Here is a 72,089-nt window from a genome sequence, read left to right on the forward strand (position 1 = left end):
TTCATTTCATTTCATTCTATGCCTAGGTTCCATAATAAAGGATGACTTGCATGACTGTACAACCACATGGAAGGTATAAAAAGGCAAGGAATGAATTGAGGGGTGGGTGGATCATAGACTTTTAACTTTTGGCTAATTACATGAGATATTCCAGCTGTGAATGAGTAGAATGCATAACAAGTGATTCCAATTTAAACTAATAACTATGCTTACATTCTAGTCTACTGGTCTTTCACGATAAAGACATCAGCAGACTAAAGAGAAAGAATCCAATCCATATTATGTAAAGGCAAGGATATTTTCAAAATATTAAGGTGAAAAATAAATTTTTAATTCTAGAAATTCTGTGGTCCTCCCCCTTCATTAAGACAAAAATGACTAGAGATCAATGTATGTAATTAAGACACAGTTGTAGAGGCAAGGGAGGTGTTTCTGTTAGTTGCTGTAACTTCTTTCTGGACATCAAGCTCCTTTTCTTCACTTAAAATAAATTAATAGCATAGCTTCGGCCACTCCAAACTAAAAATGGCAACAGTGAAACCCATTTGCTATTTTAGACAATGATTAATAGGATGCATATTTCATAGTATCATGATACAAATAATTTAAAATTCACAAGTAATGAAAAACACTTCTTTACCTAACTTGTCCTAGAATGACAACTAAAGTCACTTTTTTTAATCCCTCATTTATTAGATCACATTTATATGAAAGAAGAAATAAAATCTTTTCATGTTCCATGAGGAGGGAAGAGGGATGAAGGCAGAATGAAATTTGACATAGTGCAAAAATACAGTGGAAGTGAAATCTTCAAAGAAAAAAGTTGCATTAGGAATTAGTCTTTTTTGTTGTTGTTCTTTTACCTGTTTAGCCACTCAGTAAGGAATTAGTCTTTCTAAGGGTAATTCTCTACTCATGTTTTCCTGAACACAAATAAATGCTAGAAAAGGAAAATAGAATATGCGTACATAAAATTAACATAAATGTTCTTTAAAACATTTCAAAATCCCACAGCACAATAGGAAACCTAATTATCATATTCTGAAATGTATCAGCTAAATAGAATTGATTCTTTTGTCTGTTCTAATAAGGGTTTGTCTTCTTTTGAACTAAGTTGGCCTTCTCCTATATATGGAAGTCTAGAAACTCTTGAACAGACTATAAATTATATGTCTCCACTGGCCTCGAAATTTCTACCCTTGACGTTTCTGGTTTTGTTGCCCATTTTGGGGGCAGAAGAGAGGATGCAGGTTGGGCAGAGTGGTACAGCTTCCTCTCAGCCCTACAATCAGAAACGGCCCGCACAGAGGGGAATGCAACCACAGGGCTGAGTCGAGGGCAAGTGCAGGGTAGGATCCTGTCTTTTTGATACTTTGTTTACCACAAATTTCTTTTTTGCATTAATTTTAATTTTTAAAAATATTGCATCAGTGAGATTTTTGGCACCCACTTAAATTTTGCACCCAGCCGTGAGTACCTCACCTGCCTTACCCTAGGCCTGGCCCTAGTCAACCAGCACCCAGGCTGTGGGCTCAGGTTGATCTGTGGAGCCACAGAGGAGCACAACCTCTCCCTTTTACCCTTCTCAGCTCAGATGGGGCAGAAAAGGCTCCTAGAAGAACTAAGTTCTTCCTGCTTGCAAAAATGAAAATGAAGGGTAAAGAAAAGTGTCCTCTTTGTCTAAGAGGGAACCAATATACGTGTTAGGAAACAGCAATTATCACCGATAGCACTGACCCTTGGAAATTTAGCTGTTCTCTGTTCCAGTGCTTGTTCGTTTCTGGACAGGAACCGTAACGAGCAAAAGAACTAATGCCCAGAAGGTGGACTTAGCAGGAGAAACATGGAGTCAGAATAATACATTAACTCAAAAAGTATGAAAAATCTTTCCAAAGAATCATAAGTTAAATTAAGATGAGAGACTTGATATACACACATTATAAATGTGACATAAAGCTCTTTTAAATAATGAAATGGGCAGGATTACATGTGGTACAGCTAAACTAACACTTACAGTACTTTTTCATTCTTGAAAAGAACAAAATAATATGTTCAGTCTATTGCTAAACTACTCACAGGATGGGCTGATATGTGTCTCCCTGTATTTTCCAAAAACATATACTTACTGTCCTCAGGCAGGAGTAGCCACTGCACACCACGAAAAACACTGGGGCCCTGCTTTCTCTCCTGAGTAGGGTGGAGAAAGGGATGCTTTCAGAAACATTATCTTACTCAATGCCCCAGTAGCCTGCAAGGGAGAGATGGTCTCACAGAGAGGATTGGGAGACACTGGGGGAAAGCTTCCCTTCTGGCAGTTGCTACAGCTAGAACCAGGAAGCCCCTAGGTGTCGTGCTGTTTTCTCTGCAGGGTATGGTAAGACTAGATGTAATGTTACTACGCTGTCTCATTTTAGCAAGCAGTGTCAGCATATAATTGTTCGGAGACGTGAAATACAGGGGCTTCAGTTCTTTGCCCTACCATGGAAGGAACTTTTGGGCACTGCAGTACTCTGTGGAAAATGGATGCTAAAGCTACAGGCAATAAAAGGTCTCAAAAGGAAAGATGAAAGTTAGGGACATCAATCTGGTTAAAAGCCCTCAAAATTATCCAGTGAATGCTGACATTAGATGGGTGTTGGTCTTTAGGTATTAACATGGGTATATATATACACACACTTTATGCATTTCTATGCAGGTTTAGTATAAAAAATACCTAAATATATATTTAATTCCATAGGATCCCACAGCACTTTGGGGATTTAAACAGATAAGCCAACCTCAAAGGGACTGATTCTTGCAACTAAAACACAGACACCTCTGGGGTGAAATGTGGCAACAGTTTGACAGGCATAGCAGTAGCTTAGGCCAGAAAGGATTTATCCAATTAAAATTATGGGATGAATTTTGGCTGGCAGAATGTAATTACCAGCCTTGGAATGGATCCAGGATCCTGAGGTTAACACCCCTCCTCTTGCCAACCACCCTCCTACCTGCCAACACTCCGAGATGGAGAAGGCTGGATTTGACATAATCGCACATAATACTGTTGTGACATCTAAGTACAATGATGATGATGTGAGAAGCATCATGAACCTGATTTTTTTTAACACTCATTATGTTACTTATTTTTATGCCACATTAGGCTAGAAACCAAATGTCCACATAAATGTTAATTTCCTCAAATCTGTGTTTAAAAATTATAATTAGAAAATAAAAAATAGATTTAAAAATTAATTTATGCCGTCAAAGTAGTTATTTAGTGATTATTTCACTACAGGAACAAAATTGGATCAAAATGGTGACATTTAATCCTTGCTACATAAAAAAAAACAGGTCTTGATTTTTTGGAAGAGAAATGTGTTCTCAAGGTTGACTGGCCTAGAAAAAAAAAGGAAATGAGTAAGCCCGGTTCGTAGTCGTTGTAAGTTTAACTAAACGGGTATGTTCAAGGACTCCTTCTGTCCTGGGGTGAGTCCAGTTCATAGTCACAGGCACTCGCGGGCAGTAATTTCCCAGGAGGGAATTTACTAGAAGGGGGTGTGTGTGTCCCTCCTAAGGAAACCAGAGAAGAGCCCCCTGCTGGTGCATGATCAATGAGCAGGGACCTCATTAGCTTCTAATGCCCTTTAAAAAGTCATTCATTTACAAGAGAGAATTGCGGAGAGTTCCGCGATAAAGAGGAGCAGACGGAAAGGCAGTACTGAAAAGAACAAGCAGCTTTCGGGGACGCGGGGCACGCGGCGGCGGGACAGGGAGGCCGAGGCAGGACCCGGACGGAGCGCGGCTGGGGAGCGCGCCCGGGCGCCCGAGAGGCGGAGCCGGCAGAGCAGGCTGCGCGCGGGTCACGCGCGGCCACTCCGGCTCGGCGGCTGGGCCGCTCCGCCGCCCCTCGGCGCGCGCAAGTCGGTTCTGTCCGCAACCGCGAGTGGCAGGCGCGGCCGCTGGCTGGAGAACCGGGCCCGGGCAGCGAGCGCCGGCCGCCCCTCGCTCCCTGCCGGGCCGGAGCCTGCGCGCCCTGCGCCCCCGCCCCTGCCGCTCTCCGCGGCCTCCTGGGGCCCCGGGAGTCATTCGGGTTTGCCCTCCGGCCCACGTGGCGCTGGAACACTCCACCCAGGAACCGAGCCGGGTCCGCGGGGGGCCACAGCGGCGGGGTCCCGGCGCTGAGGACGGGTTGCCGCTGCCTCTGCGAACCTCCCTGCGGCCTCCAAAGTGCCAGTGGGGGTGCGTGCGCCCGGGGCAGGTGAACTGCTTCACTTTCTACTTGGCACTTGGGGGACCAAGTTTCTTAGTTACTCTGGGCCGGGTAGAGGGGGGCGGGAGCAGTGTTCTTGTCTGTCACCGGAAGTCATCGAACGGTAATTGAAGGGATGGGCTGGGCGGACTAGGATCTCCCTGTCCTTAACCACGGAGTGGGGGGCTTGCGTTTGGGTCACTTTCTTAGAGGAAAGTGCTGTCCAAACTTCTGGTACTGCAGCTCATTTCAGCTTTTGCTATGAAGGTGAATTTTCTAACACCATCTTTGTGTGATTTAGCTGTCCACAGGGAATCAAAATGTGGAATGAGAGGATGAAACTAATCCTTTCTTTTGCACTGTTAGGGGTTGCCATAAACACCATTTGTTAAAAAGCATAATTATGTTGGGAAAGTGCCTGATGAGACAATTAAGCTACATAAACACACTGAAAACAAATGAAAACCAGAAGACGCCCACACCCCTTGTGTAAAGCAATTTTTTGTTTACATAGAAATGAAAGGTCTGGGCTGCTTTATTACAGCAATGTTATTAATGTCTAGAAAAACCTAATGGTTACATTTTTATGAATTTTCGGTGATAGATGATGGTCCCAACATGAAAACCTGCCTGCAAATCTGTACTAGCCACGAAGCCCTGAGCTCCATCTAGGTTCCGATGGTTAGGCCACCAGTCCCAGCGAACAGAAGCCAGCGGATTTATTCATGGATGGAACCATTATTTGCGCCAGAGAACTTTTAGCTTAAACTCTGAAGTTTAAAGTTTGTCTCAGAGTTGCACACCATTCACTGCAGTATTCCCCACATGGGTGGGGAACATCACCTGACACAAAATGACTCTCATCGAATATTTGTTAAATGAATTTCATGAGGGCCACATTCATTTAGTTATGATATTTAAAAGAGGCCAAAATTATGATATCCTGATCTTGAAAAGGGGAATTATTTTCTTATTATTTTGAGATATTTTAATTCCTTTAAATAATACTATCATTTCAGGTATGCAAAAAATGCCATTCTACAATACTAAAAGCTTCAAAGCAACCTCCAAAACTTATGTAACAGTCCATTTTCAACAAAAGAATCAGTCACATTTTTGGCATTATTGAGTAATATATTTCAGAGTATGTGTCATTTTTCAGTCCTGTGAAAAGATTTAAACTGATTTGGAAACTTTGGAGATCAAAGTACAAGGAGCAACAACTTAGACAATCAAACAGTTGTCATTTAAAGCACTCAAATGGGTCCCTTTTTTTTGTTCATATAATTAATGTCCATGGCATGGCCTGTGGAGATACTTTTTCTTTTTGTCACAGAATAGTTTTTATAAGAATCAGTACATTAAATAATCTCCCTCATTTCTCTTTTGCTGTATTTCTCTAGTAAGTCTAGTTTAACAAAACACTAAAATGCCTATTAAACAGTACAGACCTCAAAAACAGGTAAGCTAAGGAAGATCGTGCTTAAAATGGGATAGCATACTTTAATGAAAAGTTTCAGACATGACAGAATTCAGGCTGAGTAACTTGCCAGGTATTTTCCAGTGTTGTTACTATGTTCATATGTTCATATGTGCATGGCCACATACACATGGTTTTCAATTTGAGTCAATCTGAGGATTTTATCCTTTAGGTGTTTGCTAGCAATGACATAGTGAAGTGTTCATATTATGACTGCCTGGTTTCCAAAAAGTTATGATTTTTATGGTTAAAAAAAAGAAAAGAATCAACTACAGAGACTAAACTAAAGAAGCATTTTTCTCCTATTCTAGAAAAATCATGTCCAGACTGGGGCTCCGTTTGGCTGCCTGTTTACTAAACATTTCAGAAGCCAGAAGAAAATACATTGTTGAGAACATAGCAAAAGCAGCTCTTCTTGACAAAAATGGTAGGAACAACAGACAATTGAAGCGAATATTGTAGTGTTTTGATAACATAGTAATTTTTGTACTCTGCACGGCATATCTACAGAACACTTTTCTTTCTTCCTTCCTAGATTTTCCCCCTTGTTATAGTTTCTTCTGCACGACTCCAGGATGCTTGGATAGATCAGTTACTCAGATGTGCACATATGCTCTTTTCCGAATGCCTGCGTACACTCAGCAGTGCAGCTCTGCGAGTCTCTGAGATGCACATTGTTCAGGATATTGACAGGCTCCTGAGGAGGATATATTTACATAAAAGTGTAATGTTTCCCCCAGGGACCATTTATTTGATCATTAATAGAATGAGCGTAATTGTACCTTCTGCTATTTATTCAGCAGGTTAAATGAAAAATACTTGCCAAGTACCAACTACTTTTCAAAGCATTCCTGCCAGCAGAGCCCATGCTATCATTACGGTATTATTATTTCTACTCCATTTTCTCTGCATAAAGACCCTTAGGCAATTGCATTTAAGTGATGCCTGTAAGATCACTCAGCAATTCAGTGACAGACTGGAACTCAAGCCTCCTTTCTTCCTTGGCCAGTATTACTATGAGAGAAGCTACTCTCTCTTCACCCTTCTTAAAATGTTCATGTGATGGCACACAGCTTTGATATTATTTGTATTTACTTTCTCACACACACACACACAGACACACACACAACAGTGCATTTACAGACTTAAAATTATTTAAATGGAATTGCTTTGTTATTAAATCAGTAGCTTCTTGGCAACAGGTGAGCCTTAAGGTCACAGCCCTAAAGCATTTGTGATAGTATATTTTAATTTCTGATTGTCATTTTCGATGTGATTACTGCTTTTCATGACAAAGAAATGTTTTCCCCTAACCTCCCTCTAACTATGAGCCCACTTAAGTTACTGTCTTGCAACTTTGTGGGAGCTGGAAATGGCTATGAAAATTCCTGATAATGGCTGATAAGGAAACTTCTTTGGAATCAGTATGCAGCTGTGCTTTTGCATGCTTTTTGTGGAAAGAGCCAGCTTGGGCTCTGCATTGTCAGAAACAGTACATCTAATGGGATTGAGTTGCCTGTCTCTGTGATTAAGTCAGTGTGCAGAGACATTTGTGGAAGACATACACTGATGGACGCCTGGGTCTCAACTCACAGTTTTTATCAGCTTATTAGTGGCAGCGGCTCAAATGGAATTATATTATAGCTATTATACTCCATTACAAATACCAAACAATTTACTTCTGCTGAGATTCACACTGACAGCTCTTCTTGCCAGCAGTAATTGTTTCCTACATGCATGCTTAAGAAATTGCAGGAGAGAGTGTTTCATTCTTTCAGCATTTGATTCAATTGAATCATATGAAACTGAGAATAAAAGCTTTTCGGAAGAAGGTTTGGGATGAAAAAAAAATTAAATGATATCTCTTTTCTTCCAGGAGCTAGAATATGTTGAGAAACTACATAAAATAGAAGGTTGCATGATCTTCTTACTTCATCTTTTATAGTTTTAAAAATGCAGGGAAGGTAGCACTACTTAAGAAAATGAACCTGTTGTTTTACAAATATTTTAAAGGCACTTATTTTTAAGTGAGTGGAATAAAACTATATAAACTATATATTTTTTCTAATTAAGCAATGTGAGCACATTTAAATGGCTTAGAAAGGTCTTAGGTAAAGGAATCGAGTTATAAATTTTAGACCTACACCAAGGCAGGGCTCTATAGATGCTCGTTTGGCTATCAGTGAGTGACATATGTTTATCTTCTCACATTATTAAAATTAATAGTGTAGGGCTGCCGTAAGCTCTGTAGTTCCTGGTTGGAACTTATTTTTCCTTTCCTCTGAAAAGATTAATTGTTAAGCTGCCAGGGAGCAGGGGGACAAGGTATAATAGCATAGCTAAAGGTTTAATTACCGCCTGAAAACTTTTGTCCTTCACTTTGAATTTGGTTTTGTAGGCATAAGGAGGACTTTTAAGGAGGCTGAGCCGGGCTTGTAAACTTCAAAAATAACTTTGGGGTTATGTATGGCTGCCATACAAGGGAATGGCAGCTTTCTCCTCCAGGTTACACATATTCAAGTGAGTCACAGGCCACCAAAAGCTGGAAGTTGTTAACATCTGAAGGCTGTTGGTGGCCTCTGAAAAGGAGATGGTGGCGTCAGAACAGTTTCTAATGGACAGGTGCATGTGTCTCAGAAACCTCTGCTGTAAGCACTAATTGGCCGATTCTAGTTTTTCCAGATGTCAGATCTTGACCCAAATAGTCTGATTTCTGGGTTTTGGAAGGAAATATTGACAAGGCCTAGGAGACAAGGTTGATAAGGAACAGAATTTAGAGTGATAGGATTTGGCCATTGAAAATAGGGGCTACCATCTTAGACTAAGTTAAGAGTGCTTTGGCAAATTCAGTACCAAGTCCAAGAGAAGGTCTCTTACAGACACCAAAGGCTTGTGTCTGAGCCGGGCCACCTGGTTGTATAGTACGACGCTATAAGAAGTGGGCATTACTACTCACAAATTCCGTGCTTATACAGTGTTACTTCCAAAGGTACCCCAGTATTTTTTTACTAAACTAAATTTAATTATATTAGAAGAAATAAAGTATTAAAGTTTTATCATAGAAAAAAAATGTTTTGTACTTTTGTGTTTTTTTCTTTACAGGGCAGAAATTTCCTGAAGTGACAGTGCTCAATATATTTTCTGATCAAGACTATAACAGATCAGTCATTACCATAGCAGCTTCTATTGATAAGTTGGGTAAGAATTTGAGTTTTTTTTTCTTTACATATATGTCCTTTTTTTGATGAAGAGTAGGCTTCAGGTAGAACTGAATGTTCTATAATCATTGATTTCCTGTGTAAATCTAAATACTCCCCTCTATTAAGTAGTCTATTATAAAACTATATTTCATCATTTTTCTGAACATGTATATCTCAAACATTCTCCATTTCTTCTTTATTACAATGAATCTTGGGGTCCAAGATTTAATAACATTCTTTTGCTGAAGATGATCACACATCCTTTGTGCATAAGAAAAACATCTTCAGGCTTTCACCTGTACAGTAATAGTGTTAAAATCAGCCTCACCTTCCCTGACAAGCAGGCATGGAATTAAACATGCTAAGCAGTGCGTTTTGTGTTGGGAGCCTGAGCTGTTGAGTTGGGCCATGGGTTGAGTCGAAATGGGCTCCATGTCTCATAGAGATGTTGTAAGGTTGAGTAGAATAACTTAAATTAGAAGAATCAAAATTGTTTTCTTTCAAAAAGTATGTTTTCTTGGACAAGAAAACATACTTTTTGAAAGAAAACAATCTGCCAAGTTGAAAATAACTTTATTTGAAAATATTTGGATATTAAGATAATACAGGTTTTTGTTTAAACAATTTTGGAAGGATATATTGACAAGGCCTAGGAGACAAGGTTGATAAGGAACAGAATTTAGAGTGATAGGATTTGGGAAAAGTTAACTGATAACTTCATGTAAGCATGGGACAGATTGTTTTGAATTAACATAAGATTAAAATCTGCTTTTATCTCTATTGGTAAAATGGTTATACTGTACTGCTAATAAAAACTCAGAGTACTAACAGAAAACTCTTCTGTGTCTATAATATGTATTTACGTATAATAAATCAATGAAAAATCTAATTACTGGATAAGAGCAAAACTATGCTTTTAAAAGTTTATGTTTGTGTGTATATTATAATTACTCGTAAAGCATTCTGAAAATGACAAGGAATTTCATCAGATTAATTGGAGAAAATAGAAAAAATCTAAAGTAACCAATTGTAAAAAAACAATAATGTAGTATAAGATCAATACACCTTGCATAATTTGTCCACTTTGGGGAGAAAAAAGCTGGAAGATGTGAAGTTTTATGACTGTTGAGAGATGGGGTAAGGTGGGTGAAATGTTGGATCTTTTTTATTATTTGGGATGAAAAAATCTTTACCGATTACAAAAGAAGAGCAACCAGTGGGACAACAAAATCACAGCTTTTTCTTTAGATGCAATTGAAAGCTTAGTGATTGTTTTTCACAATTTTACATTTTTAGGCAGTGCTGTTCTGGCTGCTTGCTTGGAGGCCTTCCGTGCTATCGATATGGAGGTTCAAGAGGGAATCCACCCTTGCCTGGGAGCCGTGGACCTCATTCCAATTTACCCGCTCTCGGGTGTCGGAGTGGAAGAGTGTGGAGTGGTGGCAAGAAGTAAGAGAAAGTTTGAGGTTGTGTGTTATTCCTTGCTGGAAACTGTTTTCACAGACCAGAGCAGCTTGTGACAATCTAATCACTCCTCAACTCCCTGGGAAAAGTCGATCTTGAATTCTGTCAGCAGTAAGTGTTCATGGGTGGCAGTGACGCATTGGGTCTTTGGGACCCATCCTCCTACTTTCCACCCTATGACATTATGAAATGCTAAATTTGCTGTGAGATGTGGCAAAGAAAAAAAATTATCAATAGTTTTGTCCCTTACAAATTCACAGGAGAGCACTAGGCAACAACAGTAGTTTCTAATGAGTCCCTTCGACTCTTCAGGGCAGAACGAGGGTGTGTTTTGCCCATCTGTGTCCTATTTTCTTGAGCGGGGGTAATGATGAGGTTGAAAAACCACTTAAATGTTAACTCCTACCCTTTTTTCCTCTGATTTTTTTCTTTATCCCCTATGTACAACTCTCTCTAAGATTTTCTTCAGAGCCGAACTGTCACATGCATGATTTCAGCCCCAGGCGTAAGGTTAATTTGGAAAATTTGAGCTGTGTCACTTGAGGTGTTTTTGAGTTGGGCAAATTGGGAGAAAAGAAAGACCTTTTGCCGGGACTGACTCTCGCTGTACCACGGTTAATTACGAGATGCAGAGGCTCATAATCTTTGGGGAGAAGTCCGCCTTAGGATAATTGCATTCTTTTCTGTGTGACCTCAGAAACCCTCTATGATGTTGCCTCATTTCTAATTAATGGTGAATTGTCTAACATTTGGGATGTAGATTTGGACTTTTCGCTGAGCTACATCCAGCACCAGAAATAGGAAATGAGACTTGTTTCCAAAGGAGTTCCTCACGGCTTGTGCTGCATTTTAATGTGACCTGACAGTTGAGGGGTTATTTCCCAGGGAAAACTCGGCCCCACATTTGCTTTGCTTTTTAATCCAAGAAAGAGTTAAAATACAGCATGGGGGAAAATATGTTTCACACAAAAATGAAGAGTTCAGAATTGTCCAGACCAGAGTAATGATTTTAATTGTCTTCAAAACAATTACGGACAATTACATTAAATCTCAAATTAGCTGGTACACGAAGTTCTTCATTCCATCAGGACTCGTCCACCCCAGATGTGCATCCTGGGTGGGAGACGGCTGCGAATCGGTGGGCCTGGACACAGTGTTTCTGCCTTCCTTGCCCTTTGCTTCATTGGCAGCTACTATACCTCATGATTTAAACATGGACATTTCTAATTAAATGAGAGCTCAGCTGCATTCTTGAACTAATTTATAACATTTGATTTGAAATGTAATAGCTTCAATCTTCATCTGATTAAAAACAGTCATATACTGTACATGGTTACTATTTTGATGCTCCAACATGCAGTTTTTATTTTTACATTCCCTTTTCTACACAGCTGTTCATCTAATATCATCCAAATTTTTTTAAGTTTTTTTTTTTTTTTTTGGTAACAGCATGCTCAGGCATTCTTATGAGGCAGAAGTATTCACATTCTAGGATCCCGCTGTTCTCAGAACAGTGAAAGGATGTTTTTCACTAGACTCAGGCTTTCCCAGGGAAACCAGCTTTAAGATAATAATGTAGCTAACCTTCTTTGGACGAAGGGCAGTGGATAGCATCCTGGTGACATAAAAGATAGTTAATACTTTGATAGATACGTGTAACTTATATATGCTTTGTATGTAAAAATGCTGAAGAATATATTTCAGAACTTTTTGGTTATCAGTTATAAGCTTGCTTATTAAACCTTAAGGAAGGGGTTTTTAAGGTGGGTTCAAAATTGATGTTCAGGGGATTTGTAAGTATTGTCAACATTTTTTACAAGGTTTTTTTTTTTTTTTTTTTTCTTATAGAAACAGAGTCTCACTCTGTCACTCAGGCTGGAATTCAGTGGCCTGATCATAGCTCACTGCAATCTTGAATTCCTGGGCTCAAGTGATCTTCCCTCCTCAGCTTCTCAAAGCACTGGGATTACAGGCATGAGACATTGCAGCCTGTCCAACTCTAGATATCTACGTATCACACTTACATTGGTACTTCTTGGTTTTTCAGTTTTAGGCATTGTCTATTGACTTCTCACTGCAGAAGATTAGAATTTATCTCCCTCTTGCCCCTCCCCTCACCTCCAACACACACACACACACACACACACACACACACACACTTTCCAATCCTCCCTCTCCGTATATATTTATATCAAAATTTGGATCAATAGTGGTTGTAACTATGTAAACACTAGTCACAATGAATTATTTATTCATTTATAGAATGTCATTATTATTTTACCTTTTCTGCATAACTTTTTGTTTCTGCTGGAGTTGATCATTATCTTTTTGATTAATCTGTTTGCTTAGTGTTTTATGTACTTATCACTGGTTTAACCCTGGATTCTCTGTTAATAACTACCTCTCTCCATGCATTTAGATAGAACACTCCAGGCAGTGTTCTATCAATTTCATCTCTTAAATATCTTCTAGAACCCTCTAACATGTTTCAATTAGGACTGGTTGGCCTCAATGTGTTGAGGATAACTGTCAGCATGGGATCTCCCTTTGCCATCATCTTGAATGTTCCCTTCACCTTTCTCTGTGTTAGGTCCCCTGGTCCTAAACCTGAATCCCATATCTTCTGTCTCTCTTTTGTTTTCTTAGTTTATGTCCTTGTTTTGGTAGAATACATCCTCTAGTAGCTTTCTAAAAAGAAAGTGAAGTATGTTTTTGAGACCTTGCCTCAAATGTCTGAAATGCCATTATTCTATCTTCACACTTAATTGTTAGTTTGGCTAGGTATAGAATTCTGAGTTCATAATAATTTTCTTTTATTTTGAAGACATTGTGTCATTGAGTTCTTATTTCCGTGTTGCTATTGAGACTTCTGAACCCATTATGATTCCTGTTCCTTTGTATGTGATCTGTCATTTCTCTCTGAAAGCTTGTGAGATCTTCACTTTGGTTCCAGCGTTCTGAAATTTCTGTGATATGCCTTTGTATGAGTCTTTCATCCATTGTGCTGGATACCTGGAGGGCCCTTTTAACCCTTGGAACTCTTTGTCTTTCAGTGCTGGAAATTCTCTTGAATTATTCCACTGATGATTTCTACCGTTTTTCTCAGTTCTTTCTGGAAACTCCATTATTTGGCTATTAGAACTCTTGTACTGGTCCTCTGTATTTCTTTTACTTTTTTTTATTTCAAAATTTTACGGGGGTACAAACCTTTAGGTTACATATATTGCCTTTGCACCACTGGAGTCAGAGCTATAAGCGTGCCCATCCCAGACAGTGTGCTCCGCACCCATTAGGTGTGTATATACCCGTCCGTTCCTCCCTGTTGCCCGACACCCAATGAATGTTCCTTCCATATGTGTTTCTTTTACTTTCTCTCTTATTTTCCATCACTATATTTTTATGATACTTTTTGGAAAATTTTCTTTATATCCCAAGCCTTCCATAAGTTTTTAAATTTTTTCTATATTAATTTCCAAGTGCTTTCATTTACTTTCTATATGTTCCTTTTATTTTATTTTTTAAAATAACATCCTGGTTTTATCTCGTGAAGGCATCATCAGTGGATAATTTTGGCATTCCTTCCTCCTGCGTTGTCTCCTCCACCTCCTTGCCCCTCCACGCTGTCGCTGTTTCCTGTTTGTCTTAAAGGCTTTCCTCAGATATCTGATGATCCCTAGTTGGCTGCTTACTCTAAGAGTGGCTGAATTGATACTCTGAGTATGGGTGGGGGTTATCAGCTGTAGGGTGATCAGGCTGGGTCATTTCTTTGGGGAACCCCGCTTTAATATTTTTTCGTCTTTTCTCTTGAGCTGTTCAAGTTCCCCAGAGAAGGGCCTTCCAGTCTTCAGCCTGGAGTGTAGACACAGCTACCAGTGGTTTAGAAGTTGACTGGCAGAAGAGGGCTAATTCCTTTCTTTCATGACACATCACTGCCCTCAGCCGTGCCCAATATTCCCCAGCCCCGACCCCTCGTGCTTTACCTCTTGCATCCTGCCAGGGCAGGTGTCTGTCTGTGTGGAGCAGGGAAGGGCTTTGAGTGTTGTTTAAACAGGTTTCCCATCAGTCTTCCTGTCATGAGCCCCCCTCTACCTTCCCTCCCAAAGTGGGGCCATCAGTTCTGACCATGGTCAGGTGTCCGTGGTACAAGTCAGGCTGCTTCTCTGCTGTCCCTCTTGCTGGCTTGGGTCTTATTAAATCACCTACCCCTTGTATGTTTGCTCTCCCACTTCCAATATGATTGCCTCCTCCATTTCTGTTTCTTTGAGTAAATGCTTGAAAACAAATCTCTGTACCATATTTTCTTGGGGTTTATGGAAGAAGTGAAACAAAAGCAAACATTTCATCCACATTCCCATCTTTTCCCGGAAGTCCTTACTTCTCTAATTCTTAGTGATTTTTAATTATCTTGGATCCTTTCAAGAACAATGAATCCACCTAATTTGGAATTTACAGGAACATTCATTCTTCTTTTGTCTGACTTCTAACTCAACATTGGAGATATTTTGTCTGAATTTCTGGACTGCTATAAGTTTTTCACAGACAATTGCTCTGCAGGATTACTGTGGACAATGGTGCTCCTTATATGTTTTCTACATCTTCTTTACTCAGTGTTTTTATGTGCAGGAGCCAGTGTCTCTGTGATATGACCCTTTTGCCCATTCACATACAACCTTCCACGAGAAGAACTGAGTGAAGAAGGAGGGGAGGGGGGTCAGGGTGGAAGGTTCTTAGGCAAATTCTCCCAATGGCTTGCCAGTGAATATAAGCTTACCTAACATGTAGGTTCTTAATATTTAGCTTTAAGAGTCTGGAACATAGTTAAGAATTTTGTAAATGATAACAGAAACTTGATTTTTGTTTTATGTCCTTGATCAAGTGAAACAATGTTTGCACAATGCCCTATAAATTGAAGTTATTATTTAGAGGACTGGAAAGATGAAATGCTAGCTACATAAGTTATATGAATTAAAAAGTAGCTCTCACACAATTGATTTTTATTTTTTTGATTTATCTTAAAATATATAAAACATTAATGAATTTGATTAGAATTATCAGCCTTATAGATGTTTTTTAAAGTATTTTTGTGATTTGGAGGACGTGTGCCATGACAAATTCACACGGCAGTCAACACTTGTGTGGTAATCTTGAGACCCTTTGATTACCTTATTACAGATTGTCAAAACATGGGCTGATCTGGCAAATCAGGAGCAACTTTTCACTTTAAGAATTTCTACTCTGATTCTCCAGTTGCTATGGAGATTGTCTCATAAAACAGTATTGGATTTGGTTGAGATCAGTCAATTTAGATTCTGGGTCCTGATATAGTTCTTGCCACCATATCCATGCTCCCCTCATTGCCACAGCATAAAAGCAATTGTCGATTTTACAAGTGTGTGTAAGCGTATTTAGACTTAGTATTTGGTTTGAGAATCATAGGATACTGCCACCGTATAAAAAGCTGAAAAAACAAGGGATGGTGCATTGGGAAATTACTTAACATTAAGATTGATTTCCAGTGACTTCAGTACATTTTAACTATGAAGGAGTGTCACCAGGTTGTTCATGAGTGCATATTGCCACAGTCTTAATAAATGCAAGAGGATTTTAGCTACCACTGTAAAGCAGAGGTACTAATGAGGAAGGAGAGGCCAAATGGGAGAACCCGGATAAACAAACTTGATCTGCCATAACAAGCAGTTATGGATGAACCCAGCCATGCTGGAAAAGCTGCATTCTTTTCTCTCGCTTTGGCTCTGCAGCAACCTGAAATGTGAGCAAGTTAACACCCTGTGGGGCAGCCCTCAGCCAGTGGGGCCTGGAGCCGTGGGTGAATGCTCTCCTCTGCCCCTGAGATGGACAGTTCTGAGGCCCATCCCAGCAGAACCGAATCCCAGTTGCTTGCAGCCGTGGCCAGCTCGGTAACACAGCCTGCTATTGGCTTTTTATCTTTCCCTGGCTCACTCTTGATACATACTGAATAGGGTTTATTGAAATATTGACAAGAATAAATGTTCTATAACAGTCTCCTAACTGGGACAAGTAGGTGGAGTGCTTGAAATCTTTCCTGCCTGACTCTACACTTCTTGCAATTCTTTCCCAGTCTAGAAGCCACATACAAGATTTATGGTTCAAGACTGGGAGTCCCCCTCCCCCACCAACCCCTTCAGCTAAAAAAAAGGGTCTCTTAGAATACTCAGGCTTAAGCCTGGGTCATTGTGGGAGACACTAAACATTCACCTCTGACTAACAAAGCAGCCCAGGGAGGCCTCGAAGTTTAGGGGCTTTAGATTTTCTGATTGTCAGCAGATAGCTGTATCACCCAGAGGTTGATATTTTATATGATTGTTGATGGTTTTCTAGAGAATGTGGACCTAGTATCGGATTTATAGCAGGTGACTGAATACCACGCACACTTTCTGAGCCCAGGGCCTCTAACCTTGGAGATGCTTTTCCTGAATTTCTTTTCTTTTTTATCCTTCCTTCCTAGCATTTACAGTGACATCCAGTGTCAAGGCCACTAGGAGCAATGAATGGGTGGAAGAGCCAAGTTCACTGTCTGTTGCTGTGGGGAGTGGGCTTTGAGTTGAAGGCTGTGTGCACCTCACCAGTATGTTGTCCAGCAGAAGGATTTCTGACCATCTTCAAGGCTTTGCCATGTCCCATCTGAACCACTCTTTGGGGCACCCTCAGCTTCTGTATAGCCCCCCTGAAAGAGAGAGAGAGGTCCTTAGCAAGGGGCGAGCAGTAGGAGGAAGTGAAAGGCCCAACACCAATCCCACCCACTCATTGTAACTGTATGTATTTGCCCTTGAGGTTCTGCCCATTTTGCCCATGGTAAGTGAGCAAAGTAAGAGTTTAGGAGCTGAACAACCTGAGTTCAAATCCCAGATCTGCTACTTGTTTAGCAACTGACTTTAGAAAAAATTTTTAGTCTCTTTTTCAATCTTTTTAGTTTTTGTATCTATAAAATGGAAGAATAATATCATCCTGTTGGGATGGTTATAAGAAACAATGCCTGTGCGTAAAGCCCCTGGTCTCTGCCTCCTGCTAGCTGTTGTTTCTTGGTGATTCTCTATGGTCTTGCCGAGCAGGGTGCTGAGCATTTGGGGCCCACCCTACTCCCTTCCACCATAAAGAGAATGGATCCCTCTTCTCCGCTTTATGAATCAAGATTCCAAATACAGTGCTTTTGGGGAAAAGGGATTGCATGACAAGATGTTAGGAAACCACTTGAGCAGGAGCTGTCTAAAGTGTTTTCAGCTCTAAAATTCTAAGTTCTGTAGCAAACACCTTCTCTATCAGTTCTTCATTTGCAAAATGATATTCAGTACCTATTTCAGAGAAATATTATGAAGATAAATGGAGAGGTATTTGTGAACATCCAAACAGTACTGGAGTGCCTGTTATGTTTCCATTTCCTACAGTAAATGCTGTTGTGACCATCGGAGAAGTATAATAGAGTACCTTCTCCCAACAAAGCTGGGGTCATAAAATCTGTACATGAAATGATTAGAGAGCATCATAGGACCGAATAAAGTAAGTTACTGACAACAATATAAGTTAAATATGTTAGGTCGCCCAGGAAAGTATAATTCTTTAAAGAATGATATTATGTCTGTACAAAGTGGTAAATATATCAGCATATGCCCTGCAAGGAAATAACAAGCTTCTTGTATATATGTCTACATGAAAGTATATGTTACATAAAAGGAAATAATAACTTTCTTGGATTGTTGGATATAAAATATATATGTAAAATATGCCTCAAACTCCTAATGTACCATATACTTTCATGAATACCTATATCTCCGTGAAAGCATATGAAATATTAAATGTTTGGGGACACATCATTCTTTTGTTTATAATAAGGGTAGAGGGTAGGTCCAATGTTTTCATTCTTTAGCTGAAAAACAGACCTAGACACATTAAGAAACTCTCTCTTAGTTTTCCATAAAGACAGCAGCAGAACAAAGGGTCCTCACAACCATTTATTTATTATATTAGTCCTTGCCTGAAACTTTTTAAAATTAATTCTGTTTTTCAAAATTTTAAGCACTATAGGTAAGGTTAAAATTTACTTCTGATCCCCACTCACATTCCTAGTTCCCTGAATCACCCCTTGCCAAGTTATGGTTGAGTATAACATGACCCAATCCAGGATTTTCTGCATGCTTTTACTTACATATGGATATGCTTTGGGAAAACACTTCTCAGACCATGCTTTCCTCTAAACTCCACAGCAGTCAACACAGAAGAGGACTTTTGTGACCAGAAGTGGGGTTTTTCCCTTCACACCAAACAGCAGACACCAGCTCGGTGTCCTCTAATTCAATCCTAATACTCTCAACCTGGAGAGAGCGTCAGATCCCACAGGGGCTCAGTCCCTAAGACACCCCCACCCCAGATACCTGTCACAAGTCCAGGCCTCCAGAGCTTCTGACCAACCCACCAGGTTCAACTTGGGGTTCCCATGACCTCTTCCCTCTTTGGGTTCAATTAATTTGCTGGAGCAGCTCGCAAAACTCAGGGAAACATGTTTGCTGATTTATTATGATGATTATACAAAGGATACAGATGAAGAGATGTGTGGGGCAGGCTATTGGGGGAAGGTTTCAGAACTTCCATGCCCTCCCTGGGGCACCACCCTCCAGGAACCTCCTTGTGTTCAGCCGTCCTGAAGCTCTCCAAACCCATCCACTTGGGTTTTTATGGAGGCTACATTACATAGGCGTGATTGCCAACTGTGTAGAAATGTGACTGGAGAAAAAGCACATGATCTAAACCCAGCAAGGCCTGTCAGATTCTTCCTGGCCTCTTTATGTAGCATTCCTTACTCCAGGGTATGGGGCAGGACCCTCTCTGGAATGAGAGTCTTTTGACCCACAATCAATCAGATTAGAGCCCTGCCTTTGGCAGTGAAAGGAGGACAGGAGAAGGTCAGAAAGAGAGATTCTATCTCCTGAGGCCTAAAACACCCCAACATTATACAAGGACTATGGGAGTGATGAAACTCCATAGGAACTGTGGATGAAAACCGATATGTATATGATAGCACCACTGTGTATACCCATAAACCCAATATAGTATGCTTGTATGTATTTGTATTACAAATGCTATCATACTATAACTTTTTTAATCAGAAAGATGTCTCAGAAATATATCCATCTTATTACATATAGTTCTAGTTCAGGGGTGGGGAACCTGTGTCCTTAAGTGTGGCCTTTTGATTGAATCCAAATTTTGCAGAACAAATCCTTTTATTTTTATGGATATTGTTTTGTTTGCCTTTTATATTTTTATTTTATTTTTAAAATGAATGTATTTAAAATGCCAAAGAATAAAATAAATTTCAACAAAATAATCCTCCCAGATCGACTGGCACAATTAGCACATTAGTGAGCCATAAGGGCTAAATTGATGGCTGCTGTGCTCATGATTTAGTTCTACCTTCCCCTGCTTGACTGGTGCCACTACGGAATGAGGCTGGTTGTGGAGAGTTTATGAGGGCTGAGTATGCCAGTCTGTTATCAGCTTTTGACAATGGTGCACTGTTTGTGTTTGAAGTGGAATTTGTGAATAGTTGTACAGCCCGACAGTATTTTTGAATTCTGTCTGCTTAACAGCCATGTTGTCAAAGAAGACCAAGAGAACACTGAAGGAAGAAAACAGATTTTTTAATGAGGATTGGGAATTGCAGTAGTATCTTGTTTCTGCTAAAGATAAAATGATTTGCTTGCTTTGTGATACTGCAGGATCAACATTAAATAAATTCAATGCTCATCAGCATTATAACACTCATAAGGACCACAGATACTTCAAATTAGAGGGAGAGGCGTGAAAGGTAGTATTGCAAAAATTAAAAGACGAAAAGAAAAAGCAAAGAGAATTCTTTCCAGCAGCAATAAGATCTGGAAATAATGCCACTGAAACAACTTATAAAGTAGCCTATATAGCTGGGGAAAAAAGGAAGCCATTCAGTGATGTAGAAATCATGAAAGAATGCATTGTCAAAGTTGTAGGATGTTTAGACCCAGATAATGTCTCAAAGTATTAATACAAACAACAGCCTCTTTCAAGGAGAACCATAATGGATGGGCTGCATGATTTGGCCTTCAACTTAACAGAGCAACTTCATGCAATACTTCAAAAGGAAAATATATATTATTCAATCACTTTCGATGAATCAAGTGATACTACTGACTCTGCATAGGTTTTATACTTCATTCGGGTCATAACAGAAGATTTTCTTTGCTACAAACAGTTACTCGCTTTGGGCACTCTTGTGGACAGAACACGGGGAAGAGATATCTTCAACAACTTTCAAGATAAATATTGAGAAATTGGACTAAATTTGGTAAATTAAGTGAGTGTATGTACACATGGTGCACCTTTCATAACAGGAAAACATGAAGGGTTTATTGCACAGATAAAAGTATTGACAGACCCAGGTGCTCTCATTTCTTTTCATTGTATCTTGCATCAGCAAAATCTCTGTGCTAAAGCTACTATTTTAAATGACACTTTGCATCAAGTTGTAAGTATTGTTAACTATATTCATGCAAATGCAACATGGCCCGGTCAATTTTGTAACATGCTAAAGTTGAAGGATGAGATATTCTGTGTGGATTTGCCATATTGCAAGGACAGACATTAGCCAAAATTTTATCTCTGCGAGAACAGATAGTTAAATTTTATGAAGAACAGAATCAGCAATGTGAATTATTAAAAGAATATTTCTGTAGGAATGCAGCATTTCTGTGTGATATGTCAGATCAAAATGACTTGATTATTTCTTTGCAAGATAAAACTAAGTCTATATATGATATGTGGCAAAAAAAATCCAAGCATATCAAAAAAAGCTATCTTTCTTAAAAACACTTCTTCAAGAGGAAATTTCAGATGAGCGTTTTCCCCAGTTAGCAAAGGTCATTGATAGGCAGGATGATACATGTGAATCATTTGAGGAATACGCAGCTGTTGTAGACCTATGAATTGGAGAATACACTGAAAGTTTCACTGGTGTTGAGAATCATGACATCACATTCAAATTAGCATTTCAGCCTCACCTAGTTGATTTCGCCAAGGCACCTAAAGAACTACAGATGGAATTGATGGAGCTCTCAGTAGATAACATTAGTCATTGTTTGATGCTAAGAAAGATTCAATTGAAATATAGGAAAATGCAGTGGAATACTCACACCTTTGGCAACATGCCTAAAGAATGCTTTCTTGCTTTTCAACCACTTACTGCTGCAAATGTACATTCTCCTACCTAACCCAAATCAAGATGCCCTTAAAGTCACAAATGGCTGATACCCATCTAGAGGATCAGCTGAAACTGCAGACTTCCATGCTGCAACCAAATATTTAAATGCTTTCCAACAAAAACGGACACAACAAACTCATTCAAAGGTTAGTTAATGTTAACAAATAGTTTTCATTTCTTGAAATTGAGTACATATTAGATTTTTTACAAAATAAGGTACATTTTTAAGTATATCTAATTGAAGTTTCTTGAATGTGCCCTTATTTGAAAACAGCTAAATTAATGTGTCCTTCCAACATGAAAAGGTTCCCCACCCCTGTTCTAGTTCATTCTTTTTATTTATTTATCATAGTATGAATATTTCACGTATCTATTTCCATATTATCTATTGTGGGCATTTAGATTGTTTCCTATTTTTCCTACTGCAAATAATGTAATGATGAACACCCATGAATAGTCTCTCTTGTGCACAGATGCAAAGCTTTTTTCTAGAGCAAATATAAAGTAATGGAATTTTTAGGTTCAAGCACTTAAAAATGTTTTTTTGCAGATTAATTTTACATGAAAATCAATCAAGTGCTTATCCTGACCTCATTTCCATAATAGATAACAAGTTTTTTTCTTTGCATTTTATTTTTTACTGCCGTGCCAATAATAAATTGACAACTCAGAGATGCAAGTGAAATTATTTTTTCTTAGCAAGGCCTGTTCATTTCAAATCATAGTTGTTGGTATCAGCATATCATTATTTGTAAGCTTATTTGGCCTTCTGAAGTGAAACATGACAAAGTAAACAGTAGCATCCCGTGATGCACAGTAGAGTTTTGTTGCACCCCCCCCCCCCGAATTGTTTTCTGCTACCTCAAGAAAGAACAGGCAACAGAACATGTCAGTTAAAATGCGATTTAGGAATTGCACTTGATCTCGTTTTTCAGCCTAATGTTTCTGTTCTTTCATCATAAAGATCAGCTGCATTTTATTTTTTCCAGTCCCTTAGAATAACAGCCAGTTCTAGTCAGCATGTTTAATGTACTTCTCAATGATGTTCTAGCACAATAAATTTTTGTATCTCGTGCCTGTGTACATATGGTAAAAATTTCTTCACGTTCTAGCCATGTGGGGGAGGAATATTGCGGTTGCTTTGTTAATGCAGTGTTTGTGTTGGAGCGGTTACGGCCCCGCGCTTTAACTCAGCACTGGGCATAATGAGACGGCTTTGATGGTGGTGTAAGAGTCTAGAGGGATGGTCACAGCTTCACACTTCAAAGCCGAGCATATGGGGCGAATACTGGTTAGCTTTGTACTCTTTGGGGATGCTTGGGAGACAATTCTCAACAGCTCTGTTTAATGAAGACATTGGAAAAGAAATGTTCTATCTTTAAAATAATTTTGAATTGCAAAAAGAGAAATTTCTACCACCCCCCTTTCATAGACTAAACTGAGAATAATTTTTCCGAGTCTGCACTTAATTAGAGGCAGTGCAGCATCACACTGCTACACTGTATTTCCAATGCCACTCTTAAAATGTACTGTAGTGAGATTAATCAGCCAGTTTTAGTCTATGTGTATGAGTTCAGGCAAAAACTTTTAGGGCTATCTGTTTTATCATCTGGGATTTTTATGGCTTCTGGTGAAGAATTTTTCCCCCTTCTCATTAAAAAATACATAAGTTACAAAATCAACTAAACAAAAAACTTGGCTATATTAAGAGAGCTATACTAAAACTAGAGGATGCCTGTAAGATTTTAAGTCTAGCACCCAGTTTAATTTTTAGATTTTGTACTTTTTCACTTCTACTTGATTTGAGTATCAGGTGATAGGGGTTGGAAAATACTCTTTTTGATTGGTATGTGCTTATGAAAAGATTTCATAAGTATCATTAGACTTCAGGTGTAAGAAGAATAATGACAAACCACATATTCATGTAGTAGGTCACTGGAAAGAGAATTTATTCCCAGAGAAAAGGGAATGACAGACTTAGGTCTTTTTTCCAAGTTGTGCATTTTGGCTGGTATCAAACATGTAATAAAACTAATGAGTTATGTTCCTTGAGCTGCTGAAATGCAATTCTGTTTAACAGTTCAGTTTCAACTCCATTTATATCAGTAGTCTAAATTGCTCCTGAAAGAAACTAAAGCAGAAGGGAAAAGGATGATATTAAATACCACTGTAGACATGACGTGTGTGTTAGTGTAAAGTAGGCAGATACATTTAATTAAGCAGATTCTTAAGTACTGTCTTCATGTACTGCTTTTACAATTGTGTATTCCCAGTAAAATAGTACATTTCAGCCACAGCTCTGTCTGTTACAGGCTTAGAAAAGACATTTGTGTTAAGAATATGAAGCTTAAAGTTCCCATCGCACTGAGAAATGCTTCATTGCATTGATTCTGCTTTGCAAAGAGGAATATAACCAAACTCATAGACATCTCTAAAGTCGAGACTGAAAAGAAAATGCTAAATATATATGTATAGAAATGGCTAGAAATATTTGTCTAGTAAATAATGTCAGCCAAACATGAAAGGTACAATATATTTTCTAAAAAAGTATTGCCATTAAATCAGCCCTTTCAGAATATGACTAGAGAAAATGGAAACATCCAAACCACTGATAATGGTGGTGGGAGAAACTCAAAATGGAAGAAAACCTAAAAAAGTAGGTCTTTTAGTAAAGAGCGATTAAGGGAGCTGCAAAAGTTTTGTTTTGCCTGTTTCAAAACTGCATGATGGCATCATATACTCTTTCTGAACAGGTGATTCAGATGTAAGACCAACTGGCACGGGTATCTCTCAGACACCTACCTGCTGTGGGCCCTCAGGTTGCAATCATTAAAAACACAAATGTTATTTCCTTGAGTATAAAGAGTATATTGTACTGTCTTTATCACTAAATATCATTTTGGCCTTCATTGTCTATTCATTGTAATGAGAATAATGTAATAGTTTATTTTCTTGCTTCGTTAGAGAACAAAAATCAAATTGACTTTTTCTGCCATGAATTTATGTAGAAGAGATCGTGGTCGAGAAGTGTTGTTAAAATATAGGATGATTTCTAGTAAGTAGAAACACACCAGTCCAGAAAGGTATTCAGAATTTTCAGAATTCTAATTCACATCAATGGTATAGGCTGGCAAAAGGTAAAAGAAGGTAGTATTTACTGAGTAACTACTATGTACCAGACATTGGCTAGACTCTTTTCCTAGTTTATCTAATCTCTCTATCCATTCTACGGGGTAATTTCTTTTTTTTTTTTTATTAATTTCTGTTATTTTTCTCTCCTTTCATCTCCCTCTTCTTTCCTTTGGTTTTATTAAATAATTTTAAAGCAAATTTCAAAGATCATGTTATTTTATCCCTACATAACTAATATGTATCTCTAAGCAATATGGCTATTTTCTTGCATGACCACAATACCATTATCATACCTAACAAAATAATAATTCGTTGACACCATCTAACACCCAGTGTGTAATCTGTGCAAACATCTTTCTTGTTTGAATCTAGATCTAACTGGTTCACACATCACATTGATTGTTGTATCTCTAAGTCTCTTTTGATCTAAACCAGTCCTCCTGTCCCCACATTTTTCCTATCATTTACTTGTTGTCCTATAGAATTTCTATATTCTGAATCTGTTTGCTTCCTCATGGTGTTATTTCATTTGTCTTTGTCCTTCACATTTCCTGCAAACTCCAAGTTAGCTCTAGAGCCTTGATTGGTTTGAGGTTCAATTTTTTTGGCAGGAATTCTTCAAAGATAGGCTGTGTGTTTCATACTGCATCACATCAGGAGGCTGTGATGTTTGGGTATCTCACTTCTGGTGATACAAACATGAGTTGCCTTTGTCTGCCATTGTAAAGCTCCTAATTGACTTTTCATGAGGGTTTCATTCATTGATAGTCTTTGCCTAAAACAATTATATTTTTAGGGGTTGCACCATGGTGATTTTCTGATTCTATCACTCCCACATTTATTAGTTGAATTTTTGCTATTGAAAACATTCTTTCTTTCATCAGCTTGGGCTATCTAGCTATCCTGAATACTTTTTATACAGGAAGGGGAGGATAAATGCTTTTGTAAAAAAATTTCTTGTTTGGATTGACAAATTTCTAGATAAGGAGTTGGTGCTTTAGAGGAAACTTCTCCCTGACCCCCGCCCCCATTTTACAGATAGAGAAGTTGAAACTCAAGAGATGTCAAGAAAATTGTTCAAGATTCCCAATAGCTAGTAAGGAGCAGGAATGGTATTCAGTTCTGTATCTTCTCTCCTCAAAAGTGTATGTTTCCACGAGACCAAAATGCACCCCTGCCCTCGAAGTCCCAGTTGCAGACAGCTAGGGGTTGCTGCTACAAACATCTCCTGATATTTTTCCCTTTGTTTCTAAGCTCCAAGAACCCTCCTTTGTAGGCATAACTTGACGCCGTACTCCAGAACTGTAACTCCAAAGGGAGGTGTTGGTTTGGATAGGCAGAGAGCTGGACAGGGCCAGAAAACATGTCACGGTACTTAGTAGGAGAGGTTTTTAGGACAATAGTTTGTGCTTTAGGCTACTGTAGCAGCCAAAGTGTGAGTCACTCCAAATTATGGTTGGAGCAGATACACAAGAACAGAACAGTCTGGAGAGTTGTCAGATGTTCAGAAGTTCAGATCTTACCTTTCCTAACAGTTCTCCTGTTTCTCTTGCCTCCCCCCACTACCATTTTAGATTTGAGGGGAGAATTTAGCTAACTGTCTAAACATTACTTTGCAATTCCCAAACCTCCATTGACTATGTCCCAGGCCTGGGCCTCGACCACCCCCCGGAGCCACGGCCCTTTACTGCTGTCATACCTCATTTTATCGCACTCTGCTTTAGTGCACTTCGCAGATACTACATTTTTTACAAATTGAAGGTTTGGGGCAACCCTGATTGGGCAAATCTGTAAAGAACATTTTTCTAACAATATGTGCTCACTTTGTGTCCCTGTCACATTTTGGTGATTCTTGTGATACTTCAAACTCATTGTTATTATATCTGTTATGGTGATCTGTGATCAGTGATCTTTGATATTACCAATGTAATTGTTTTAGGGTATCACGAACTGCACCCATGTAAGATGGCAAGCTTAATTGATAAATGCCTGTTTTCTGACTGCTCCACTGACCAGCCATTACCCTGTCTCTCTCCCTCTCCTTGGGCCTTCCTGGTCCTTGAGACACAACAGTATTGAAATTAGGCTGATTAATAACCCTACAGTAGTAGCCTCTACGTGTTCAAGTGAAGGGAGGGGTCGAATGTCTCTCACTTTAAATAAAAAGCTAGAAATGATTAAGTTTAGTGAGGAAGGCATGTCAAAAGCAGAGACAGGCCTCTTGCGCCAATTAGCAAAGTTGTGAATGCAAAGGAAAAGTTCTTGAAGGAAATTCAAAGTGCTACTCTAGTGAGCACAGGCATGATAAGAAAGTGAAATGCTTATTGCTGATATGGACAAAGTTTGAGTGGTCTGGATAGAAGAGCAAACCAGCCACAACATTCCCTTAAGCCGAAGCCTAATCTGGAGCAAGGTGAAAACTGAGAGAGGTGAGGAAACTGCAGAAGAAAAGTTTGAAGCTAGCAGAGGTTGGTTCACGAGGCTTAAGGAAAGAAGCTGTTTCCATAACATGAAACTGTAAGGTGAAGCAGCAAGTGCTGATGTAGAAGCTGCAGGAAGTTATGTAGAAGATTATGCAATTATAAGAAAATTGATGAAGGTGGCTGCACTAAAAACAGATTTTTGATGTAGATGAACCAGCCTTGTATTGGAAGAAGATGGCATCTAGGACTTCCGTAGCTAGAGAGAAGTCAATACCTGGCTTCAGGGCTTCAAAGGACAGGCTGACTCTCTTGTGAGAGGCTAATGTAGCTGATGATTTTATCTTGAAGCCAATGCTCATTTACTGTTCTGAAAATCCTAGAGCCTTTAAGAACTATACCAAATCTACTCTGTCTGTGCTCTAGAAACGGAACAACAAAGCTTGGATGACAGCATATCTGTTTACAAAATGATTTATTATTATTATTTTTTTGAGACAGAGTCTTGCTTTGTTGCCCAGGCTGGAGTGCAGTGGTGCCATCATAGCTCATTTTACCCTTAAACTGCTGAGCTCAAGTTATCCTCTCCTGCCTCAGCCTCCTGAGTAGCTAGGACTACAGGTGCATGCCACCATGCCCAACTAATTAAAAAAAGTTTTTTTTTGTAGAGATGGGGTCTCACTCTACTATGTTACCCAGGCTGGTCTTAAACTCCTGGCCTTAAGCAATCCTCCCACCTTGGCTTCCCAAAGTGCTGGAATTACAGTTGTAAGCCACCACACCTGGCCATTTATTGAATATTTTAAGCCCACTGTTAGACCTACTGCTCAAAAAAAAAAAAAAAAAAAGATTCCTTTCAAAATATCACTGCTCCATGGTAATAAACCTGGTCACCCAAGAGCTCTGATGGAGATGTATAAGGAGATTAATATTCTTTTGTTCTGCAGCCCATAGATCAAGGAGTAATTTTGACTTTCAAGTCTTATTATTTAAGAAACACATGTTGTGAGGCTATAGCTGCCATAGATAGTGATTCCTCTGATGGATCAGGAAGAAGTCAATCGAAAACCATTTGGAATGAATTCACCATTCTAGATGCCGTTAACAGGAGTTTGGAAGAAGTTGATTCCAGCCCTATGGATGGCTTTGAGAGGGTTCACAACTTTTGTGGAGGAAGCAACTGCAGATGTGCTGGGAATAGCAAGAGAACTAGAATTAGAAGTGGAGCCTGAAGACGTGACTAAATTGCTGCAATTTCATGATAAATCTTGAACAGATGAGGAGTTGCCTCTTATAGATGAAATGAAGAAAGTGGTTTCTTGAGATGGAATCTACTCCTGGTGAAAATGCTGTGAACATTGTTGAAATGACAACAGAGGATTCAGAATATTGCATAAACTGAGTTGATAAATCCGTGGCAGGCTTCAAGAGGATTGACTCCAAGTTTGAAAGTAGTTCTACTGTGGGTAAAATGCTATCAAACAGCATCACATTCTGGAGAGAAATCTTTTGTGAAAGGAAGAGTCAATCGATGCTGCAAGCTTCGTTGTTGTCTTATTTTAAGAAATTGCCACAGCCACCCCAGCCTTCAGGAACCACCACCCTGATCGTCAGCAGCCATCGGCATCGAGTCAGAACTCTCCACAGCAAAAAGATGATGATGCATTAAAGGCTCAGATGATCATTAGCATTTTTTAGCAATAAAGAATTTTTATTTAGATATGTACATTTTTTTAGATACTACACACTTAGTGTACTACAGTAGTGTAAACGTAACTTTTATATGCACTGAGAAACCAAAAAGTTTGTGACTTGCTTTATTGCAATATTTGCTTTCTTGCTGTGGTCTGGAACCAGATCTGCAGTATCTCTAAGGTATGCCTATATCTTAAAGTAGTGTTAATAAAGCAGAAATCACTTAGGAGATTTTCTTGGCTTCTTGGTGTCTACAACATCATGGGCTTCCAATGCTAGAGTCCCTGCCTGACTCTGAGAAAGAACTTTTCCCAAGACTTTTTATGCTCGAGCCGTACAAAATCTTTTTTTGGCATCTTCCACCTTTCACTTCGTACGTTAACATGGCAGCCTACTTTAGAAACAGACCAATAACAAACACTGCATTGCAGCTGGGGAGGTCTCCTGTGCTGACTGTGGCGAGAGGCCCCATCTCAGCCCTGATGTTCCGTGTCGTACCTTCGAATACACGAGGCCCACAGTCCCGCCATCCCAGGCCAGTACTGAAATTCCCTAAGCACCTACATTTTGTATATCAGACAGAAAAATGTATGCTATCTGTCTTTGCTCGCAGGGGACTATCCTTGGCCCCTTGAAAAGATGCCATAGTTACAAGCAGAGGTCCTGTGAAGCACTAATTATGAAAAAAACAGAAAAACAATTCTGCATGTTGCTTTGGAAGATAAAGTCAGGTCCAGAGAATGCAGATACAGAAAATGGCAGAGGAGGATGAAAAACTGTTGTCATTTAGAGTAGTCTCCGATTATGTGTAAATATTAGGCTTCCTTACACAGCACCTGGCCCAGAGCTGTCCAGTAGGACTATCTGTGATGATGGAAATGTTCTTTATCTGTGCTGTCCAATGTGCAAACCGTCATCCACGTGTGGTTATTGAGCACTTCAAGTGTGGCTGGTGCAACTGAAAAACTTAATTTTTTAAAGGTTAATTTTAATCAGTTAAATTTTAGTAGCACATGTAGCTAGGGGTTACCGTGTTAGACAGGGCAGTTACTGGCCTTTGCATTCTTAACTTTTTTTTATCTCCTAACAATATATACAAGTTGGGGCTGTTTTAAAATTGTTCGAAAACTGAAGGCACCAATTTCATTCATCTTAGTGGTAAATTTTCTTTGTGAAATTAGATTTGTAATGGGTTAGAAACTCAAGCCTCTTTGTATAAAGGCAAACTTTATTATGAGACTAAACTTCAATGGAAAATTAATTGTGATCAAACTTTGATTTTTAAGATTTGTATACATTATGTGCTGCAGTGGTGATGGTCAAACCACAATGTGCAACTTAATGTCACCGGACTGTTACAGTGATAAATTTTATGTTAAGTATGTTTTACCACAATAAAAAATAATGCATTTTGTTTTATTCTATTGGGCCCGATTTTGATTTAATCTTGTTAAAATGTGCCACTGCCGTAGGCCTTGCTGAGAGCCTGGTCCTGCACGTGCCCGGCTGCAGCGTGTTTCTCTTCGGTGAAGCCGACCTGCCTGAGAAGCGCAGTCTCGTCCAGAGAAGGAAGCAGCTGGGCTGGTTCAGAAGGAGGGATTTCAGTGCTCTTGAGCCTGACCTGGGAGCTGCCCCTGCCCGGAGATGTGGTTTAACAGGTTCTGAGTGTGGTCTTTGCTCTGCTCGGTTTCATTGTTTTCACTTGATAGAATGCTGAGGTCCCCTTTATCGGGTCACACCTTCATAATGCAGGCAAAGTTACAGTAGTGGCTTCTTGAATCAGGTGGTGGTTTCCTGTGGGCTCTTAGTCTCACCCAGGCTAACCCATAAGCCTAGAAACATCTGACAGACATTTGATGAGGGCCCCCAAGAATGATTTTCAAGATACATAATGAACCCTGCAGCACGACCACTGGTGATGAGAATGCCTGCAGCTCCTGCCGGGGACAGGATCCCGGGGCCCCATCTGTGCCAGGTGTGGCGTCGCATCCTGGGGTGTGATGGAGACACCTGGGATGGGGGGACTTAGGAAGAGGTTACTTCTAGCTGGTAGGAACGAATTTCAGTTCTTGAACATCAGTGTAGCCAAGTTGGTGCTTATAGCTGGAAATCAGTTTTTCTTACCCTAGAGAGAAGCTTTTCCAGATAACGAGCTTGTAGAACAGAGAGAACAAACACCAGGGAGTGAAATTCTTCCTTCCCCTGGGTCTCACCAACGTTTGCCTCTTTCTGCCACTCCTCTTTCTGTCCCCTGCCACACCCCTTAGGGATTACTCAGGACAAGGTAGAACCCCATCCCTGTCACCTGCACTCTACCATCCTAGTGTCATTCTTCATTCTCAAGTGTCTTCTGTAGGGGTCACAAATTAAACCACGTTAGATCACATTTCGGTGGGCAGTGAATACCTTAGCAGTTACTAAAATACTAGATAGGCAAGGGGTGGGCCATGGGTGAGCATGAGAAAGATGGCACAGCTCTGCCAAAGCCCTTCAGCATCTTTTTCACATAGGCCTTTGGTGGCTAAGCCCTGGTACAGAATTCTGACCTTAAGGGACGAGTATCTGTAATCAAGTAGAGTGGTAGAGTAGTGCAATTAAAAAAAAAAAAGGCACAGGTTTTGAAGCTGTGCTCAAATCCTGGCCTTGCTGTTCACTGGCTGTGTGACCTTGGGAAGCTCCTTAGTCTCACTGAGCCTCAATGCCCATGTCTATAATATGGACATAATAGTAATTTCTGCCTGATAATATTGTGAAGTTGAACTAACGCCTGTACTGTGCCCAACACAGTACTAAAGGGCTGTGTTTTTCTTCCCTATAAAGAGGAGATTTATAAAAATGTTACTATAAATGTATTTCATTCAGTATTTTGTGATAGAAAAAAGGAAGAGACTGATTGCTCTCTGCCAATTTGAACCTCACATATTTTCTCATGATTTGTCTCACAAATGGAGAAGTGTAAGTTTTATGACTAAATGTTCAGAACTCTATTTCCTGGTTTCTAATTTGAGCCTTTCTAACTAAAGGGATTATGTTGCAAATGCAGTCAGGGCAGTGCCAGGTGGGCTGGCATGACAGGCAGGCAGACAGGAAAGAGGGACAGGTACATGGTATCAGAGCACAGAGGAACTGGTTTCAGCATTAGCTTAAGCAGACACTTGAATAACCTAATTCTCGTTTTTGCAGTGTTGTCAGAATAAATGGGTGGATATTTGGGAAGAACTTCAACCTGATATAAAAGGCATTTCTGAGTTAGAGACCAAATGCCAGTATTATCACTAATCATGTTTAGTCTGCTAAGAACAAACTTGACATGTGGTTGTTTAAGCCACAGTGAACTTGGCGTCCCAATCTCCTGTCAGTCGCCTGTGGTTGGGATAATCTGCACCTCTGCTCCAGCATCACCTGTTTATACTTTTTGATTTGAAATGGACAACCTGTTGGGATTTCTGATTTTTCTCTACTTTTATTCTACACAGAGACCTGTAATTTACATAGAGAATTTCATCAAAATCTGCAAATCCCAAGTTTAAACTTTAAGATGCCAAAATTGACACAACAAATGTTTAAACATGGTATTTTAAAGGTAATATTTAATACCGGTGAAGATGCAGTTAGAGACACTCATATTGCTAATGGTAGCGTAAATTGGTGTAGACTTTTTAGAAGTGAGTTTGTAGTATGTACCAACGGCTCTAAAAATGTATGTAACTGCTTTTCAAGAATTCTAGTTCTAGTGATAAATCCTAACGAAATAATAAAAGGTAATATACTTGTATGTACAATTATGTTTATCAAAGCATTATTTATAATAGCAAATACTGGAAACAACAGGACTGTTTGCTGTTGGGAATGATTCCATAAGCTATGGCATAGCCAAGCATGATGTTTTAGAAGAATTTTTAGAGACATGGAAAATACAATCTAATGTAGAGAAGTTTGTAGTTAATTAATACAACATATATATTAAGTACCTACTTAACAGCCAGGTGGTATCGTCCATGGGCAAAATAGAACTTTTATGCCTTCAAAGAATTTATATTGTAATTGTGGGAGAGGTAAGGAGACAAGACAACAAATAACAAGATTAATAAATAAATGAATTATATAGTACATTAGAAAATGATAAGTGCTACAGCCAAAAGAAAAATTGAACAGGACAAAGGCATTACAAGTTCTGGAATGGGGCTGCATTGTGATTTTAAATGGGATCATCCAAATTAGGCCACATTGTAAGGGAAGTGTTGGAGCATAGACTTGAAGGAGTGAGCCGTGAGCCACACGGAGATGGGGATGAGAGCTTTGGGCAGAGGGAGTAGCCAGTGTCAAGGCCAAAGGATACAAAGTAGTATAAACGATATGATCTCAATATTGTAAAATATGTATGCTTATATTCTATTTATATCATATATTTAGAAAAAAATTTAATTCTTAAAGCTTCCAAATTATGTTAATAAAATCTCTAAATGATGTTGTGATTATTTCCATCATCTTCCTCAAAGGGTAATTATTGAGGTTTATTAGTGGTAAATTTTAAAAGCTAGGTTTTAGTGCATTCATTCAGATTAGATTTCCTGGAAAGTGCATGATAAGGAAGGAAAAGTAGCACAGTGTTTTCCCCATATGTCTTTTTTCACTAGTGTCTGCTGACAAAAGGTAAAAACCTTCGTTTGTGGAAGAAACATGAAAATTATGAGTTGCCGAGTTGAGGCAGACTGTTCATCCCACATTTGGTGGGCTCAAAGCAGGTGCTAATAGCAGAAAAATAAAATACTTCAAGGAGGAGCAGTGAGTATGGGAAGTGGATAAACAAGTAATCTCTCATATTCCACAAACCAGGTAATAGAGTTTAAGGCTCTTCAGTGAAATCTTAGGTTACCTTAATTTGCACATATTCTCCCTTAAAAAATTTTATGTAGAAAGGAGTAAATTGTTTTCATTTTTTGAAGTAATTTCTATTGAAGTTAATCTATAACACCTCTTTTATTAGGGGAGAAATGTTATTAATCTAATTTTCCAGTGAATTTGGTTCCCAACAATAGCGATTTCTTCCTTATTTTTAAATTTAATGGCTTTATATATTTTCCTAACATTTTTTTTTTTGGTTATGTCAGTGTTTCCCAATATACTTTTCCATTCCTCCCACCAAAACAGAAAAACCTCAATACTTTGTTGCTACGTTTATTTCTTTTCCTACAAAAATTAAATAGAAATGATTGGTGCTATCAACTGAACACTATGGTCAACATTCCAGTGACAAATTAATTTACACAGTACCCGAGAGGAAGCAGAATCTATAAGGGAACAGGTTTCTGTTTTGAAGTTCCTGAAGAATATTATAAACAGAAGAGAAAAAAAAAAAAGTGAGCTCAGAAATGATTAACACCCATAGTCAGTGCCAAACACACAAAATCTTTTAAGCCAAATTCCTTTTAAAAGTTTCTAGTTGGCCAGCTCGTGGGTAACATAAATAAGGGCAAAGCGGTAATAGTTGATACTTTAAGATCTATAAATAAATACTTGGTGCATATATATTTAAAACCCTAAACATTTATGGGATAATTTAAACACTGCTGTCTGATAGGTTGTACGAATGGCCTGCATATATGCATCGTTGTTTGAAAATGCAAGGGCAATTCTTTGAACTATAGTTTCATATGATGCCTCGGGAATCAGAGATGGAGGTAATTGGTACGGCTTGGAATCAGGGGCTTCTGTTTAGTTATTTAAATGGGGTACTGAGAGCTGCCCTGCTTACTTCTTTCTGCTATAAATAAGAAAGTCATCATCAGGTACTTTTCACGACATAAAATAATCCAATTTACTCCACACCCAAACTTTACCTAGTCTTTGAAAAATGATTTTTAGTTTTATAGTTTTAGAATGAGTCTTGTGTTAAAGAACCTATTTTCATTATTTTCTGATGCTAGTAAGTCTAGTTGGGATGATGGAAAATGAAAGTCTCTGTGTGGAACTAAGTATGTAAACTATAACTGAAACGTGAGGGACTTAGACTTTGCTTGAAATGAGGACGGGCCCTGTCGTACTGTTGAAAAACATGGGAGCGGGCAAGTCAAGCTCGGCTTGGCTTTATCGCATGAAGTTGACGTGTACCTATGTCTGTCATTTTCTTTTGTGAATTACTGTTACTATGAAAGATTCAAAGTCAATAGAATAAGGTTCACAATTCTTTGCAGAGCGGGAAAACATCACTTAACTTTCTTTTCTGTATATTCAACCACATGGGTGAGAGTCCTGTAGTCTTCCCGCCATAGGGGCATTGGACTTAGCAATTATGTTTGAGTTTTATGGCTTTAGTCATCAAATGTCCTGTTTCAGCTGTGGCTTATCTTTAGTGCATGTTCTAAAAAAAATATGAAGTACCAATATGTGATGATAACTAATTGCTTTTGGTATAATAACTGTTTACATTTTTGGACCCAAGTTCTGAGTCCGGTGCCTTGTTCTGTTTGTTACTCTGAAGAAAATACTACATTTAGGCTAGGCTTTTACTTTATTTATTTTAGTTTATTCTTTGATGTCCAGTGATCTCTGAACTTCTTATTGGTATAAAGGCACCCTGCTGCTGCTGCCTCAACACCTCGTAACTTTGGTGGTGGTGGCCTCACACACCACTTTGCCCTGCAGGTGGTGGTCTTTTGGATGATTTGCATGGAGTTGCTGCTGTCCGAGGCATCATTGGAATTGAAGTCCTCCCTGTCTTCCAGCAGGCAGCGGTAGGTGGCGATCTCGGCCTCCAGTTGACCTTGATGTTCAGCAGGGCCTCCATACTCCTGGGCCTGGCGCTACCCCTCTGCCCGGGTCTGCGCCAGCTCCAACTCCAGGTGCAGCAGGACCCTGCTGAACTGCTCCATCTGCATGGCTTAGCAGGCCTCCACCTCCCTCGAGTTGTTCTCCAAGCTGGCCTTCAGATTTCTCATGGAGTCCGGGCTGGTCTCCAAGGACTGGACTGTACATCTCAGCTCTGAGAGCATCATCTCCACAGCTCCGATCTCAATGGACTGTGAGGTGACTGCTGTGTCTTTCCTCAATCCCCTGTGACCAGTCTTGTCCACTCCTCTCAGTTCTTCTGAGCCAGCTCATCATACTGGGCCTGTTTGTCTGCCACGATCTTGCTAAGGCCCTGAGATTTCGGGGCGCCTACCTCCACAGTCAACCCGGAGCTGGCAGTCTGTGCTGCAGGTCTTTTACTTCCTACTCGTAGTTCTTCTTCATGACAAGCAGCTCCGTCTTGAGAGCCTTGATCTCTGTCTCCAGCTGCAGCCGAATGGCATTGCTGTCATCAGTGACCGTGTGGAGCCTGTAGATGTCGCTCTCCACAGACTGGTGGTGTAGGGCCAGCTCTGTCTCCTACTTGACTCTAAAGTCATCAGCAGCAAGATGGGCATTGTCAGTCTGCAGAATGATGCAGGCATTGTCCACAGAATTTGCAGAGATCTGAGCCCTTAGGTCCTCGATGGTCTTGAAGTCATCTCCCCATCCGCCCCAGTCTCTGACCTGGAGTTCCTTCTTCTCTAGATAGACGTTCCTCGATTTTGCTCTCCAGTCTCCGGCTATCAGTCTGCAGGCTCCTTATTCTGTCCAGGTAGGAGGCCAGGTGCTCGTTCAGGTCTTGCATGGTCTCCTTCTCAGTCTGGGATGCCCCCCCCCATTCCCACCAGACCCCCGGGCATCCCTGCAACCAGGCCCCTGGACTCCCCGCCGCCCTGGGAGCTGGTGGAGTGGGACGCAGAGATCCAGGAGCCCGAGCCCACAGTGCCTGCATAGACGCTGGCCGCACGGCTGGCTGGGTGGCTGGATGGAGCCCAGGACTGGTAGTTGGTGGAGAAGGTGGTGGAGCAAGTGGCAAAGCTTATGCTGTCCCAGGAGGAGGCGAGAGGACAGCCCACAGGGTCAGGACCAGGGTTTCACCTTATTTTAACCTTCATGTTTTCATACCCAGCAACCTGTATGGTTCCTGGCACTCAGGTTTTCAGTAAAAAAGGTATTTAATGAGGGAGTTGAATTGGCTGTGGAGAATCTATTTATTCAAACTGTAATGCAATCCACAAATTTGAAGTTCTCTCTTTAGATATAAAAATACTAAATATCCGAAAACACCACCTCCACTCTCTCCTCATGCATGTTTTAATCCTAGCCACCAAAGAGGAGCTCAATACCAGGTCTGTCTGGAAAGTATCCGGCTAAATTGTTACTATGACAAGAACAGTTTTCTGGCTGGATACTTTCTGGACAGACCTCGTATAATAAATAGAATTTCTGAAGACATCCCTAAGCAACTTCTGATCTCCTAAAGTGAAAGTAAAATACATAGAATTTTTTCGTCTTTGATTGAAAATGATGGTTCCTGGAACTACTTTTGAGAATAATTTTGATCTAAAGGGAAAGAATACATGTGTTTCTTCTGAGTGCTGCTTTTTCATTTTCCTAATGGGCTCTTCACTATTGTTTTGTCTGAATGCAGTTTTTTATTTGTGTTATTCCAGACGTGGTCCTACCACAAGCATCTTTAAACCAGACATTAATAGCATAGTTCACAGTCATTACTGCCAGTGCTCAAACACAAATATTGCATTTGTGTTTGCAAAAGCTACACATCAGATGTTAATTAAGTGCATTTGGTTTTTTTCTGCTTAAACAATCTGGCATAAAGAGTTTACATCTATATCAGTTCACCATAAGGTCTCAACAATATCTGAATCACCAGCCGTGCAGTATATGATAAATACAGTGTTTCCACACAAGAAAATAACAGAATTGTCAGGAAAACATCAGGCCTGTTATATTTCCCTGTGAAATAATAGCAACTGAATCTCAGTTTCTTTTTCTTTTTGATTAAAAAAAGTCTTTAGGAGTAAACACCAATATTTAGAATGATAAATTTTTCATTAAAGAACACATGGAAAGTGAAATCATACCGAAGATTTTTTTCCTTGTTTTTAGCTTGCTTCAGGGCGTTGTGACAGTTGTGTTGGAATAAAATTGGAATTTCAGCCCTGCAGCGAGGGGATTGGTGCTGCCACCAGAGCAGCCGAGTGCCAATCTGCGGGAGGCAGGAGCCGAGCGCAACCGCAAACTGAGAAACAAACTTTCACATCAGGTTTCTAATTTTAGAGCAAAAAATGGAATTACTTTAATTTATGACATTTAACTAGAAATACGATTTGCTGGGATTAATTATCTCTCATTTAAAATACCTTCTTAGTAGTTTAAATTAACATAAAAAATTAAATTCAGCATTTAAATAAGGTCAATGGGACTGCTGGATTTAAACACAGAATTTGATTCAGTATAATTGGATCACCATATTGGCTTTGACTTGGAACGGTTAAATGGAGGAAATTGGAAAAGCATAAATTTGGGCAGAAAGAGAAATTTTCTTTTCTTTTCTTTCTTTCTTTCTTTTTTTCCCCCCAAGGGAGAAATGGGTCATGGCCTCATAACCACTCAGAGAAGAAACTACTTCCCTGATTAGGTCAGAAACATCTCAGATTCATTAACTGTCTCTATTTAATAACTGCTTGAGTAAGATATAGCAATAGAACAAAATAAAACTATTATGTAACTAAAGTTTAATAGAAAAATTTAAAATATACATAACAAGGGCATATATTAAAAACGATTATTCTGTGTTAAGTGGTTCCTCCCTCTCTTCCTTCCTTCATTCCTTTCTTTCTTCCTTCCTTCTTTCTTTCTTTTCTTTCTGTTCTTTTTTGAGACAGAGTCTTGATCTGTTACCAGGGCTAAAGTGCAGTGGCATCATCATAGCTCACAGCAACCTCAAACTCCTAGGCTCAAGGGATCCTCCTGCCTCAGCCTCTTGAGTAGCTGGGACTACAGGTGTGTGCCACAATGCCCAGCTAATTTTTTTTTTTTTTTTTTTTTTTTGGTACAGATGGGGGTCTTGCTCTGTTGCTCAGGCTGGTCTTGAACTCCTGGGCTCAAAAGATCCTCCTGCCTTGGCCTCCCAAAGTGCTGGGATTACCAATGTGAGCCACTGTGGTCAGCCACCTCTTATTTTATTTAACAGAGCATATAAAAGTTCCTTCTAATGTTTAACTTTATTTTTTCTAGGAAAAAATAACTTTAAAGTATGCTTTTTTACTAATTTTTAAATACAGTTTCATTTTAATCGAATCAATCAGTATTGGGATGCTGTACAGTATACATGTTGCATTCTTTATGGAACTCTGTACTTAGGGCTTAACGTCTAAACTTGGTCTATGTTTAATAATTTATTTTGGGGAATTAGTTTATTTATAGCAAGAATGATCAACTTTAGAAATTCTAAAAAAGGGGACCCTTATTGGCTACATGGTGGTTAAGAGATGCCTTGGAATTTTCTGGGTGGGGGATTCAGGAAAAGTCCTGTGGTTATAGGGATGGAATGACTCCTGCCATGGTAGTGTGCAGGGAGAGCCCTGGGCCCATATGAAGGGACTTCCTTTGAAAGTGACTTGCTCCTCCAGGCTGATAAATTATCTGTGAACATCTGAAAGTTGATTGGGCATATCAAAGGCATGGAATAGCAAAGCACAATAGTGAAGCACTATAGGCCCTTATGGATTTTGAATAGTTGTGCTGACTGCAAAGAGTATAGTGTATGTACTCCTTAGCAAAACCTGAATGTGATCCAACTATTTGTTAGAATGATGGTAACGATGTTGCCTCATCTTGAGCCAGAATAGGGTATGTATATCAGATTTTAGGAAATGGGACTATTTGTAACATTACCTGCGGAGGGGTAGATGAGAGAGAAATTATGTTTGGATGCTTTCTGTTAATGAATGGCAACATGAATATTGACAAAAATAATTCCAACTGTGCTCTGTTAAATGTTAAAACCGATATAATTCTCCAAGATATTTAGAGTAAGTGATTGGTGCATGAGATTATGAGAAAGAAATGTATTGACTGTTAGGAAATTTAATTTTTATGAAATCAGCATTATGGGGAAATACTGTAATCTGATTCATTCCTGCAGAATTCCCAGTAGGAAGAGGCCCAGCCTCGGGAGTTGAAATATTTCATTATGTACATGTGTGGGAAAAAGATGAAATGTGGTTTCCGTGTGCTGATTTTCTGTAAAACATCTATTAGTATGAGAGTAGCCAGGCTAGGCAACAAAGCCCCCAAACCACCGTGGTCCAGGGAAAACTGAACCCAGAAGGCACATCGCTGATGGATACTGACATCATGAACAATAAGTTTGAAAGTAGCAAGAAAAGGCAATGACGGTAAAATAATGTTGAAATAGTAGCTGAGGAATGATCATATGCTGAAGATGAGGTCAGCCTTTTATCCCATCTATCCCTACTAACTTTGCTTTTAGAAAGGGCCAGTTCCCCCAAAATGAGGAAATTGCAAGCCTAAGCTTTTTATACCAATGCTAATTTAACCAAGTTGTCCATCTTATAATGTAAACTATAATTAGAGCAGCGCTATTTAGGTAACGGGAGCTACACCATCCCTGAGGCAGGAAAAAGCAGGATATCTGCCCCTGAGCTCTAGAGTAACAGGGCTCTGGAGTGGCGATGGCAGCCCCAGTCTCTTGAGAAGCAGAGGCTGGAAGAAAGAGCCTTCAACAGGTTGCACAAAAGAAGGGCGTGAGGTTTGTACGTCCACATGAGGGGACTCTTGAGTCTTGTTTGGCTCCAAATCCTGCCAAATTGAGATCATCATGAAACCCAAGAGTCCCTTTGCTCTTTCCAATTCTAAGGCTGTTTGCTACTTTTTAGTGACCTCCTTCTTAACCAAGACTGGTTTTGAGGTTCACCTTAATCTGATATTAACCTAATTCAATAATGACAGGTATTATTCGAGGGGGAAAGGGTAGGTACAGAGGTGTGATTTACTCCTGTCTCCGAGACCCTTAGGCCTGGTGCTGAATTCCAACCCTTGTAGAGATGGCCTTAGAAATGAACTCGAATCCAAGGCTTGTTGCTGCTGATGGCACTACATTCTTAAGTGTGCTTGTTTCGTTTCTCTCTTGGTATTTTGGGAAGTCTGGGCTCTTCTGAGCTCCTCTAGGAAAAAAAAAAATCCTTCAGATACTTTTAGAGTAAATAAAATTATCTGATTATAGCTCAAAAACCTCTGTTACTTAAAAAAATGACCTTTACAAAATTCTGGAGTTGCCGATGAGAAATATTTCTATTATTTTAAAATAAAACCGGGTAAAGGAAACTCCTCTGATTAAAATTGGCTAAAGATAGAATCTTCAGAATGAGGGTTTTGCTATGCTGGATTAACATGCTCTTCTAATGATTTAGGCGTCGGTGCTAGCCCGTATGTGATGAACTGCAACGTTACCATAGATTCTCAAGACTTGTCTGCGGGAAGAGAGATCGCTAGTGTCATTCGGGGCTCCAGTGCCAATGGATTGAAGGGCGTCCAAGCGATGGCTTTTCCCCACGAAGGGAAAATTGAGATAGCTTGCAATGTGGAGAGTTTGGAAGACCAAGAAGCTACAGAAATCTCACAAGACTCTCAGTATATGACTTACAGTGTCCTTGACAACCATTTTTCTTATGTGTCTCCTCATTACATAGAAGCTCAAATTAAAAAGTTAGCGGGTGATCGGGGAATTGGTACCATAGGGGGAGTGTTAGTTGGATTTACACCCCAAGAGTGCAAGGGCTGTGCTGAATATGCTATAAAGGAAAATATTGGGGAATTCTGGAAGCTTCGGAGAGGTGTTTTCATGTGATCCAATCTAAGGCTTCCTTGAAATTTTACGGAAAATTATTAGTCATTAAAAGTTTCTTTTGGCCAGTGAAGATATGGAAGCTGCAAAGAGCTTGGTTGTAGCTGTGTATTGGAAAATTAGAAGCATTTTTTGTTTAGCAACAACAACAAATGTTCATAGATTATCCATAATCGCCCTGTGGTATTTCTAGTGATCATTAAAACTTTGAAAGAACCTACTCGGTATCAGGTACTAGTAACTTGTGAGTGTTAGAAGCTCTCCTGAATCAGCTGGGTAAAATGACCATGGTGGCTAACTTATTGTGGAAAAAAAAAAAACAACCTAAACTGGAGTTGATTTGGTTTTCCTGAATGAAATCTTAAGTTCCATATTCAACTCTCATTTCTTTGAGTAAACATTCTTGTAAAGCATGCATTAAAAATAATCAAGTACTAAGTGACTAAAAGTAGGGAAAATTATAAAATAAAAATCTCTTTTGAAGCACGATTGTTCTTTTTTTCCTTGCCACTTTTAGGATGACCTATTGTTCATTAAGGGATAACAGCATGAGCCAGATTTGCCTAACTCTTTAATGTTCATATAGGTAGGTGGCATGGTGGCCGTGGGCATGACTTCGAGGAAGTGCTTATTCTTTTTGGAATTTAAATGGAAGGTCTAAAGGTTTAGGAAATATATTGCTTTTGAGCAAAGAGAAAGGTATCAGTGGGAGAAATTTTATTTGAAAGAAATCAAAATGTGTAGCTTCTTTGTGAACTAAAAGGATCTATTTGTCGATTCGGGCAATTTTATATAAATTCTTTGTTTAGATTTATATTGCTTTAGTACAAGATGCTTTCTAGCCATAAAACACAGAGAAATGAATTTTTCCACAAATTGTGCTTAGCAAGAAAGATTATGATCTTCTCTAATAAGAGCACATAATGTAAATTTATTTTAAAGAATTAAAAATAAAAGAGGTTGAACCCAATCTTTTTATAGGATCCAGTGATCTATCCTAATTTTTTTTATTTATATTTGACTCTTGAATCCGATTGTATTTATTTTGTTCCAGAATTGCAATTCTTTGGGTGTTTTCTTTTCTCTGTCAATATAATTACAACAAAGATGGAAAAAATGATGGACTAGGTATGGTTTTCAGACTTAAGGAATTTGAGTTGCTCTGGTGAAGAGAGAAAATGCTGTCCAGTTAGACCCAATGAGTCAATTTCTCAGTGTCTGAGGGCTGAGAAGCAGTGGTGCCCAGTCTTCCCTTGTTTTGGCAGAGGCCACGTGGCCTGGCGGAAAGAGCCCTGGATGATGGGCTGAAGAGCTTGGGTTCTGGTCCTTGCTTTTACCTTTCATGTAGCAATAGTTCCATTATCTATAATACAGTGAAAATAATTCCTCCCTTAACTGAGGGCTGTATTTTGGGGATAATAAATGTCTGTAAGCTGTAATATAAAAATGAAATATGTTGATAGTCTTTTCAGATCTATTCTAGAGCTTTACTTCAGTCGTGGGCATCAGTGTTAAACAGATGAGAGTGGGTAAAAGCACACGATGCCACTGATTCATTTTGGGTTGCGGGAGGGGTCGATTCATTTGCAGCTACCTGAATCCGCCTCTCCAGGTTCCTGTCACTGCATTCCAGACCGCTGGCTTAGAGCAAGGCTGACTGAAATCCAGACATCTACTAAATGGGTACAGCATGTCAGTGTTGGAAAATGAAAACAGTCCTGGAGATGATGGTGGTGACGGTTGCACAGCAGTGTGAATGTACTTAATGCCACTGAATTACACACTTAAAAATGGTTAAAATGGTAAATTTTATGTTATGTATATTTTACCAAAATTAAAAAAGAACAAAAAGTATATATTTGTTCCACAAAAGTTAAGTAAAAAACAAACATCTGAATGAGATAATTTTACTAAGTCTGTATGTTCTAAATAAAATGTTGGCAAATTTCTAATCTCCATTAATGTATACAAATATATAAGACCTGTTTTACCCTTTTTAAATCTATTATGATGGATTCTGGTGCTACATATGGTTTAGTTAGTGGTTTAAAATAGAGTTGATTAAATTTAGCCTTTGATCCAGCTATCCATTTAAAAACAATAATTTGCTATTTTTATTATAAGTAAATAATTTTCAAAACCAGCACAATCTTCTTACCTCTCACTCATATTCTAATTCCCCCCTTTTTTTCCCTGTTGTCTTTGTCTCTTCCCCTTCTTCCTTGCTCCATCATGGTTCTTTAGAAAATCAGAACCAGCTGTAAATTGCTGAGGGTTTCTGGAGGATGGATACGGTACCATCAGCTCTTTCTAGGCATGAGAGATGGCAGAAGTGGCCGGGGTGGGTCTATAATAACCAAGAACAATTATCCCATTGGGTTGAGAAAAATCTGACAAAATGAACTAACAAACACCCGGATTCATATTGACCTTTTCTCAGATTGGCCTCTTAGGAGCAGACCCACAGTTTGTGCAAATGTTTGTTCAGTATTTTTTTTTAAATCTTACCACAAAGTGGACATTGTATGGAATGTGGCTTCATAGCTCATTTAACCTCCATCTCCTGCCAGTTGACATTGCCCATGACTTACGCCAGTTGTCAATAGGCCAAAATCAATGTGGACAAACAGAATTTACTTTTTAATCATCTCTTTTGTGTTTTCATTCTACCCAACTTTCAACTTCAACTTTTAGTTTCTTAAAAGAGGGATAAGGAAAGCAGCAAGCTAGGCTATGAGGGTGATAAGGTTTTGTGTGTTGAGGGGGGCGGTGGGGAGTTGTCATTTGTTTCCAACCTCAATTTGGGCTTGACTCACGATAAATTAAAACTATTTAAACATAAGGGGGGTGGGGTAAGTAAAATATAACTGTGAAATAAAACAAAATGGGGGGTAATATTTTCATTCCTTGGCATAATGAGAAGCCTTGCTCTGTAATTGGTTTGTACTGTCTTGGAAGTGGCGTCCGTGGTCAACAAAGGACCACTCTATGAGAGATCTGCAAGGAATTTATCATTCCCTCTGGCTGAGCCAAAGCAGGCTTGATATACAGTTTTGTTTCGTATAAATATTCTCATGTTACTGTTTACTCTGTGGGAATACGAGGCTCTCACTGACAGGGTACGTGCTCCACTGCCTTGCTTTTAAAGGCATTTATTTGACTCTGTTGTTTGTACTTGCCCAGAAACTTCAGAGAACAGCCCGGGAACTTGTTTGATAAGCATCCAGACCATGCTCCCGGAGTATGTTGTGCTCGGGGGGTTAGAAAAGCTTATTGTTTTAAGCAAGCCTGCACATGGCTTCCAAGGAGCCCATTTTTCATAGGTAAAACAATTAGGACACTGACAGTAATCTCTTAGAATGCTTCTCCAAGGTGTAAGCAAATGTCCTGGTCAGCATGCCTCTGATTGAACTCAGACTGTCTTTGGATTAGTTGGCCCCTTCTTTTGTCCCTATTTGAGGTCTTTAGTTGAGATGGGAGATACAGACCTAAATGTGAAATGGGTTTCTCTTTCCATATTTCTAGTGTATGCGGTGCCAACCTACCGTCTCAGGGCCACACCCCCCCTTTCATTCTCTGCTCTCTGACACTGGGACTCTGCAAACCACGTTTCTGCTCTGCCAGCGAGTTCCCTGTTAGCTCTGCCAACAGAGGGTGGTCAGGGAGGCTGCGGGGCAGGAGGAGAGTGAGGGATGGCTCCTCCTGTTGACCTCCTGTTTCTGCCAGCCCCACCTCAGCAGCGGCTCTTCCCCGCGCACCACCCCCCACCCCAGGGTGGCTCTTGGTTCCAGGCTCACTTTCAGAGCTCACTTCATCCGTCCCTCTGAGGCCACAGCGTCAGCCAGGCAGTGCCACCTCCTCAGACGCCTGAGCCCCAGGGCTGCGAGGCCTCCGCTGTAAGCTTCCAGGCTCTTCCCTTTGTCCCCTCAGCCGTGGTGGGCAGTGCTTCCTGCAGAGCCATCTCTGGGATCTCATGTTCTCTTTTTGCTTTTTTAGTTCTGCAACAACTGTTGACCAATTTTTGATGTGACCTCTCTTGAAATATTTAATACTTAGTGTGGTTTCTATTTTTCCTAACTGGGCCTGGACTGGATCCTGTCGGAAACAAACCCATCAGCAGACCACATGGGCACGGGAGGGTGTGCTGGGGGGCACAGAGAGGGCGTGGAGAAGAAGGCAGAAAATATTCTGCGTGGACCCAGTTCCTGAGGAAAGTAGCCCATTGGTGGTTACTCTCTTTTTCTTCTCATTAGGACTTTATTCTCTTATTTCACTTCCTATTGTCAAATACTGTGTTTCCTTTGACATTCTTGCTATTCTTTCCATGAGTAGGGGTCTGAGTGTCGACTAGAGCAGAGGGCAGGAAATACGACAGTAAGACATTGGGTGGAGTTTCCCAGTGAATGTCTTTCATGTGGTAGCTTATTCCATTTAAAATATAGATTCATATAATTATATAATTCAAAAAATTATAGTCTTTTCGCTCTTATAATAGTTACTTGTCTTTCCTTTTGTAGCTGTCTTCACCTGCCACATAGATGATGCCTTTTGGCCTGTGGCAGCCCTACAGCCGAACACCTTTCCCAAACCTTCTGTGAACCGTCTTATCCACTTTTTCTTAGGAAACCCCATCTGCAACCAGTCACTGTTCCCTAACTTCTGAGATGCCTATATCTCCATGAAGACAAACTGCTCTGGAAAAAGCAATAATTGGTAGTGATATAGTCTAGCAATGACCCGCTGTCATAACACTGTATCATGACTAGTAAGTGTAAAGGCCTTTTGGTAACTGATTGGTATTACTCTCTGTCTATTCCAAAATTATGTTTAATATTTATCTTCCTTTGTGGTATCCACTCCGATAGTTCACGAGGATAAAAGATAAAGTAGGATATAGGAAAAGAAGTCTTAAGCAAACCATTTTGGCATCATTATTTGTAGCTATCTTTTATTGAGTACCGACTTAGTGTTAGGTACTGTTACATGATTTTCACAACATGGATTGACCCACCCCTCTATGGCAGTTTTATAAGATGGCCCACCTCATGATCCTGAGACTTCTCTAATCCTTCTGTACTCTTTCCTTTTTTAAAATTTCTTCCAGATCTGTCTTTTACACAATTACCACATACTGAGTTCTTGCCCATTTCTTCCTTACTATACCTGCAAGACCTATCAGCTCCTAGTTTTGTGACTTCTTCCCCTGGACTGTCTATGCCTTCTCTGCAGGACTGCTTTCTTTGCTGCCAGGCATGACTCTCTCTCATTAAGTGGGCAAGTGGAGGATGAACCCCACATCCCCAGATTTCTCCCAGCTGAATTTCTTTGAATTGAGCCACAGATTTGCTCCAACTAATTGGGAAATGCCTGAAATCACTCCCACTATCCTGAAATAACCAAGTCAGCCAGAGGACTCAGAAGGGTCCCCATCAGTATTTAACTCAGGGAGGAAAATTGCCACCAGGTGAGGTCAACAGTGCTGCTAGGACCAGGATGGACTCAGAAAGGGCAGCCAACACTCCAGACCTGGCTGGCAAACCAGCAGAGTCACTTGCTTTGAGTTCACATCCCCACATTTTGTGCAATTATAGTTTTTGGACCTGACACATTGTGGCAGGGTTTTATTGATCTTCTTTTATTTGTTTTGCTGACTAGACTATAAATTCCCTGAGGATAAAGCTTTATTCACAAGTATTTATTGAGCACCTGCTGTATCTCAGCACGAGCAGATTTTACCCTTATGCTAATGACACTTTAGCTGTAGGTGCCTCACTTGCATGAAGCCCATATAAACTGTGGGTAACATGTTGACAGGCCCCCGTAATATGCTCGCATGGCTCTATGGCTTTGTAAAATTTGCCAAAGTAAGGTATTTTAGGCACAATCTGTTGAAACTGCTGTCTCTTCCCACCTCTACTTCTTGGTATAGTTCCCCTCATGACAAGTGGCATTGCAGCAACCACGGTTGGCTTCATGGGCTCGAAACCTGTGCAGCAGCATATGGTCCTGCGCTTGGTTCCATGTTCTGCTGTTGCTGTCATGAATAATTTTAAAGAAGGGGACCCACATTTTCATTTTGCACTGGGCCCCAAAAGTTGCGTAGCTGGTTCTGAGAGTGGCCATGGACATTTCTGGACCCAGACAGAGGGGAAGTTGAGTTGGGGATAATTAGGTTTCAGTGGGTATACTTATGTGGTTCATAGTCACTTCCACTATAGTTAAGTCATTGCTAGATCTTCCAGCACGGGAATGGTTCCAGGAATGCTCCTCTCAGCACCTGTGTTGGCTCAGCCAGTGTTGTGACACTCAAAGCAGGGCCAGAGGGTTATGACGACTGAGTGCTCCGGTGCTTAGCATCATGAGTATGTGAGAAGTGGAGGAGAAACAAGGTTCAAAGATACGGAGCCAGAAGCTAGTCTGGGGAAAATCTTTCTAATCCTAGAAGCATAAAGTTCTAAGCAAAGGGTATGATTTTTAATATTGTCCATCCTAAACAGAAGCTCTGTGCTATAGAAATATATGCGTTGATTGTAGTATGTGCAATTATAAATATACCAGATTATTTCTTTTTCCGTGATAATCATATAAAATTGGATTGATCAGAATTCCTGTTTTCAGGGGCACAAATCTGGTAGAACTGCAAAGAACAAGTATGTCTCTGTGGGAAGTTGCATATTGGGAAAGTTGCATCCCAAGCATTAATGATTACAAACGGATTTTTATCATCAATTCTAGAAAAAAGAATGAATTAGCTTTATATTTCTTCATACAAAATGAAAGATCGTTGTTATTTGAATAGGTGATCAAAGAGGAGATAGCCACAAAAATGTGGAAAACATGTAAAGTGTTACATAGATGACCAATAAAAATGTTATTTTTCTAGAATTTATAACAATGATGACATCTCTGTATTTTAAAAAAACGTAATTTGTCAAAACTTATTTTCTCAATCTAAATTCACATATAATCGTATTTTTGGATTATTTTTCTTAAAGATGGTACTCAAAATTGTATAAGCTCCAGGCTTCACAGAACTTAGACCTGCCCCCGTGCACTAAACACATGCCGAGCACTTGACATACAGGTTATCTTATTGAATTCCCACAGCACCCTCTGAGGTGGATGTTGTTACCACTCTACAGGTACAGAAACGGAGGCTCAGAAAAGTAACTTTCTTGAGGTTATACATCTGGCAGGATTGGGTTTCTGTCCAGCTCTGTCCTTTCTGAAGCCTTTTCTTTCACCCATTGCTCTGTAGTTCCTAGAGCAACAGAGTTGTCATTTTTCTCAGAAAAGTCTTTTAAGACCACCAGATTAGGTTACTTGTTCCATCATGCCTGTCCTTTCTTTCATAGCTCATATCACAATTAATTACTAAAGGGAATTTCATCATTCCAATGTAACCTTCAAGGAGGGAGCTGTCTATGTTATTGACAGCTTAGAGACTCAGTGTGTATATTCAGTGACTCAGTCCCTTTAGGTCTACTAATTTTCAGAGGCACCTTGGAGCAGCTTCTTGCTTCAGACACTTTTTTTCCCCACCTTTTCTTCTGCTAGGCAAGGGAAGGTTCTGGAACTACAAACCATTCAGGCTCAGAATTAACAACCAGAAGTGTTAGGGTTATGCAGTTGATAATGCAGAGATGTTATTATTCAAACATTCACACCTTCATAGGAATTGCCTGGTACCTATTTCATGTACCAGATACCCATGGGGGTCAGACATTCATACTATAAATGTATCTGTTTCATAGTTTTGTGCTTACATAAACTGAATTACCTTAAAATGGGAGAACACCTGTATTCAATTTTCCATGGAATGTACCGCTGAATTCTCCTATACTCCTCATTTCAGATGAGGTTTCTGGATGACACCATCTGGGAAATGTCACTTTGATTAAAGTAAATATGCAGCATAGTTAACACTGGGAGCCTATTTGAATTTCTCTAAGTAGCCACATCTTACAGAAGCAGAAGGCAGTCGGCTCTTTGGGTTGGGAGGAACGAGAGAGAAGCGTTCCACAGTTTGGTGTCAGTCGAATGGCAGTGTGTGGCCAACTAAGCTTTGAAGGATTTTGTGTATTTTCCTTTTCTTACCATTGGGCTATTTTTTTTTTCTTTTCCAGTTTATTTTGACATTAAGAAGAAAATATATAAAAATAAAAAACTCAGCTTTATGATTGCCAAGTTTTTCTTTCAAACTAAGAAAAGAAACCAGTTGTTGAAAAATATGATGAATGGTATCCTTTGTTTTATTTTCAGTATAGCACATGAGGGCACTGCCGCTGGAATGAGGCCAGATTCCCCCGGCAGGCAGGCGGGAACTTCAGGCTGAAAGGAGGCCCACTGCTTTTGGAGGTCGGTGTGTCAGGATTTCCTCTCAGCTGTTGCAAATCTCTCTTTCCTTTCTGCAAGATTCCCTCACAGGCCCACCCTTGCTATCCTTCAGTCATTCCTTGTGTTTTCAGCACTTGCTGCTGACGAGGATGTCATCTATTTGTAAGAAAACACCATTGGTACGACGTGGGGCTTTCAGCATTTATGTTGTGGTTTTCTCAACTTCCACAGCTACCGACTGGCTTGACTGTGGGATCCTGTATGGTTGAGGGCAGCCGTCAGTTGTTAATGTGTAAGCAATCCCTGAGATTGTCAGCATTATTCCTCCTTACTGTTGTCTTGTCACCAAGTGGTTTGAGGGAACCAAGGGGCAGGGAGTCTAAGTTCCTTGTTCTGTAAGCCAACCTCACGGCAGTCCCCTTGCGATCTCTCTCTGCCTCCCACACGCTGGAGTTAAGAAGGAGTGGATGGGAAGGGTTGCTCTACTCTTTCAAGGAAGTAAGGAAAATGTCTCAGATCCCTTTAAAGCATCCCCTTATTTCCTACAAAGTTAAATCTAAATTTGCTCTGAGGACACAGATAAACCCTAACTCAGCGGAACCTGTAGCACTTCCCCAAATGTGGAAGCTCCTTTTGGAAACTTTATGAACCTTGGCTGGGGTATTTAACTCATTTATCATAAATTTCGTTTGCAAGGTTGTTTTTCCCACTAGACTATGAGCTCTTTGAGAATAGAGACTGTCTTATTCAACTTGGTAATTCCAATGTCTGGCCTTAGAAGATCTTTGGTGAATAAATTAATGTACAAATAACTGAATTCGGAGCCCTGGTTTGGGGTCAGAGCTACACAACTCTCCACGTGTAGATGGTTTGATCATTTATCAACTGGCTTGAGGCTTCATTGCATGAAGTTGACTTACATTTACAAGTTATAGTTAAAGGGAGGAACTGTGTGGAACTTCTAGGGAACAGAAAGTCTGCCTTCAGCTTCTGTGTGAGGCTGGGGATGGGGGTGGAGACCGGAATTCCTCATAAAGACAGATGAGAAATGACTCGAGAATGCAAACACCTGACTGACTTCCTTTGGAAACGCCAGCCAGCAGGAGAAAGTGAGTTTGAGCTCTTCCATCTCTTCCTATTGTCTTGCTTTGGGGTGGGGGGCTGGGAGGAAGTGGGGACAGAGTCTCACTCTCTTGACCGGGCTAGAGTGCTGTGGCATCAGCCTAGCTCACAGCAACCTCAAACTCCTGGGCTCAAGCAATCCTCTTGCCTCAGCCTCCCGAGTAGCTGGGACTACAAGCATGTGCCACCATGCCTGGCTAATTTTTTCTATATGTTTTTAGTTGTCCAGCTAATTTCTTTCTATTTTTAGTAGAGACAGCATCTCGCTCTTGCTCAGGCTGGTCTCGAACTCTTGAGCTCAAACTATCCTCCCACCTCAGCCTCCCAGAGTGCTAGGATTACAGGCGTGAGCCACCCACACCCAGCCTCTTCCTATTGTCTTTACCTTTAAATTCAGGCTGTCTTTTAAATGCCCCATGATCCACTTGTAAACTCTTTAAGCAAAAATGGTGCCAGGTTCTGTTCTGTGGCTACCAGATTGGAGCTCTTCTCTCCCGGCTTCGTTCAGCTAATTGAGCTGTGCTGGAAGGTTCAGTAATTTATTCTATGGTGTCTTTCTGTGCAAACAATTCCAGGCTGAGGGAAAGAGACTTAGCTGAATCTCTCAAACACTTGAAATGCAGAATTCATGTTTTGGAAAACACTAGTGAGTCAGTGTCCTCAAATGTAATCAATAAAAGACAGTCTCCATCATCAGCTTTTCATTAACTGAGCTCAGAGTTACCTCCTTTTATTGCCTTTTACATGTTTACAGTATCTCATTCTTTCCTTGATTCTGGATTTTCACACCATATGGCCACATCTTTAAGTCATTTTTCAGCTGCTCTATTAAATAGTAAAATGAGATTCAGAACAGATTTCTTTGATTTTAAAATAGCATTTTGGGTGTGTGACTTTTTTGTAAATAAAAAAAGGATTAAGGCACTCAAAAGCATGAAATTTCAGGTATTTCTACCCAGACAGTGTAATATGTAGCTTTCTACTTACTTAGAACAAATATATGTTTATCTCGTGGAATTTCACCTGCAGTATAAATTGATTCATTCATTCTGCATATTGAAATTCATTTCTACTTAAATAAGATTTAGCCTCCACTATTGCTAATGAACATATATTGGAAATGAAATTGAAAGTATGTCTTTATAACTATTCAATATTATACTGTATTTCTCATTAGAAATGATTGCTATAGCTTATGAGTATACATACTACATATCAATAATGCTCTATGCGGGATCTGTTTATGTTTTACTTTTTTTTTCCTGGACTACTTAGTAGTAGTCAGTTCCTTGAGAAGCTGCAAAGGAGACAGTGTTACTGCTAACATTTGGATCTCGCATCTTAGAATTGGTCAATGAGGGCTTAAAGCATATAATACGATTTACTTTATAAAGAGTTAAAAGGCTATTAAATATTTACTGCTTGTTTTCTGAGCCAGAAAGGGCATTTTGGTGTAGGTTGATTGGGATTTTTTTTTTTTTTTAAGTATAGTACTTAGAAGGAAACTGCTGCATGAGCAAATTTTGGAATATGAGTAAATTTTCCATTGATCCAGACTTAAGCAGCAGGGACTGTGTCAATCACAATTAATCAGCTACGAGTATGTGATTTGAAATCTTCAATTATCCATTAAAATCTGGACATTGACTTGAAGAAGCGACTGACCTAGAGTTGATTGTTTAAAGTTAAAACCAAGTGCACTCAACATCCAGAAGGTCAATAGTCTCTTTAATTGTAATTCAATAAAGTCAATTTTAAGTGGTATACAATTTGTAAGTGTTATAAATACAGTTTATATATTTTGACTCCAACTATGGTACTGTTTGCTAGAGAAATGTGCTTCAAGTGGGGATAAGTCCATTGAATGTGTATATTTTGATTACTATCAATATTTTAAAGTTCATTATTTAATGTGATACATAGGAAAATAGGAATTTGGAGCAACCATTCCTAAATAATTCAGGTAAAGTTCTGCTTTTTCTTGAATTATCCGGGTATCATTCATTGTTTTTATTGTCACCATGACAAACTTACACAAGATTTTTAAGTGACAGTAACTAAAGAGTAAAAGCTTATTATAATCCTGTTTAAATTTTAAAACCATGATCAATTCTGCATGTTCTATTGTATCTTTTTAATAACATAGATCTCTAAAAGACATAGATGAAATCTCCCAACCTGTTCTCTACCATTTCTAGAATGTAAAGGTCATCTCCGAGGCCAAAATTAAGAGGGCTGCAAAAAGCATCATCCGTCAGCATTTGCTAAGTACCTAACAGTTAGTGGTGGTAGAAAATCATATAGAGATGGTGCTTTTATGGAAGAGCTGGAAGTGAAGAGAGATGGCACTTATCCAAACAAGTAAAAGAAGTATGTATGACAATATGATATAGACAGCCCACCGACAGATCAGAGGACAAACATTCCTCCAACTCTCCGTTGTCATTTTCATCCTGAAGGTCAGCACAGAGGGCCCCCTCCTGGAAGGAGATTCACCAGGGGTTTTGGAAGAAGTGCCAGCCTTCTGGTGTTTCCAGATCATTAGCTGCTAGGAGGCAGTTTATTCTTTTGAGAAAATTATTTGTTCATTAAACATTTATTGATCTACTGCGTGTCAGTCAGTGTTCTAAGAAATAGAGTTATGAACAAGACAAAGCCCCTGCCTTTAGGGAGCTTGCTTTCTAGTGATAGGAGATAGGCCATTTACAAATAAACAAACAACTAGAAAAATTTTCAGGTGATGCCAAGTACCACGTAGAAATAATAAAGCAGAATAAGGAGGACATTTTTGTAAGATGATCAGAAGAGGCCTCATTAATAAGATGTTCCTTGAGCAGAGAGAAAAGTGGAAAGAACTGAGTATGCTTGTACTGGAAAAAAGGCAAAGCGGCCAGGGCTGCTGGAATAAACCCAGTAAAACTCTTCCCTCTAGTCCCCCCGTATCCAGCTGTCATGTTTGACATCGCACACGTGAGTACGAGACAACTTGCAAGATTATTTAGGTCAAAGGATCCCTTGTTCTCCAGTCAATACCATACTGGAAAAACAGTTTTATCAGCTACCGTTTATTAATAGAGTGCCTTCTATGTCAGGCATTGGGCTGGGCATTTTGCAACAGTCTAGGTTGAAATTTTTATTATTTCTTTTTCTCTAAGATGGAAACTAATGCTTAACTAAAATTAAGTGACGTGCTCAGGCCCACATGGGTTTGAATAGTGGAGCCAGAATGTGACCCTGGGTCAATCTTGATTACAAATTTCCTGTATGCTCTTGCCCTCTCCAGGACGGTGAGGTGTTTGGGAGGACAACATGAATGGGTTATCAAAACATCCTCAAAATGTGACAAATATTAATGTTTTTAGTTAAATGAGAAAGGCTGACTTGTCTGCTTGGAAAAGTCCAAATAACAAATGGCTCCCAGCCTCTGGCGGGGTTCACTGAAGGCTGCCAGGTTTTCCACCATAGAGAAATGGAAACGTGGCCTGTTATCTAGCACGTCTGCAATCTTTAGCCCACTGATCCACGTAGTCCATGACTCCGTTCTCCCTTCGAGGGAGAAATATTTGCTTTGGCCACAATGCCTTTTATTTTTAAACTTTTTGGGGCAATGCTGTCTCCTCTATGCAAATATTGCCAGCCTACTATTATGAATAACAGCTATCCTGTTCCTTTAAGGAGCATTGGAAATATATTAAATATTTTCCAGCTCTCAAATTTTCCACCAGTCTTTACTCAAAGAGATAGTATTAATAGGGATACGATTAATATCATTACTACTCATCCAGAACTACAAAGTTTTCAGGGGGTCTGTATTTTCAATGATGAGATTTAGGGTATTTCTAGCCACCTGAGACACGCCAGAGTCCACTGGGGTGCTGACTCATTTGAACATCCACGTATGGAAAAGCCATCTTCAACTGGGATAATTAGAAATGCAGATCATACTCTTTATGTCACTCCCTTCTATAAAGTTTGGTCCTACACTTTGAACTAACCTTGTAGAGAAAAAAATGATAATGAAGTGAAGTATGCATATAATGAGTATCTGGTAAAATAATAGCTCTGGAAAGAAACTAAAGTTTAATGCAACACAGGAATTTTCTCTGCTTCTTTAGCGGATTGACATTACAGCTGGTCTTAGGTCTTGGCCCCAGTGGCTGTGAGTTCTTGATGTCAATGCCATATGTTTAGGAGGGAGTATCAGTCCAATAGCCACTGGGTCTTCCCTTCATTCATGTGTGCTATGCCTTTATTCTAATACTGGACTCTGCTCTTTATTTTTTTTAAATGAAAATGTCTATATAAAAATTGGCTTAGATTTTTAATTGTCTTTTTGATTAAATAATGTTTAGCTTTGAAGAATGGACAAGATTTTGTGGTAACTATTCACAAGACCAAAATGTATAAATGCATGCACCAAACTTCAAAATACTTTTATCCCTTCTTTGTTTTCCCGTTTGGTTTTGGCAACTTTTTATTGGTGATGAATATTCATATATATATTATGCTTTTTTCACTTGCTTCTCAAGTAATACCTCTCTCCCCCATCTATTCTCAGGCAATTTGAAACTAACTCTCAGAGGATTTCTTTTGAGGAATAGATAAGAATTATGCCTTGAGTTTTTTTTTTTTATCCTTTATTCGTATATCACCTACTTTTTATTATTTTTAACCTGTGTATTATTCCCATTTCCAATGGTCTCATTATGTTTCTAAGGGAAATTTGATTACAAAGATACTTGCAGGCAGTTAGAGATGTTAATTCCATATGTACAAGTATGGCAGTTGGCATTAAGAGCTGTCGCTAGTAGGAGGAAGGAACTTGAGTCCTTGTGGGGAGATAAAGCAAGACTTATTTCATCACTTTCCCCGGCGTCTGCTCTGGCCATTGTGTGATTCCAGAAGCATTCTGAGGTCACTGTCTTTGTGTGTGTGCTCCTAATCTATCCATTAAATACAAATCAGAAAATTATTATAAATTTAATAATATATTTGACAGTACAATGAGAATCTAGAGGGAAAAAAAAGATGTGTTTCTTAGTTTAAACAGCATTGATGCTTAAATTACTTATGCTTGGTACTAAAATAGTTGGAAATTTAAAAAATAGTTCCCAAGATTTCTATTTACGATCTTGCTTTGGATACAAAGCCTGCACATGTGGAATAATTAGAAAGCAATTTAAAGCAATGCATAGAGACTGGACGAGGAAGAGGAAGAGGAGACCAGACCAGACGTGGAAGAGGAGACCAGACTGGACAAGGATGAGGAAGAGGAGACCAGACCAGACGAGTAAGAGGAGACCAGACGGGAAGAGGTAGAGAGTGCTAAGTTCTTAATATGCAATACCTCATTCAGACCTCATGAACCATCTTATAAGATACGTATTGTTCTTTACCTTGTTTACAGATGAGCAAACTAAGGCTTAGAGAAGTTATATAATCTGCCCAAGGTAACACCTTAACTCATGAAACTGGGAATCAAAAACAGGCCTGACTCCAGAGTCTCTGCGTTTAGCCATTATGCAAGTCAGATAGCTTCTTTCTGCCTATATTTTTGTTCCTACAACTTCCTCCAGAGGTGTCCTCAGGCTGGCCCTGGGGCTGAGCCACAGCTGCTGTCCTGCTGATTTCCAACTCCACATTTTATTTTTACTGTGGATGGGAGGAGGGCCACAGTCCTGGGCTGTAGGGCAGAAATTGGGCTTCTTGCGCTGTTCCGTCTCTGGACACAAGAGGGTGAACTCTCAGCAGGCATCTCTTGCACTAGGCCTCACTTGCCCCATCGGTAACATGGGAAGAATAATCCTACTCCTGGTGCCTGCCAAAATTACTCTTTTTTGAGATCATATATGGAAGAAATCTGCATGAAGGATTAGCTCTTATTAGACTATGTATATAGATCTAGCCCCCAACCAAAGTTCCAGACTTAATTCCCAAAAATTCCCAGCAAAGTTGGAAAACCTCCAAAGGATCCTTACCTCCCTGCCTTTGTTCATTCTTTTCCATGTATCTGAAAGGCCTCCTCATCTTCACCTACCATAATCCTACCTATCCAAAAGGCATAGTTCATAGGCTTCCTCCTAGAAGGTGTTTGTGGACAGCTGTCCTTGAAGTGATCCATTTCTCCTACCTAATCTTTGGCTGTCAGCACTTAAGCGTCACTCCTAGCCTTACCACATGATTACTGATATATAGGACATCTCCTCTATGGAGAACATGTGTTGGTTTTTGCTTGCCTAATGCCTAATATCTTCTCCCCCTTTTAGTAACAGCAACCTGATTTTCCTCTGGTGAACACCCTTCCCTCACGTTTAATCCATATGATTTGGATGGGGTCAACCCCACTTCCAAGTCCAGAGGTAACCATGTGACGTAGGCCTATTCAGAGTTACTATAATGGGTTCAGTGAAGGGCAGGTGACTCAATTAAAAGCATTGAGAATTACTCCTAGGACTTTTGCTAGGACCATTGGCATAAAAAGCTCTATTTTTGCTACAATTGGATATAAACATGGAGCTGTGAGGGGCTTTCACATGGAAAAAAAAATTCCTGAGGATGAAGCCACCCAAGAGCAGGTTATAGAAAGAGACCTAATCTGGAAGATAACATTGTTAGAAACCCTTGGATCTTAGATTCAGCTATTCCTGAAACTATTAATAGAAGTAACCTGCCTAGGACAAGTAAATTCTGTCCCCCGCCCACATTGTTTTTTACTTTTTAAGCTAGTTTGTGTTCAGTTTCTATAATGTAGACTAGAAAGACAGGAACACATCCTCAATTTGTTTATGAGCTTTAAGGGGCCAAAGGCCTGATATTTTTAACTTTACATCTCTTAGCATGGTACCTGGTAAGACAGAGGGTCCTCGAGGTGTGGTGATTGATTCATTCAATCTCACTTTCCCTGAGCACCTACAATGAGCTGAGCTAAGCACTGGAACCACAGGAATAATTAGACATAGTCCCTGCCCTCAAGGAGTTCTGAATTTAGTACAAGGAGGAGGTATGAAAATGTACACTTTATAATATAACTTGGACTATAATAGAAAAAAAAAAACCAAATCTATAAAAGTGATTAGCCCAAAGAAACATTCTGGATGTCTGTTAAAAACTGATTGCTTTAAAAGTGTTTTCTTTTCCCCCCCAGACTGAAAAAATGACTTCAGCTGCATAAAAGCTTCCCCCTCACCCCTGCCCCATCTCATGCACCTTTAGGGTAATAATAAAGGTGTATTATCTGCTTACTTTGGGTCTATATGGTAACTTCCTTCTGCAGAGCATGAGGTACCTTCAAGGGTATGACCAAATGTCTTTGCAATGTCATCAAGAGATATGAAGGAGACATGAAGGGGAAACTGAGGAACAGAGAGTTCAGTAAAGTGATGGGCTGCAGTCACCCAAGAGATGCAGGACGACTTAAACCAGGGGTTCCTGATCCTCTACTTATTCAGTTATCTTGACCTTCAACCTGGTTAGTTCTCTCTTCACTGAGATAACCAGGTCCAGAAAGTTTATGAACCGGCATAACTTTCTTATTTGTGTTAGCTTTACTCATAAAGGCTGAGAAAGATGCTTTAGCTCCCCAGATCCAGCAAAGTCATTCACTATAGAGCCAGTCAACACTGCTTGATGCAGTAATGGGCAATGCAGCCATTTGACCACACTTCCCAGGTGTTTAAATGAATGCTGCTTACGCCTCTGGTGACGCAGAATACTACTTCTTGGTTAATCAGCCACTAGGAAAACCAACCCTGGGAACACCAGAAGCATCTGGAAAAACAACAAATTCATATATTCCGAAGTCATCCAGAGCATCTTCATGGCCTGAAATGTAAAACAAATGCTACCTACAAACCAAATGTCTTGATGTGCTATTGTTGTTTTTAAAAACCTTTGTAAAACTTATCTTTATTGTCTGTCTGAAGTGGCATGTGTACAAAACCAATTTAACATTTCCTAATCCCCTATAGTCATATTACCATAAAGCCGTGTTGGAAATCAAAAAAATAGATAAATAAAGCAATGCATGGCCACAAGAAGGAGATAGATCTCTATGCTGGGCATAAGCAAACTGTAGCCGTAAGAGATAGGAGGGAAATACAGATTAGTGAGAAGATGAGAATATTGAAGAATACAATAACACGGGCAGGAGCATGGCAGTGGGAACTAAGCGAAGTGTCGGTGGGCGCTGGTGGGCAGGTGTGTAGTCAAGCACTGAAGGTGCAGAAAAGACCGGCTCTTGGTTTTTACCCTCAAGGAGCTCAAGGCAAGCAGGCAGAGGAACATACAAACCTCCTGCTGTAGAACCAGCGGTAAGTGAGGACAAGAGCAAGAAGTCCTCTGCTGGAGGGAGTCAGGGAAGGCTCCTCAAAGGAGGAAGTAACACTTGAAGAATGAGGCGGGAAACACCACATTTGGCTGGATGGAAGTGAGATCTCTGGTGAAAAATAATCTTCAACGTACTTTATTCCTAAATTTTTTTATCAATGTACTTTACAATATAGTATCAATGATTTCTAAATTTACTGAAAGACCTACTACTTTATGAGATCTTTTTGCACAATTGCTTTGGGCTTTATATTTCAAATATGTGTGAATTTGATTTATTAAGTGTGATAGAAAATTATAATTTTTCTAAAATTTCATCTTGCACAGTTTTTAGGTTTTTCCTTTCCAAAAAATTTACTGTGAATTTTTTTAATACATAAAATTGAATGGAGGAAAAAGGTGAAATTCCTATGGAAAACACGCCACATTATTTATGTACATATTATTATCTTCTAAAGGAGGTAACATAGCTAATTCTTTTAGTGCCATTATGGAAATTAACTCATATAAGCAATATGATTTTTAAAAGGTGATAGTATATACAAATGTAGTATTACTATATACAAATAAGTACATATACATACTAATAGGTATATATATGTATACACATATATCTATATTTGAAAAGTATACATTATATTTGTTTATAGTCTCTCTCATCACTTTGTACTGTAGCATCAACAATTTTTCTTTATAATATCAGCTCTTTGGAAACCACAGTCATCAAATTAAACAAAAATCGATGGCCTTGACTGCATAATATTATATGGATTTAGCATAAATTTTATATTATGTACAATGACACTATTAAGTGTGTTAATACAACACATAAAATGACCAATTCTCTTTAAATTTTAGTGTTTAGCATATTTGTTTTGATTGTACGTGTGGGAGCTGTGAGAACAGCTCTGCAAAAATACTTTGCAAGTTACCATAGTGACTAAATTGTAGTGCTTTATGATGTTGTCTTTCCCCTGGGTCTTAATTCAGTTGCATGTTTTTTTAATCACAATCCAATAGTTGGCATTTAAATTTTCTTATTTAAAAAATTGTATGCACACATACAGGTTTATAACTTTATACAAATGTATAATTTGATCATATTACACATTCTTCAAGTAAAAAGTAAAATCTTACTTTTCTCTTTCTTTTTTTGCTAGGTTCCCACATCCCTTTTTTCTCCTTCTTCCTCCCTCCATCCCAGTGACCTATGTTAACGAATGTTATGTATCCTTTTATTTTTATATTCTTATTGTTTTCATACAATTACATACTGACCCATATATGCAAGTACAAAAATGAAGCAGGATTTTTATAAGTAGGATTTCATGGAAATCCTTCCAAATTCATTGATATACAGTAGTAGTTTCTATTTATTCCTTTTCATGGCTACTTAATATTTCATGTTATAAATGGGCCATAATTCATTTAATCACTGTGTTTCCATTTTTCTACTATGAATAATGAATACTCCAATAAACATCATGATACATGTGTCCTCATTGCTGGTGGTGTGTTTATTTCTATAGGACAAGTTTTAAGGAGTTAAGGTTGCAGGGCCAAAGAGCATGTTATGAATTTCAAATTTTTATACAAGTTACCATACTACTTTCCAAAATGGCTATAGCACATCACATTTATACTTAGCAATATTTTGTGAGTATCTTATTCCCATGTCTCTGCCAGCAATAGGAATTATATATCAATATAATTCTCTTTAAATTTTGCCACTCTGTTAGGTGTGAAGTAAAATTTCATTGTTACTTAAATTTGCATTTTTCCAATGATGAGTGAATTTGCTGGTTGACAATTTGGATGTGTTTAAAGAATATGTTTGTTGAAAAACTAAGTTTGTGTAAGAATTACCTAGTTATATTCTTGTGCATTTATTAGATTTTTATCTTTTTCTTATAAAATGGTGAGATCTCTGTATATTACAAATATATCCCTTTGTATATCATCTCTGATGTGATTTTTTTCTATAGCCATTGTTTCTCTCTTGCTTTTCAAGTGTCTTATGGTATATAGAGTTTTAATTTTTTTAAACATAGTCCTTCAAAAGTGTTTTAATATAAAAATATCCAATACTCTTCCTACTGCCTTAGAAATAAAACCTTGAATTTTGAATCATAATGACATTACATTTATATAATACATTTTTATGAAATTAAGTATTCCCAAACAAGAACCTCGTATGTCCTTCTACTTTCCAGATCTTATTTTATGTCTTCAGTGGTGTTATAGTTCTCTTCATGCAGGTCCTGTATCTTTCTCGGAAATTTTATTCTAAGTATTTTATTACTTGTTGCTACTGTAAATGTATTTTCCTATTTTCCATCTCTAGATGCTTAGATGGAGAAAAGATACTGATATTTACAAATTTATTTTATATCCAGCTACCTTGCCAATTTTGTTAATTTTAAAGTTTTTTTTTAAATTAAACTTGAATTTCTTGTGGGGCTTCCTGGGCATGGATTCGTATTACCAATAGAAAAGATGTAGTTTTACATCCCCTTTTTCAATTTTTATTCCAGCTATTTTATTTTCTCCAAAAATCAGAAATAATATTAAATTATAATGAAAACACTAGGCGTACCTGCTAAATTCTTAATTTTAATTAAGATGGTTGTGATATTTTGCTATTTAGGAAAATATATGCAGTTGATTTTTATAAATAGTCTGTGTTGTAAGTTGCATTTTTCTATTGCTATTATCTTAGAGTTTTTATAATTAGAGATGACTGCTGAATTATATCAAATCACATTTTGGCATTTATTAATATTTTCAATGATTTTTCTTTTTTAATGCATTTATGTAAAGGACAATGTTGATAGATTTCTTACCATTAAACCATCTTGTATTCTTGGAATAAACTACTCTTGGTCATGTGATACTATTCCTTTGGCATTTTATTCTATTTTTGCTGATTTTTTTTTTTTTGGTATTTGTACCTATATTCATAGTGAGATTGAGCTATAGTTTCTTTTTTTCTTCTTTTATGTTATTTTGTTCCATAGGTTTTGCTTGCTATATGAAATACATTCAAGAGCTTTCTGTTTTTTTTCCTGGAGTCTGGAATAATTTAAATTGACTTTCTTTTTCTTTTCTCTTCCTTCCTTCCTTCCTTTCTTTCTTTTTTATTTTTGGAGATAGGATCTTGCTCTGTCACCCAGGCTGGAGTGCTTGATCATAGCTCACTGCAGCCTCAAACTCCTAGGCTAAAGCAATTTTCCTACTTCAGACTCCCAAGTAGCTGGGACTATAGGCACACGCCACCATGCCCTGCTAATTTTTCTTATTTTTTGTAGAGATGATATTGTCCAGACTGTTATTGAACTGCTGGTCACAAGCGATCCTCCTGCCTCAGCCTCCCAAAGTGCTGGAATTACAGGCATGAGCCGCCACGCCCAACCTCTGTTGACTTTTTCAAAATGATAGTTATTTTCTATGATAATTGCCATATTCAGTTTTTATTTAGGTCAACTCTGGTTATTTATATTCAGCTAGGAAAGCATCCATTTCCTCTAGATTTTCAAATTTGTTTTTAATGACATTACACATAGAATTTTCATAATTTATAATCTCCTCTGTATCTGTGGTTATTATGCATCCTTTTTCTCTTTCTTAGGGATCTCTCCTTTATGTTTAATCAGGCTTTTGAATCTTTTTTTTTTAAAAAACAATCATTTTATAGTCTTTTCAAAAATGAACTTTTTATAACGTATTTATCCTTTCCAATTTTTATATTCTGTTTTATTAATTTCACCTTTTGTTATTATTAATTCTTGCTTCCTAGTTCCTTTAGATTTATTTTGTGTTTATTTTCCTATTTTTTTTAAGAGAGAGTGCTTAATCCTTTAATTTTTAGCCTTTTTTCCTGTAATAGTAAATAATTTAGGGCTGTAAGTTTTCCTGTCAAATTTCTTGCTATATCTCCAAGGTTTTATTATTGAAACAGTTCCTAATTTGTCTTTTTATTTCATCTTTAGGTTTTATTTAAGATTCGTTTAAGAGAATCTTTTAAATTTCCAAGTTAAGATCATTTTGGTCACATTTTTATTATTTATTTTTAATTTTATTCTATTATGATCATAGAGTATGCCCTGTTAAAATTTCTAATTAAAAAAACTATTTCCTTAGAATTCTTCTCTTTCCCTTCCCTTCCATTAGAATATAGATCTACCAGCCCCTGCTTCATGCCAAAGGCACAGATGCCCTGGGCAGGGTAGAGCAACAAGATGGAAAGAACCTGGTCCCTAAAGAGCCACATGGAAAAAGTTGCATCTCTGTTGGGACTGCTCACTTTAACATGATTTTGTGAAAGAAAACTAAACATATATCTTCTTACATTGGTTTTGTTTTCCTTGCTATAGCATCTTAGCCCTTATGTTTACTCATATTAGCCTAATTTGCAAGCTCATGTTCACATCACCTTTTCTTGTTTTTGCTATTGTATTTTCAATGCAGAAATCCAGTGTCCTGCATGGAATACAAATATGCAAATGCCCACAATTCCAATTTTGCATTTAGTGGAAATGGCACTATCACCATGGGGATACAAAGCAAAATTATGTCCTTGGAAAAATATAAATGTGTTCTCGTATATTTGTATATTTTATGTTTTTATTTAAATATGAAAATATTAAAATTGGCTATCTGTGAGTGTGAACTCTGTTTCATTCAGTCTAAGATGCCACTGACTCTAGGGTTAGAGTCAAAAGATTGCAGATTATAGTTGATATTCATTTTTTCCCCACATAATAGTATCCTCTGTGACATCAAGAGTCTTAGAGATGTAGAATATTTTTAAAGGATGCCTCACTGTTGTCTCTGTTTTATTCCAAACATCTGGCACCAGCTCTACAAGTTTTGATGAGGGCCCAGCCACTTTGCCCCATTCCAGCTCCATCCTGGCTCCAGAGCTCCTGCAGGGCTGGATGAGGTCTTTGCTGTGACTGCTTCTGAGTTCAATTTCTCTGCCCAGCCCTGCTTCCTCACCCCCAGCGGCTCCCGAGAGCACGTCCTGCACACCGATCTCAGCCGCAGTGTTCTCCAGGGAACTCGATGGGTTGCTATTTTCTTGCTTTTTATGGTACTCAGGTCTGTCTGTTGGCACATGATGAGTGGTGGCAGCCCTGCAGGTAGTGAAAGTGAAGTGTCTCCCCCCTTGCTGGCCGTTGTCTTCTGCTGAGCCCTCTGGAGGAAGGAAACCTCTTAATTATGTTGCCTCTTTGTCCTTGTGGGTCAGGCAGGATACAATCTGGCTGTTGAGCTCCTCTTAAGGGGCAAGGACAACCCTGCCCACTTAGGACTGATGTCAGCCATTTCTCTGAAGCACATCCGCTTGAAGCTGTCACCCATCTCAGCACTATTCCCCGCCCCTTCCTGGCATGCACAAGTCACACGTGGCTTTCCAGGATTGAGTGTCCTTGTATCCTTGCTGTCGGACCCCTGACACTGCTCTGCAAGACCAGTGCAGCCTTTGGAGGCAGATTGCTTTGAGGGGTTCCCTCCTGTAAGGGTGTAGCGGAGCCCTTCGGTTTGACAGAGACAGATGAGTTGAAATCATGAGTGCGTATGTGGGAGCCGGAGGGGGAGCTGCAGTCGGTCTCCTGTTTTCAGTTTTACATTTTGTTTTCTGCTTCCCTACTAGCTCTTGGGACGGCTTGTTTACACTGGTCTGTGTGCAGATCTTCTGTATGAAATAACTACATTAGGCCTAGATAATTGGCAAGAATACTTATGGAATTGTCCAGTAAATTTGGAAAGCTTAGCTCCCTTGGCACACCGAATAACTCTTCTAGAATATGTTTTGCTTCAACTTGATACTCTAGACTTAAAATTTTACTTGAGCAAATATTAATAAAGTCTTTTGCCTGGCTGATTTAGCCAATTTATAAAAAAAAAAATAGTTTCTGTGTGTGATCTGAATATCGTAGCGGATATTTCATTTGGCTTTCTCTTGACTTAAATAATAAGAAAAACAGGGTTTTGTTAAGTCTTTATTTTACTGCCAATCTTTGCATTTAGGAACTTGGAGAGATACCTTTTAAGACTGAGCAAACGTTTCAATGATAGTCTGATGAAAAAGCACATGACCAAGGGCTCCGCATTAGCAGAAAAGTTCTCATGATGATTTACTTAGTGCTCGTGTTCACTGAGAGAGGCTACCCTGAGCCATTACTCATGCGCTTTATAGAGCATCGCAGTCAGTAAATATCGTTTGCCTGTCACAAGAATTTGCAATTATACTAGAATGTCATCATTTCAGGAAACTATAAAGCAATGAACATGTTTATTTTCAGCCACAAAGGAAAAAAATATCATGAGAACCAGATTTTGTTGGCAGTTGGAGGCATTTATTAGAAAATCTGTAATTTTTTTTTTTGGTAATCCCACACTCAGTGGGCATCCCCTTTAACGGAGGTATGTCAAGTCTGGAGAATTATATGGTACATTCTGAACTTGCTTTGCTGGGAAAATAGGACTCATGACTTAATTTATAGGCTTGTTGAGTTCACCAGCCTCCTGGCTCCGTGGAAGGAGGAATTAAAGTCTCCTAATGGCTTAAAGGGACCTAAAGTGCTCTCAGGTGCCCTTAGGCCTTTGGAATGGAGGGCACCGCATTTTGGCATTTGTAGTTTAAACTACAGGGTTTCCTGCAAAATGAGACTACTTTAGAGATTTCTGGGTAATCCCACTGGGTGGAGATTGTCTCCATTTTTCTGTGTTTCTACCACATTCCCAATTTTTAATTCCTCACCACCTAGAAACGTACTTGTTTTCATGTGTTTGCTCTTTCAAATGTGCTGTCAAGATGGAGAGGACAAGAATCATTGAGGTGTTAGGGAGATAAAACCTGGCTTCTATCTGCACCTAAAAATGTACCTGCTGGCCACATTCCACTTGCTGGCTGTGACATGCTGGATCATTTTCCATTGTGTATGGTGGCGGCTTCCATTGGGATGGGGAAGATGTCTGGGACTTCCTGTTTAAGTGGCAGGTGTCTGCAGGTAAACCTACTTTGGTTAATATTTCTGCCTCTTGGTTCTCTATTTGTCATTGTATTAATATTTTCTTATTCATTAGACTGAGTGAAGTCTGTATTCCCTTTTGTGACAGTCTGACCCCCTATTTTGATACATGATTGCTGACATCTTTCAGCTGCACCCCTCCGTCTTCCCTTGCACCCCACATCTAGACATCCAGGAAAGGAAGGCTTGGTTGCTCCTCCTTTGGTGCTGGAGGGAGGTTCAAACCATGCAAGCCCCTGTCTGTGACCTGCATAGAACCATGGAGATGGTTAATTGAACACAACAAGATAGATGGACAGTCATCAAGAGAATCGCTCAATCTATACAATTAAAAGAAATCAAGGAGGCTAAAAGTAGATATTCTCCCCCAAAATCACAATCCCTTACTAGTGTCCAGGCATGAGCCCATTCTCAGACCTGGAAGCCATAGACTGAAGGAGAGGCCAGGTCTCCAGTACAAGGACCTGCAACACTGTGGCAAGTATATATGGCAATGGCTCCTCCAAATTTCCCCCAAAGGGATCTATGACCATTTACTCAGGTAGCTGGACACTGGGGAAAGTGTAGCACTCAGACATTTGTGAGTACTGGTGAATGCTCACAAGGTGGCATTGATACCTGGGGAGCTGAAGGGTATCATGGCCTCCCTGTTAGGCAGGGGCCTCAGGGAACTGGTGATAAAATGGGGTCCTGGCCCAGGCCCAGCTCTTGGTGGATCCACTACATCCATGGACCCACCCCCCCAGTGGCCATTTCTAGTCCTCAAATGTATATTTGGTATATAAATACTTGGTCAGTAGTAAAACTTCCCACATTGATCCTTCAACTTGAGTGTTAAGAGCTGCCATAGTGGGGAAGCATTTAAAACAGTCCAACCAACCAAGACAATATTGTCTTGTGACAATATTGTTACAACCAAGACAATACATAGAAAGCAATATTGAGTCTAGGGAAAAATGGCAGCAATTAGTGCCATCCTTAAGACCTAAAGAACTCAGGGATAGTAGTCCTCATCATGTCCCCATCAAATTAATCAGTTTCTGGCCCCCTCAAAAACTGAAAAACCAAACAAAAATACCCAAAAACAAAAACAAAAAAATCAGACAGCTCTTAGAGGATGACAGTGGACTTTTGCAAATTCAACCAGGGAGTAGCTCCAATTGCAGATACTGTGCCAGAGCAATATCTTACCTAGCAGAGGAACACATCCAATTATTAATATTAATATGAAGTGTGCAGTCGGAGGTCTGGCAAATGTGTTCTTTCACATCTTTATCAGAAAGGAGGAGTGGAAGCAGTTCATATTCGTGTGAAACAGACTACAGCGTACATAGAGGGTCTTGTCTCAGGGCTGCATTAGCTCTTTCCCTCTCTGTCATGATATAATCTGAAGGGGCCCGGGCCATCAGACTGTCCTGAATACTATCACATTGACCCATCATATTGATGACATCAAGTTAATCAGACCAGATAACCAAGAAGAAGCAGGTGTGTCGGAGGCCTTGGTGAGACACGTGTGCTTCAGAGGCTGGGAGATAAACCTTATGATGATTCAGAGCATGGGGTTGCAGGGAGGACTAGAGGCCATAGGTGTGAATATAGACACAATGTCTGGCCGTGCGTCACTCTTGTTGATATTTACTCAGCCCTTACTCTGTGCCGTAAATTTTCAATTGCATGCCATTCTGAGTAATGCGATGAAATCTCCCATCGCCCCAGTTCATCCTGCCCAGGATGGGATCCCTCCCTTTGTCCAGCACCTGCATGTTGTGTATGCTACCTGCCAGTTAGTCACTTAGTAGCTGCCTTGGTATCAGATCAACTGTACAGGTATCATGGTGCTTGTGTTCAAGTAACCCTTATTTTACTTAATAATGGCTCCAAAGCACAAACGTAGTGAGGCTGGCAAATTTATTGTTCTCATTTATTATCTGTTATTGTTGTTAATCTCTTACTGTGCCTAATTCATAAATTAAACTATATCATAAGTATGTATGTATAGGAAAAAACATAGTATATGCACAGCTTGGTACTATTCAAAGTTTCAGGCATCCACTGGGGTCTTGGAACATATCCCCCATGAATAAGGGAGGACTCGTATAGTCTAATTCTACTGTTTTAATTATAGGTAGTATTTTCTTAAAATCCAAATGACATAAAACACTGGTTCTCTACAAGAAAATTACAACATTGCTTGCTATCAATGGGTAGTGCAGAAATGTTCTTTTGCCCAGAGTTTATAAAGAATTTTTTCATTTAGTATGCTAAATGACCATGCATAATACATTTAAATTATGACATATACTTTTCTCATTTACCGTTTGTTTTTGTTCTTTTATACCATGAGAAATTAATGAGGCTGACAGTCTTAAACTGTGCTTTATGTATTTAAGATAATTATGATTAAGGGCCTTTTACACATGTGTATTTATCATGAATCCTTGTTCAAAGAACTATTTTTCATGGTTCAAGAAGCAAAATTAATTTAAATCGGCAGCAAATGCACAGTTCTCAATTCCATGAGTCAACTGGATGCTGCTGACATTTTTATGTGGAGCCTCCTTTAATGTAATAAAAAGTGTTGCACTAAATGATGTGTCTGATAGAGGACGGAGTGGAACACTCATTATCTGAAACCCATACAGCGATGTTCTGGGTCATGTCATGGGTTCATGGTCATGCCATGAGCCAAGCATAGCACTCCATTGTCTTCATGTTCTCTATTTTCGTATGGTTAACTTGTGCTAATTTAACTGAATGTTGCAACCAAGTGCTAATTTTTACATTCAGATCTGGTAAAACTTAAGATGATGAATCTACTAATGCACATGCCTATCATTCTCCATCAGAGCAGGAAACAAATTCACTTCGACATGTTCAGAATCCCTAACATGTGCCGGTAAGAGGATTGAGAGGAAGCTGGCTTCAATCACTGTACTGTGTGTACTGAGAGCTTGCATTTGATCTAAATATTCAGAACTCCAGGGTTCGGGCTCTAAAGGGGCTGTATTCCACCACAAAGTAGAGCTCATGGCTCTGTGCTGTTCTCCCTGTGTATCTGCCGGCAGCCAGGTGCTCCTTGTAGGAAAGAGTGTGTAATTATGAATATTTTAAAAATGAGTAGTGGATCCCTTTTCTATTCAGCATGTAACAGTCGAGTGAAGCTGCAGATTATGGCCAGAATACTCTTTGTGTTAGGTTGAATTTATCTGAGAATATTGAAGTGAAGAGCCAAAGGGCTCTATTCTCTCTTTCCCAGATACGCAGGGAAGAATAGAATCCAGTCTTTGTCTGAGTGGTTAATTTTTAAAGTGGTATGTGCAGGAACAATGCATGAATAACTAGTGGCTCTGGGGGACTCAGGAAAATTGTATTTTACTAAGAGGAACAAATATATGCTGTTTTGAAAGGGAAGAAATATACTAAGGATTCATATATGATGAGGTACATTTTTTGATAATAAAACATTGAGTTTTAATAAAAGCCATTCTAACTGGGGTAAGGTGATATCTCATTGTGGTTTTAATTTGCATTTCCCTGATGGTTAGTGACATCATTGAGCATTTTCTTCATATGTTTATTGGCCATTTGTCTATCTTCTTTTGAAAAGTTTCTGTTCATGTCTTTTGCTCACTTTTTAATGGAGTTGTTTGATTTTTTCTTGCTGATTTGCTTGAGTTCTTTGTAGATTCTGGTTATTAGCACTTTATCAGATGTATAGCTTGTAAATATTTTCTCCTATTCTTCAGGTTGTTTATTCACTCTGTTGATAGATGCTGGCATGGATGCAGAGAAGAAGGAACACTCATACACTGTTGGTGGGACTGTAAATTAGTATAGCCTCTATGGAAAACAGCATGGAGATTGCTCAAAGAGCTAAAAGTAGACCGACCTTTCGATCCAGCAGTCCCACTACTGGGTATTTACCCAAAGGAAAAGAACTCATTTTATCAAAAAGGCACATGCACTGGAATGTTTATTGCAGCACAATTCACAATTGCAAAGATATGGAATCAACCCAAATGCCCATCAATTCATGAGTGGATTAACAAAATGTGGTATATGTGTACCATGGAATACTGCTCAGCCATGAAGAAGGATGACTTAATGCCTTTTGCAACAATCTGGATGGAACTGGAGGCCATTATTCTAAGTGAAGTATCACAAGAATGGAAAAGCAAACACCACATGTACTCTCTATTAAATTGGAACTAACTGATGAGCACACATGTGCATAGAGGGAAGTATAACTCAATGGAAATTGGGGAGAATGGGCAAAAAACTACCTAATGGGTACAATGAACACTATCTGGGTGACAGGCACACTTATAACCCTGATTCAAGCATTACAAAAATGATGCTTGTAACCAAAAACATTTGTACTCCTGTAATACTTGGAAATAAATAAACTAAAAAAAAAATTGAGATACTAAAAACCAGTATCAGAAGCAACAAAAAAATTATTTAAAAAATTTCGGCTTTGAGCCCCAGATTTGCCACTCACTGTCTATTAGACTGCTGGAAGAGTCTGGGGGTACGTAGAAGAGCCTGGAAAACACCCCCTAATGTTCCTGGCTGCGCACCCATCCAGATCTTCCCTTTTTTGGAGGGACAAACTTAAACCACTCATCCCTTCTCATTCCTACCCCCAATCTCAGGAGCCAAGTGTGTGCTAAGGTGATAAGGAATGCTGGAGCCACAGCAAATAATGATAAAAGTAGAACCTTTGTTTTCCCTGGTATGCCTCCAATGCCCCATGGCACACCTTGCCATCCATTTAGGACTTGACCTCTCAGGGCTTGTCCTAGCACACCAAATACCTGCCATTACTCTTTAATTGCTGTGCCTTCCTTCCTCAAGTTGTTCTTTCTGATTTTCAAATCAGAAAAAAAAAACTAATTTCTGAAGGGAGAGATGGAGAAATGTCAGTATAAAGTTTACCTTTTTCATGGTTTTGCTATATAGGCCAGTAAAACTAAGTGGGGTTGTAGATTCTTCCTTCAGAAAGGCATTAGGATGACTCTACAAAAGCTCTTGTTTGTCTGGAAAGTGGTAAATGTTGTAGAATTTGAAGACACAAAATGATGTAGAAGATCTATTTACTCCTTGCCGCCCCTCTAACCTGATAATGACTTGTGGCGGGAAACGTGGTATTCTTATGGCAGCATGAGAACGTTGTATTAAGAATTTCTATACATGCAAATATGAGAACAAAATAACTACCTTTTATGCAGTGTTGACCTTTGTTTTTATTAAGAATTTACAACTTCCAGAATATATCCTGGAATCGGTATAATTCATTGCTATGTTTTACATCTCTTTCCATCCCGTACTGTGTTGAGAATATGTATGATGAAGCACAAAACCCTTCACTGTCTGTATCACGCCCTGCTTACCAAGCCTAGGAAATGGGCCAGATGCTAAATATGTATGTTTCAGGTTATACTGGACTCTGTTAATGTTGTCAGTGAATTCAGAGATTCCTTACTTTGTAAATGTCCTTTCAATTCATTAAATTCATTGAAATAACATTTGCAAAGTGCTTAGCTGAAGGTTTTAAAAGTTAGATTGGGAAAAAGTTAATTGTCCTCCTGCTATAACAAAATACCTTAGACTGGGCAATGTATAAATAATAGAAATATATTTTTCACAGTTTTGG

At 39.2% G+C, this 72,089-nt stretch overlaps 1 protein-coding gene across 2 annotated transcripts; it reads left to right on the forward strand.

The window, feature by feature from the left end:
- Positions 1-4,003: 4,003 nt before the first annotated feature.
- FTCDNL1 (formiminotransferase cyclodeaminase N-terminal like) lies at positions 4,004-41,742 on the forward strand. 2 transcript variants are annotated; one of them, XM_069468880.1, is made up of 6 exons: positions 4,004-4,240; positions 6,023-6,138; positions 8,814-8,909; positions 10,208-10,360; positions 30,361-30,546; positions 41,179-41,742. In XM_069468880.1, the coding sequence occupies exons 2-6, from the start codon at positions 6,030-6,032 to the stop codon at positions 41,613-41,615; spliced, it is 981 nt and encodes a 326-aa protein (XP_069324981.1). In that variant the 5' UTR covers positions 4,004-4,240; positions 6,023-6,029; the 3' UTR covers positions 41,616-41,742. The 2 variants fall into 2 exon arrangements, with proteins under 2 accessions (XP_069324981.1, XP_069324988.1); XM_069468887.1 differs by lacking the exon at positions 30,361-30,546.
- The last annotated feature ends 30,347 nt before the right edge of the window (positions 41,743-72,089 follow it).

This window comes from Eulemur rufifrons, chromosome 1 (assembly GCF_041146395.1).
Source record: "Eulemur rufifrons isolate Redbay chromosome 1, OSU_ERuf_1, whole genome shotgun sequence".
In the NCBI taxonomy this organism is placed as follows: Eukaryota; Metazoa; Chordata; class Mammalia; order Primates; family Lemuridae; genus Eulemur; species Eulemur rufifrons.

Bases quoted from the DNA above. Each gene is read 5' to 3' on its own strand.
- FTCDNL1 (XM_069468880.1), top strand. From the start codon at position 6,030: ATGTCCAGACTGGGGCTCCGTTTGGCTGCCTGTTTACTAAACATTTCA. The intron at 8,910-10,207 runs GTAAGAATTTGA...TTACATTTTTAG, and splicing joins AGCTTCTATTGATAAGTTGG to GCAGTGCTGTTCTGGCTGCT. The intron at 10,361-30,360 runs GTAAGAGAAAGT...CCACTGCCGTAG, and splicing joins GTGTGGAGTGGTGGCAAGAA to GCCTTGCTGAGAGCCTGGTC.